The sequence below is a fragment of the Bombus affinis genome, unplaced genomic scaffold, assembly GCF_024516045.1.
Source record: "Bombus affinis isolate iyBomAffi1 unplaced genomic scaffold, iyBomAffi1.2 ctg00000386.1, whole genome shotgun sequence".
NCBI classification, from domain to species: Eukaryota; Metazoa; Arthropoda; class Insecta; order Hymenoptera; family Apidae; genus Bombus; species Bombus affinis.
In genome coordinates this window covers 21,025-93,113 of record NW_026109059.1, presented here as the reverse complement: position 1 = coordinate 93,113, position 72,089 = coordinate 21,025, and the positions used below count along the sequence as shown (strand labels likewise).

Genomic DNA, 72,089 nt, shown 5'->3' with positions numbered 1-72,089 from the left:
TATTACCTAATTTTGGTCAGCCATTTCTGACATCACATTGCACTTTACTATGTGGAAATAGTACTATTTATGTGAAACTATTCATAAACTGTAAACATTTGTCAGTAGGCAATTCGATAAAGACTTCCGGCTCCTCGGGCTGGTGCGAATATTTCAATGTCCGTATGTGCCAAACCGTTGGTTTGTGACACACCTTTACGCGTCTCTCGCTCGCTGCGCTCGCTCGAAAGCTATAGCCTAACCTAAAACCATACATCTTGCGTTCAGTTATCGATATGGTGGCGACATATTTCGAATTTGCGAACGTGTCGCATCGGTTGTGAGGTTGGACTAGATTTTTACGAGCGAGCGGAGCGAGCGAATAACGGTCATCATTTCAAGCTATACATATACCTTATATTGCATTGCATTTGTTTCGTGTTATTACCTAATTTTGTCAGCCATTTCTGACATCACATTGCACTTTACTATGTGGAACTAGTACTATTTATGTGAAACTATTCATAAACTGTAAACATTTGTCAGTAGGCAATTCGATAAAGACTTCCGGCTCCTCGGGCTGGTGCGAATATTTCAATGTCCGTATTTGCCAAACCGTTGGTTTGTGACACAACTTTACGCGTCTCTCGCTCGCTACGCTCGCTCGAAAGCTATAGCTTAACCTAAAACCAATCCATCTTGCGTTCAGTATTCGATATGGTGGTGACATATTTCGAATTTGCGAACGTGTCGCATCGGTTGTGAGTTGGACTAGATTTTTACGAGCGAGCGGAGCGAGCGAGCAACGATCACAATTTCCAAGCTATACATATACCTTATATTGCCTCGCATATATTTCGTGTTATTACCTAATTTTGTCAGCCATTTCTGACATCAAATTGCACTTTACTATGTGGAAATAGTACTATTTATGTGAAACTATTCATAAACTGTAAACATTTGTCAGTAGGCAATTCGATAAAGACTTCCGGCTCCTCGGGCTGGTGCGAATGTTTCAATATCCGTATGTGCCAAACCGTTGGTTTGTGACACGCCTTTACGCGTCTCTCGCTCGCTGCGCTCGCTCGAAAGCTATAGCCTAACCTAAAACCATACATCTTGCGTTCAGTAATCGATATGGTGGCGACATATTTCGAATTTGCGAACGTGTCGCATCGGTTGTGAGGTTGGACTAGATTTTTACGAGCGAGCGGAGCGAGCGAATAACAGATCACATTTCCAAGCTATACATATACCTTATATTGCCTTGCATTTGTTTCGTGTTATTACCTAATTTTGTCAGCCATTTCTGACATCACATTGCACTGTAGTATGTGGGAATAGTACTATTTATGTGAAACTATTCATAAACTGTAAACATTTGTCAGTAGGCAATAGGATAAAGACTTCCGGCTCCTCGGGCTGATGCGAATATTTCAATGTCCGTATGTGCCAAACCGTTGGTTTGTGACACACCTTTGCGCGTCCCTCGCTCGCTGCTCTCGCTCGAAAACTATTGCCCAACCTAAAACCAATCCATCTTGCGTTCATTATTCGATATGGTGGCGACTTATTTCAAATTTGCGAACGTGTCGCATCGGTTGTGAGGTTGGACTAGATTTTTACGAGCGAGCGGAGCGAGCGAGCAACGATCACAATTTCCAAGCTATACATATACCTTATATTGCCTTGCATATATTTCGTGTTATTACCTAATTTTGTCAGCCATTTCTGACATCACATTGCACTTTACTATGTGCAAATAGTACTATTTATGTGAAACTATAGGTAAACTGTAAACATTTGTCAATAGGCAATAGGATAAAGACTTCCGGTTCCTCGGGCTGGTGTGAAAGATCAATGTCCCCATGTGCCAAACCGTTGGATTGTGACACACCTCTCCGAGTCCCTCGTTCGCCGTGCTCGCACGAAAGCTATAACCTAACCTAAAACCAATCCCTCTTGCTTTAGTCATTCGACATAGAGGCGACTTATGTCAAATTTGGGAACGTGTCGGATCGGATGTGAGGATGGACTAAATATTTACGAGCGAGCGGAGCCAGCGAGCAACGATCACAATTTCCAAGCTATACATATACCTTATATTGCCTTGCATATATTTCGTTTTATTACCTAATTTTGTCAGCCATTTCTGACATCACATTGCACTTTACTATGTGGAAATAGTACTATTTATGTGAAACTATTCATAAACTGTAAACATTTGTCAGTAGGCAATTCGATAAAGACATCTGGCTCATCGAGCTGGTGCGAATATTTCAATGTCCGTATGTGCCAAACCGTTGGTTTGTGACACACCTTTACGCGTCTCCCGCTCGCTGCGCTCGCTCGAATGCTATAGCCTACCCTAAAACCAATCCATCTTCCGTTTATTATTCGATATGGTGGCGACATATTTCGAATTTGCGGACGTGTCGGATCGCTTGTGAGGTTGGACTAGATTTTTACGAGCAAGCTGAGCGAGCGAGCAACGGTGACAATTTCCAAGCTATACATATACCTTATATTGCCTTGCATATATTTCGTTTTATTACCTAATTTTTTCAGCCATTTCTGACATCACATTGCACTTTACTATGTGGAAATAGTACTATTATGTGAAACTATTCATAAACTGTAAACATTTGTCAGGAGGCAATTCGATAAAGACTTCTGGCTCCTCGGGCTGGTGCGAATATTTCAATGTCCGTATGTGCCAAACCGTTGGTTTGTGACACACCTTTACGCGTCCCTCGCTCGCTGCGCTCGCTCGAAAACTATAGCCTAACCTAAAACCAATCCATCTTGAGTTCATTATTCGATATGGTGGCGACTTATTCCAAATTTGAGAACGTGTCGGATCGGATGTGAGGTTGGACTAAATATTTACGAGCGAGCGGAGCGAGAGAGCAGCGATCACAATTTCAAAGCTATACATGCACCTTATATTGCCTTGCATATATTTCGTGTTATTACCTAATTTTGTCAGCCATTTCTGACATCACATTGCACTTTACTGTGTGCAAATAGTACTATTTATGTGAAACTATAGGTAAACTGTAAACATTTGTCAATAGGCAATAGGATAAAGACTTACGGTTCCTCGGGCTGGTGCGAAAGATCAATGTCCCCATGTGCCAAACCGTTGGATTGCCACACACCTCTCCGAGTCCCTCGTTCGCCGTGCTCGCACGAAAGCTATAACCTAACCTAAAACCAATCCCTCTTGCTTTAGTCATTCGACATAGAGGCGACTTATGTCAAATTTGGGAACGTGTCGGATCGGATGTGAGGATGGACTAAATATTTACGAGCGAGCGGAGCCTGCGAGCAACGATCACAATTTCCAAGCTATACATATACCTTATATTGCCTTGCATATATTTCGTTTTATTACCTAATTTTGTCAGCCATTTCTGACATCACATTGCACTTTACTATGTGGAAATAGTACTATTTATGTGAAACTATTGGTAAACTGTAAACATTTGTCAGTAGGCAATTCGATAAAGACATCTGGCTCCTCGGGCTGGTACGAATATTTCAATGTCCGTATGTGTCAGACCGTTCCTTTGTGACACACCTTTACGCGTCTCTCGCTCGCTGTGCTCGCTCGAAAGCTATAGCCTAACCTAAAACCAATCCATCTTGCGTTCATTATTCGATATGGTGGCGACATATTTCGAATTTGCGAACGTGTCGGATCGGTTGTGAGGTTGGACTAGATTTTTGCGAGCGAGTGGAGCGAGCGAGCAACGATCACAATTTCCAAGCTATACATATACCTTATATTGCCTTGCATTTGTTTCGTGTTATTACCTAATTTTGTCAGCCTTTTCGGACATCACATTGCACTGTGGTATGTGGGAATAGTACTATTTATGTGAAACTATTCACAAACTGTAAACATTTGTCAGTAGGCAATAGGATAAAGACTTCCGGCTCCTCGGGCTGATGCGAATATTTCAATGTCCGTATGTGCCAAACCGTTGGTTTGTGACACACCTTTGCGCGTCCCTCGCTCGCTGCTCTCGCTCGAAAACTATTGCCCAACCTAAAACCAATCCATCTTGCGTTCATTATTCGATATGGTGGCGACTTATTTCAAATTTGCGAATTGTGTCGCATCGGTTGTGAGGTTGGACTAGATTTTTACGAGCGAGCGGAGCGAGCGAGCAACGATCACAATTTCCAAGCTATACATATACCTTATATTGCCTTGCATATATTTCGTGTTATTACCTAATTTTGTCAGCCATTTCTGACATCACATTGCACTTTACTATGTGGAAATAGTACTATTTATGTGAAACTATTCATAAACTCTAAACATTTGTCAGGAGGCAATTCGATAAAGACTTCCGGCTCCTCGGGCTGGTGCGAATATTTCAATGTCCGTATGTGCCAAACCGTTGGTTTTGTGACACACCTTTACGCGTCCCTCGCTCGCTGCGCTCGCTCGATAAACTATAGCCTAACCTAAAACCAATCCATCTTGAGTTCATTATTCGATATGGTGGCGACTTATTCAAATTTGGGAACGTGTCGCATCGGTTTGTGAGGTTGGACTAGATTTTTACGAGCGAGCGGAGCGAGCGAGCCAACGATCACAATTTCCAAGCTATACATATACCTTATATTGCCTTGCATATATTTCGTGTTATTACCTAATTTTGTCAGCCATTTCTGACATCACATTGCACTTTACTATGTGGAAATAGTACTATTTATGTGAAACTATTCATAAACTGTAAACATTTGTCAGTAGGCAATTCGATAAAGACATCTGGCTCCTCGAGCTGGTGCGAATATTTCAATGTCCGTATGTGCCAAACCGTTGGTTTGTGACACACCTTTACGCGTCTCCCGCTCGCTGCGCTCGCTCGAATGCTATAGCCTACCCTAAAACCAATCCATCTTGCGTTTATTATTCGATATGGTGGCGACATATTTCGAATTTGGCGAACGTGTCGGGTCGGTTGTGAGGTTGGACTAGATTTTTACGAGCAAGCGGGAGCGAGCGAGCAACGGTGACAATTTCCAAGCTATACATATACCTTATATTGCCTTGCATATATTTCGTATTATTACCTAATTTTGTCAGCCATTTCTGACATCACATTGCACTGTAGTATGTGGAAATAGTACTATTTATGTGAAACTATTGGTAAACTGTAAACATTTGTCAGTAGGCAATAGGATAAAGAATTCCGGCTCCTCGGGCTGGTGCGAATATTTCAATGTCCCCATGTGCCAAACCGTTGGTTTGTGACACACCTTTACGCGTCCATCGCTCGCTGCGCTCGCTCGAAAACTATAGCCTAACCTAAAGCCAATCCATGTTATGTTCATTATTCGATATGGTGGCGACATATTTCGAATTTTCGAACGTGTCGGATCGCTTGTGAGGTTGACTAGATTTTTACGAGCAAGCGGAGCGAGCGAGCAACGGTGACAATTTCCAAGCTATACATATACCTTATATTGCCTTGCATATATTTCGTGTTATTACCTAATTTTTTCTGCCATTTCTGACATCACATTGCACTTTACTATGTGGAAATAGTACTATTTATGGTGAAACTATTCATAAACTGTAAACATTTGTCAGTAGGCAATTCGATAAAGACTTCCGGCTCCTCGGGCTGGTGCGAATATTTCAATGTCCGTATGTGCCAAACCGTTGGTTCGTGACACACCTTTACGCGTCCCTCGCTCGCTGCGCTCGCTCGAAAACTATTGCCCAACCTAAAACCAATCCATCTTGCGTTCATTATTCGATATGGTGGCGACTTATTTCAAATTTTGGGAACGTGTCGCATCGGTTGAGAGGTTGACTAGATTTTTTTAGCGAGCGTTGCGAGCGAGCAACGATCAAAATTTCCAAGCTATACATATACCTTATATTGCCTTGCATATATTTCGTGTTATTACCTAATTTCGTCAGCCATTTCTGACATCACATTGCACTTTACTATGTGGAAATAGTACTATTTATGTGAAACTATTCAAACTGTAAACATTTGTCAGGAGGCAATTCGGTAAAGACTTCCGGCTCCTCGGGCTGGTGCGAATATTTCAATGTCCGTATGTGCCTAACCGTTGGTTTGTGACACACCTTTACGCGTCTCTCGCTCGCTGTGCTCGCTCGAAAGCTATAGCCTAACCTAAAACCAATCCATCTTGCGTTCATTATTCGATATGGTGGCGACTTATTTCAAATTTGCGAACGTGTCGCATCGGTTGTGAGGTTGGACTAGATTTTTACGAGAGAGCGGAGCGAGCGAGCAACGATCACAATTTCCAAGCTATACATATACCTTATATTGCCTTGCATATATTTCGTGTTATTACCTAATTTTGTCAGCCATTTCTGACATCACATTGCACTTTACTATGTGGAAATAGTACTATTTATGTGAAACTATTGGTAAACTGTAAACATTTGCCAGTAGGCAATTCGATAAAGACATCTGGCTCCTCGGGGTGGTACGAATATTTCAATGTCCGTATGTGTCAAACCGTTGCTTTGTGACACACCTTTACGCGTCTCTCGCTCGCTGTGCTCGCTCGAAAGCTATAGCCTAACCTAAAACCAATCCATCTTGCGTTCATTATTCGATATGGTGGCGACATATTTCGAATTTGCGAACGTGTCGGATCGGTTGTGAGGTTGGACTAGATTTTTGCGAGCGAGTGGAGCGAGCGAGCAACGATCACAATTTCCAAGCTATACATATACCTTATATTGCCTTGCATTTGTTTCGTGATATTACCTAATTTTGTCAGCCTTTTCGGACATCACATTGCACTGTAGTATGTGGGAATAGTACTATTTATGTGAAACTATTCATAAACTGTAAACATTTGTCAGTAGGCAATAGGATAAAGACTTCCGGCTCCTCGGGCTGATGCGAATATTTCAATGTCCGTATGTGCCAAACCGTTGGTTTGTGACACACCTTTGCGCGTCCCTCGCTCGCTGCTCTCGCTCGAAAACTATTGCCCAACCTAAAACCAATCCATCTTGCGTTCATTATTCGATATGGTGGCGACTTATTTCAAATTTGCGAACGTGTCGCATCGGTTGTGAGGTTGGACTAGATTTTTACGAGAGAGCGGAGCGAGCGAGCAACGATCACAATTTCCAAGCTATACATATACCTTATATTGCCTTGCATATATTTCGTGTTATTACCTAATTTTGTCAGCCATTTCTGACATCACATTGCACTTTACTATGTGGAAATAGTACTATTTATGTGAAACTATTGGTAAACTGTAAACATTTGCCAGTAGGCAATTCGATAAAGACATCTGGCTCCTCGGGGTGGTACGAATATTTCAATGTCCGTATGTGTCAAACCGTTGCTTTGTGACACACCTTTACGCGTCTCTCGCTCGCTGTGCTCGCTCGAAAGCTATAGCCTAACCTAAAACCAATCCATCTTGCGTTCATTATTCGATATGGTGGCGACATATTTCGAATTTGCGAACGTGTCGGATCGGTTGTGAGGTTGGACTAGATTTTTGCGAGCGAGTGGAGCGAGCGAGCAACGATCACAATTTCCAAGCTATACACATACCTTATATTGCCTTGCATTTGTTTCGTGATATTACCTAATTTTGTCAGCCTTTTCGGACATCACATTGCACTGTAGTATGTGGGAATAGTACTATTTATGTGAAACTATTCATAAACTGTAAACATTTGTCAGTAGGCAATAGGATAAAGACTTCCGGCTCCTCGGGCTGATGCGAATATTTCAATGTCCGTATGTGCCAAACCGTTGGTTTGTGACACACCTTTACGCGTCCCTCGCTCGCTGCGCTCGCTCGAAAACTATAGCCTAACCTAAAACCAATCCATCTTGAGTTCATTATTCGATATGGTGGCGACTTATTTCAAATTTGGGAACGTGTCGCATCGGTTGTGAGGTTGGACTAGATTTTTAGGAGCGAGCGGAGCGAGCGAGCAACGATCACAATTTCCAAGCTATACATATACCTTATATTGCCTTGCATGTATTCCGTGTTATTACCTAATTTTGTCAGCCATTTCTGACATCACATTGCACTTTACTATGTGCAAATAGTACTATTTATGTGAAACTATAGGTAAACTGTAAACATTTGTCAATAGGCAATAGGATAAAGACTTCCGGTTCCTCGGGCTGGTGTGAAAGATCAATGTCCCCATGTGCCAAACCGTTGGATTGTGACACACCTCTCCGAGTCCCTCGTTCGCCGTGCTCGCACGAAAGCTATAACCTAACCTAAAACCAATCCCTCTTGCTTTAGTCATTCGACATAGAGGCGACTTATGTCAAATTTGGGAACGTGTCGGATCGGATGTGAGGATGGACTAAATATTTTCGAGCGAGCGGAGCCTGCGAGCAACGATCACAATTTCCAAGCTATACATATACCTTATATTGCCTTGTATATTTTTCGTTTTATTACCTAATTTTGTCAGCCATTTCTGACATCACATTGCACTTTACTATGTGGAAATAGTACTATTTATGTGAAACTATTCATAAACTGTAAACATTTGTCAGTAGGCAATTCGATAAAGACATCTGGCTCCTCGAGCTGGTGCGAATATTTCAATGTCCGTATGTGCCAAACCGTTGGTTTGTGACACACCTTTACGCGTCTCCCGCTCGCTGCGCTCGCTCGAATGCTATAGCCTAACCTAAAACCAATCCATCTTGAGTTCATTATTCGATATGGTGGCGACTTATTTCAAATTTGGGAACGTGTCGCATCGGTTGAGAGGTTGGACTAGATTTTTTTAGCGAGCGGAGCGAGCGAGCAACGATCAAAATTTCCAAGCTATACATATACCTTATATTGCCTTGCATATATTTCGTGTTATTACCTAATTTTGTCAGCCATTTCTGACATCACATTGCACTTTACTATGTGGAAATAGTACTATTTATGTGAAAATATTCATAAACTGTAGACATTTGTCAGGAGGTAATTCGATAAAGACTTCCGGCTCCTCGGGCTGGTGCGAATATTTCAATGTCCGTATGTGCCAAACCGTTGGTTTGTGACACACCTTTACGCGTCCCTCGCTCGCTGCGCTCGCTCGAAAACTATAGCCTAACCTAAAACCAATCCATCTTGAGTTCATTATTCGATATGGTGGCGACTTATTTCAAATTTGCGAACGTGTCGGATCGGATGTGAGGTTGGACTAAATATTTACGAGCGAGCGGAGCGAGAGAGCAGCGATCACAATTTCAAAGCTATACATGTACCTTATATTGCCTTGCATATATTTCGTGTTATTACCTAATTTTGTCAGCCATTTCTGACATTACATTGCACTTTACTATGTGGAAATAGTACTATTTATGTGAAAATATTCATAAACTGTAGACATTTGTCAGGAGGTAATTCGATAAAGACTTCCGGCTCCTCGGGCTGGTGCGAATATTTCAATGTCCCCATGTGCCAAACCGTTGGTTTGTGACACACCTTTACGCGTCCCTCGCTCGCTGCGCTCGCTCGAAAACTATAGCCTAACCTAAAGCCAATCCATGTTGCGTTCATTATTCGATATGGTGGAGACATATTTCGAATTTGCGGACGTGTCGGATCGCTTGTGAGGTTGGACTAGATTTTTACGAGCAAGCGGAGCGAGCGAGCAACAGTGACAATTTCCAAGCTATACATATACCTTATATTGCCTTGCATATATTTCGTGTTATTACCCATTTTTTTCAGCCATTTCTGACATCACATTGCACTTTACTATGTGGAAATAGTACTATTTATGTGAAACTATTCATAAACTGTAAACATTTGTCAGGAGGCAATTCGATAAAGACTTCCGGCTCCTCGGGCTGGTGCGAATATTTCAATGTCCGTATGTGCCAAACCGTTGGTTTGTGACACACCTTTACGCGTCCCTCGCTCGCTGCGCTCGCTCGAAAACTATAGCCTAACCTAAAACCAATCCATCTTGAGTTCATTATTCGATATGGTGGCGACTTATTTCAAATTTGAGAACGTGTCGGATCGGATGTGAGGTTGGACTAAATATTTACGAGCGAGCGGAGCGAGAGAGCAGCGATCACAATTTCAAAGCTATACATGTACTTTATATTGCCTTGCATATATTTCGTGTTATTACCTAATTTTGTCAGCCATTTCTGACATCACATTGCACTTTACTATGTGCAAATAGTACTATTTATGTGAAACTATAGGTAAACTGTAAACATTTGTCAATAGGCAATAGGATAAAGACTTACGGTTCCTCGGGCTGGTGCGAAAGATCAATGTCCCCATGTGCCAAACCGTTGGATTGCGACACACCTCTCCGAGTCCCTCGTTCGCCGTGCTCGCACGAAAGCTATAACCTAACCTAAAACCAATCCCTCTTGCTTTAGTCATTCGACATAGAGGCGACTTATTTCAAATTTGCGAACGTGTCGCATCGGTTGTGAGGTTGGACTAGATTTTTACGAGCGAGCGGAGCGAGCGAGCAACGATCACAATTTCCAAGCTATACATACACCTTATATTGCCTTGCATATATTTCGTGTTATTACCTAATTTTGTCAGCCATTTCTGACATCACATTGCACTTTACTATGTGGAAATAGTACTATTTATGTGAAACTATTCATAAACTGTAAACATTTGTCAGGAGGCAATTCGATAAAGTCTTCCGGCTCCTCGGGCTGGTGCGAATATTTCAATGTCCGTATGTGCCAAACCGTTGGTTTATGACACACCTTTACGCGTCACTCGCTCGCTGCGCTCGCTCGAAGACTATAGCCTAACCTAAAACCAATCCATCTTGAGTTCATTATTCGATATGGTGGCGACTTATTTCAAATTTGGGAACGTGTCGCATCGGTTGTGAGGTTGGACTAGATTTTTACGAGCGAGCGGAGCGAGCGAGCAACGATCACAATTTCCAAGCTATACATATACCTTATATTGCCTTGCATATATTTCGTGTTATTACCTAATTTTGTCAGCCATTTCTGACATCACATTGCACTTTACTATGTGGAAATAGTACTATTTATGTGAAACTATTCATAAACTGTAAACATTTGTCAGGAGGCAATTCGATAAAGACTTCCGGCTCCTCGGGCTGGTGCGAATATTTCAATGTCCGTATGTGCCAAACCGTTGGTTTGTGACACACCTTTACGCGTCCCTCGCTCGCTGCGCTCGCTCGAAAACTATAGCCTAACCTAAAACCAATCCATCTTGAGTTCATTATTCGATATGGTGGCGACTTATTTCAAATTTGAGAACGTGTCGGATCGGATGTGAGGTTGGACTAAATATTTACGAGCGAGCGGAGCGAGAGAGCAGCGATCACAATTTCAAAGCTATACATGTACCTTATATTGCCTTGCATATATTTCGTGTTATTACCTAATTTTGTCAGCCATTTCTGACATCACATTGCACTTTACTATGTGCAAATAGTACTATTTATGTGAAACTATAGGTAAACTGTAAACATGTGTCAATAGGCAATAGGATAAAGACTTCCGGTTCCTCGGGCTGGTGCGAAAGATCAATGTCCCCATGTGCCAAACCGTTGGATTGTGACACACCTCTCCGAGTCCCTCGTTCGCCGTGCTCGCACGAAAGCTATAACCTGACCTAAAACCAATCCCTCTTGCTTTAGTCATTCGACATAGAGGCGACTTATTTCAAATTTGCGAACGTGTCGCATCGGTTGTGAGGTTGGACTAGATTTTTACGAGCGAGCGGAGCGAGCGAGCAACGATCACAATTTCCAAGCTATACATATACCTTATATTGCCTTGCATATATTTCGTGTTATTACCTAGTTTTGTCAGCCATTTCTGACATCACATTGCACTTTACTATGTGGAAATAGTACTATTTATGTGAAACTATTCATAAACTGTAAACATTTGTCAGTAGGCAATTCGATAAAGACATCTGGCTCCTCGAGCTGGTGCGAATATTTCAATGTCCGTATGTGCCAAACCGTTGGTTTGTGACACACCTTTACGCGTCTCCCGCTCGCTGCGTTCGCTCGAATGCTATAGCCTACCCTAAAACCAATCCATCTTGCGTTTATTATTCGATATGGTGGCGACATATTTCGAGTTTGCGAACGTGTCGGGTCGGTTGTGAGGTTGGACTAGATTTTTGCGAGAGAGTGGAGCGAGCGAGCAACGATCACCATTTCCAAGCTATACATATACCTTATATTGCCTTGCATATATTCTGTGTTATTACCTAATTTTGTCAGCCACTTCTGACATCACATTGCACTTTACTATGTGGAAGTAGTACTATTTATGAGAAACTATTGGTAAACTGTAAACATTTGTCAGTAGGCAATAGGATAAAGAATTCCGGCTCCTCGGGCTGGTGCGAATATTTCAATGTCCCCATGTGCCAAACCGTTGGATTGTGACACACCTCTCCGAGTCCCTCGTTCGCCGTGCTCGCACGAAAGCTATAACCTAACCTAAAACCAATCCCTCTTGCTTTAGTCATTCGACATAGAGGCGACTTATTTCAAATTTGGGAACGTGTCGGATCGGATGTGAGGATGGACTAAATATTTACGAGCGAGCGGAGCCTGCGAGCAACGATCACAATTTCCAAGCTATACATATACCTTATATTGCCTTGCATATGTTTCGTTTTATTACCTAATTTTGTCAGCCATTTCTGACATCACATTGCACTTTACTATGTGGAAATAGTACTATTTATGTGAAACTATTCATAAACTGTAAACATTTGTCAGTAGGCAATTCGATAAAGACATCTGGCTCCTCAAGCTGGTGCGAATATTTCAATGTCGGTATGTGCCAAACCGTTGGTTTGTGACACACCTTTACGCGTCTCCCGCTCGCTGCGCTCGCTCGAATGCTATAGCCTACCCTAAAACCAATCCATCTTGCGTTTATTATTCGATATGGTGGCGACATATTTCGAATTTGCGAACGTGCCTGATCGGTTGTGAGGTTGGACTAGATTTTAACGAGCGAGCAGAGCGAGCGAGCAACGATCACAATTTCCAAGCTATACATATACCTTATATTGCCTTGCATATATTTCGTGTTATTACCTAATTTTGTCAGCCATTTCGGACATCACATTGCACTGTAGTATGTGGAAATAGTACTATTTATGTGAAACTATTCATAAACTGTAAACATTTGTCAGGAGGCAATTCGATAAAGACTTCCGGCTCCTCGGGCTGGTGCGAATATTTCAATGTCCGTATGTGCCAAACCGTTGGTTTGTGACACACCTTTACGCGTCCCTCGCTCGCTGCGCTCGCTCGAAAACTATAGCCTAACCTAAAACCAATCCATCTTGAGTTCGTTATTCGATATGGTGGCGACTTATTTCAAATTTGAGAACGTGTCGGATCGGATGTGAGGTTGGACTAAATATTTACGAGCGAGCGGTGCGAGAGAGCAGCGATCACAATTTCAAAGCTATACATGTACTTTATATTGCCTTGCATATATTTTGTGTTATTACCTAATTTTGTCAGCCATTTCTGACATCACATTGCACTTTACTATGTGGAAATAGTACTATTTATGTGAAACTATTCATAAACTGTAAACATTTGTCAGGAGGCAATTCGATAAAGACTTCCGGCTCCTCGGGCTGGTGCGAATATTTCAATGTCCGTATGTGCCAAACCGTTGGATTGGAACACACCTCTCCGAGTCCCTCCTCCGCCGTGCTCGCACGAAAGCTATAACCTAACCTAAAACCAATCCCTCTTGCTTTAGTCATTCGACATAGAGACGACTTATGTCAAATTTGGGAACGTGTCGGATCGGATGTGAGGATGGACTAAATATTTACGAGCGAGCGGAGCCTGCGAGCAACGATCACAATTTCCAAGCTATACATATACCTTATATTGCCTTGCATATATTTCGTTTTATTACCTAATTTTGTCAGCCATTTCTGACATCACATTGCACTTTACTATGTGGAAATAGTACTATTTATATGAAACTATTCATAAACTGTAAACATTTGTCAGTAGGCAATTCGATAAAGACATCTGGCTCCTCGAGCTGGTGCGAATATTTCAATGTCCGTATGTGCCAAACCGTTGGTTTGTGACACACCTTTACGCGTCTCCCGCTCGCTGCGTTCGCTCGAATGCTATAGCCTACCCTAAAACCAATCCATCTTGCGTTTATTATTCGATATGGTGGCGACATATTTCGAGTTTGCGAACGTGTCGTGTCGGTTGTGAGGTTGGACTAGATTTTTGCGAGCGAGTGGAGCGAGCGAGCAACGATCACCATTTCCAAGCTATACATATACCTTATATTGCCTTGCATATATTCTGTGTTATTACCTAATTTTGTCAGCCACTTCTGACATCACATTGCACTTTACTATGTGGAAGTAGTACTATTTATGAGAAACTATTGGTAAACTGTAAACATTTGTCAGTAGGCAATAGGATAAAGAATTCCGGCTCCTCGGGCTGGTGCGAATATTTCAATGTCCCCATGTGCCAAACCGTTGGTTTGTGACACACCTTTACGCGTCCCTCGCTCGCTGCGCTCGCTCGAATGCTATAGCCTACCCTAAAACCAATCCATCTTGCGTTTATTATTCGATATGGCGACATATTTCGAATTTGCGAACGTGTCGGGTCGGTTGTGAGGTTGGACTAGATTTTTGCGAGCGAGTGGAGCGAGCGAGCAACGGTCACCATTTCCAAGCTATACATATACCTTATATTGCCTTGCATATATTTCGAGTTATTACCTAATTTTGTCAGCCATTTCTGACATCACATTGTACTTTACTATGTGCAAATAGTACTATTTATGTGAAACAATTGGTAAACTTTAAACATTTGTCAGTAGGCAATTCGATAAAGACATCTTGCTCCTCGGGCTGGTACGAATATGTCAATGTCGGTATGTGCCAAACCGTTGCTTTGTGACACACCTTTACGCGTCTCTCGCGCGCTGTGCTCGCTCGAAAGCTATAGCCTAACCTAAAACCAATCCATCTTGCGTTCATTATTCGATATGGCGGCGACATATTTCGAATTTGCGAACGTGTCGGATCGGTTGTGAGGTCGGACTAGATTTTTGCGAGCGAGCAGAGCGAGCGAGCAACGATCACAATTTCCAAGCTATACATATACCTTATATTGCCTTACATTTGTTTCGTGTTATTACCTAATTTTGTCAGCCTTTTCGGACATCACATTGCACTGTAGTATGTGGAAATAGTACTATTTATGTGAAACTATTCATAAACTGTAAACAATTGTCAGTAGGCAGTAGGATAAAGACTTCCGGCTCATCGGGCTGATGCGAATATTTCAATGTCCGTATATGCCAAACGGTTGGTTTGTGACACACCTTTACGCGTCTCTCGCTCGCTGCGCTCGCTCGAAAGCTATAGCCGAACCTAAAACCAATCCATCTTGCGTTCATTATTCGATATGGTGGAGACATATTTCGAATTTGCGAACGTGTCTGATCGGTTGTGAGGTTGGACTAGATTTTAACGAGCGAGCAGAGCGAGCGAGCAACGATCACAATTTCCAAGCTATACATATACCTTATATTGCCTTGCATATATTTCGTGTTATTACCTAATTTTGTCAGCCATTTCGGACATCACATTGCACTGTAGTATGTGGAAATAGTACTATTTATGTGAAACTATTCATAAACTGTAAACATTTGTCAGTAGGCAATAGGATAAAGACTTCCGGCTCTTCGGGCTGGTGCGAATATTTCAATGTCCGTATATGCCAAACCGTTGGTTTGTGACACACCCTTACGCGTCTCCCGCTCGCTGCGCTCGCTCGAAAACTATAGCCTAACCTAAAACCAATCCATCTTGAGTTCATTATTCGATATGGTGGCGACTTATTTCAAATTTGAGAACGTGTCGGATCGGATGTGAGGTTGGACTAAATATTTACGAGCGAGCCGAGCGAGAGAGCAGCGATCACAATTTCAAAGCTATACATGTACCTTATATTGCCTTGCATATATTTCGTGTTATTACCTAATTTTGTCAGCCATTTCTGACATCACATTGCACTTTACTATGTGCAAATAGTACTATTTATGTGAAACTATAGGCAAACTGTAAACATTTGTCAATAGGCAATAGGATAAAGACTTCCGGTTCCTCGGGCTGGTGCGAAAGATCAATGTCCCCATGTGCCAAACCGTTGGATTGTGACACACCTCTCCGAGTCCCTCGTTCGCCGTGCTCGCACGAAAGCTATAACCTAACCTAAAACCAATCCCTCTTGCTTTAGTCATTCGACATAGAGGCGACTTATGTCAAATTTGGGAACGTGTCGGATCGGATGTGAGGATGGACTAAATATTTACGAGCGAGCGGAGCCTGCGAGCAACGATCACAATTTCCAAGCTATACATATACCTTATATTGCCTTGCATATGTTTCGTTTTATTACCTAATTTTGTCAGCCATTTCTGACATCACATTGCACTTTACTATGTGGAAATAGTACTATTTATGTGAAACTATTCATAAACTGTAAACATTTGTCAGTAGGCAATTCGATAAAGACATCTGGCTCCTCAAGCTGGTGCGCATATTTCAATGTCGGTATGTGCCAAACCGTTGGTTTGTGACACACCTTTACGCGTCTCCCGCTCGCTGCGCTCGCTCGAATGCTATAGCCTACCCTAAAACCAATCCATCTTGCGTTTATTATTCGATATGGTGGCGACATATTTCGAATTTGCGAACGTGTCGGGTCGGTTGTGAGGTTGGACTAGATTTTTGCGAGCGAGTGGAGCGAGCGAGCAACGATCACAATTTCGAAGCTATAGATATACCTTATATTGCCTTGCATATATTTCGTTTTATTACCTAATTTTGTCAGCCATTTCGGACATCACATTGCACTGTAGTATGTGGAAGTAGTACTATTTATGTGAAACTATTGGTAAACTCTAAACATTTGTCAGTAGGCAATAGGATAAAGAATTCCGGCTCCTCGGGCTGGTGCGAATATTTCAATGTCCCCATGTGCCAAACCGTTGGTTTGTGACACACCTTTACGCGTCCCTCGCTCGCTGCGCTCGCTCGAAAACTATAGCCTAACCTAAAACCAATTCATCTTGCGTTCATTATTCGATATGGTGGAGACATATTTCGAATTTGCGAACGTGTCGGATCGGTTGTGAGGTTGGACTAGATTTTTACGAGCGAGCGGAGCGAGAGAGCAACGATCACAATTTCCAAGCTATAGATATACATTATATTGCCTTGCATATATTTCGTGTTATTACCTAATTTTGTCAGCCATTTCTGACATCACATTGTACTTTACTATGTGCAAATAGTACTATTTATGTGAAACTATTGGTAAACTTTAAACATTTGTCTGTAGGCAATTCGATAAAGACATCTGGCTCCTCGGGTTGGTACGAATATGTCAATGTCCGTATGTGCCAAACCGTTGGTTTGTGACACACCTTTACGCGTCCCTCGCTCGCTGCGCTCGCTCGAAAACTATAGCCTAACCTAAAACCAATCCATCTTGCGTTCATTATTCGATATGGTGGCGACATATTTCGAGTTTGCGAACGTGTCGTGTCGGTTGTGAGGTTGGACTAGATTTTTGCGAGCGAGTGGAGCGAGCGAGCAACGATCACCATTTCCAAGCTATACATATACCTTATATTGCCTTGCATATATTCTGTGTTATTACCTAATTTTGTCAGCCACTTCTGACATCACATTGCACTTTACTATGTGGAAGTAGTACTATTTATGAGAAACTATTGGTAAACTGTAAACATTTGTCAGTAGGCAATAGGATAAAGAATTCCGGCTCCTCGGGCTGGTGCGAATATTTCAATGTCCCCATGTGCCAAACCGTTGGTTTGTGACACACCTTTACGCGTCCCTCGCTCGCTGCGCTCGCTCGAATGCTATAGCCTACCCTAAAACCAATCCATCTTGCGTTTATTATTCGATATGGCGACATATTTCGAATTTGCGAACGTGTCGGTCGGTTGTGAGGTTGGACTAGATTTTTGCGAGCGAGTGGAGCGAGCGAGCAAACGGTCACCATTTCCAAGCTATACATATACCTTATATTGCCTTGCATATATTTCGAGTTATTACCTAATTTTGTCAGCCATTTCTGACATCACATTGTACTTTACTATGTGCAAATAGTACTATTTATGTGAAACAATTGGTAAACTTTAAACATTTGTCAGTAGGCAATTCGATAAAGACATCTTGCTCCTCGGGCTGGTACGAATATGTCAATGTCGGTATGTGCCAAACCGTTGCTTTGTGACACACCTTTACGCGTCTCTCGCGCGCTGTGCTCGCTCGAAAGCTATAGCCTAACCTAAAACCAATCCATCTTGCGTTCATTATTCGATATGGCGGCGACATATTTCGAATTTGCGAACGTGTCGGATCGGTTGTGAGGTCGGACTAGATTTTTGCGAGCGAGCAGAGCGAGCGAGCAACGATCACAATTTCCAAGCTATACATATACCTTATATTGCCTTACATTTGTTTCGTGTTATTACCTAATTTTGTCAGCCTTTTCGGACATCACATTGCACTGTAGTATGTGGAAATAGTACTATTTATGTGAAACTATTCATAAACTGTAAACAATTGTCAGTAGGCAGTAGGATAAAGACTTCCGGCTCATCGGGCTGATGCGATATTTCAATGTCCGTATATGCCAAACCGTTGGTTTGTGACACACCTTTACGCGTCTCTCGCTCGCTGCGCTCGCTCGAAAGCTATAGCCGAACCTAAAACCAATCCATCTTGCGTTCATTATTCGATATGGTGGAGACATATTTCGAATTTGCGAACGTGTCTGATCGGTTGTGAGGTTGGACTAGATTTTAACGAGCGAGCAGAGCGAGCGAGCAACGATCACAATTTCCAAGCTATACATATACCTTATATTGCCTTGCATATATTTCGTGTTATTACCTAATTTTGTCAGCCATTTCGGACATCACATTGCACTGTAGTATGTGGAAATAGTACAATTTATGTGAAACTATTCATAAACTGTAAACATTTGTCAGTAGGCAATAGGATAAAGACTTCCGGCTCTTCGGGCTGGTGCGAATATTTCAATGTCCGTATATGCCAAACCGTTGGTTTGTGACACACCCTTAGCCGTCTCCCGCTCGCTGCGCTCGCTCGAAAACTATAGCCTAACCTAAAACCAATCCATCTTGAGTTCATTATTCGATATGGTGGCGACTTATTTCAAATTTGAGAACGTGTCGGATCGGATGTGAGGTTGGACTAAATATTTACGAGCGAGCCGAGCGAGAGAGCAGCGATCACAATTTCAAAGCTATACATGTACCTTATATTGCCTTGCATATATTTCGTGTTATTACCTAATTTTGTCAGCCATTTCTGACATCACATTGCACTTTACTATGTGCAAATAGTACTATTTATGTGAAACTATAGGCAAACTGTAAACATTTGTCAATAGGCAATAGGATAAAGACTTCCGGTTCCTCGGGCTGGTGCGAAAGATCAATGTCCCCATGTGCCAAACCGTTGGATTGTGACACACCTCTCCGAGTCCCTCGTTCGCCGTGCTCGCACGAAAGCTATAACCTAACCTAAAACCAATCCCTCTTGCTTTAGTCATTCGACATAGAGGTGACTTATGTCAAATTTGGGAACGTGTCGGATCGGATGTGAGGATGGACTAAATATTTACGAGCGAGCGGAGCCTGCGAGCAACGATCACAATTTCCAAGCTATACATATACCTTATATTGCCTTGCATATGTTTCGTTTTATTACCTAATTTTGTCAGCCATTTCTGACATCACATTGCACTTTACTATGTGGAAATAGTACTATTTATGTGAAACTATTCATAAACTGTAAACATTTGTCAGTAGGCAATTCGATAAAGACATCTGGCTCCTCAAGCTGGTGCGCATATTTCAATGTCGGTATGTGCCAAACCGTTGGTTTGTGACACACCTTTACGCGTCTCCCGCTCGCTGCGCTCGCTCGAATGCTATAGCCTACCCTAAAACCAATCCATCTTGCGTTCATTATTCGATATGGTGGAGACATATTTCGAATTTGCGAACGTGTCGGATCGGTTGTGAGGTTGGACTAGATTTTTACGAGCGAGCGGAGCGAGAGAGCAACGATCACAATTTCCAAGCTATAGATATACATTATATTGCCTTGCATATATTTCGTGTTATTACCTAATTTTGTCAGCCATTTCTGACATCAAATTGTACTTTACTATGTGCAAATAGTACTATTTATGTGAAACTATTGGTAAACTTTAAACATTTGTCTGTAGGCAATTCGATAAAGACATCTGGCTCCTCGGGTTGGTACGAATATGTCAATGTCCGTATGTGCCAAACCGTTGGTTTGTGACACACCTTTACGCGTCCCTCGCTCGCTGCGCTCGCTCGAAAACTATAGCCTAACCTAAAACCAATCCATCTTGCGTTCATTATTCGATATGGTGGCGACATATTTCGAATTTGCGAACGTGTCGGATCGGTTGTGAGGTTGGACTAGATTTTTGCGAGCGAGCAGAGCGAGCGAGCAACGATCACAATTTTCAAGCTATACATATACCTTATATTGCCTTACATTTGTTTCGTGTTATTACCTAATTCTGTCAGCCTTTTCGGACATCACATTGCACTGTAGTATGTGGAATAGTACTATTTATGTGAAACTATTCATAAACTGTAAACAATTGTCAGTAGGCAGTAGGACAAAGACTTCCGGCTCATCGGGCCGATGCGAATATTTCAATGTCCGTATATGCCAAACCGTTGGTTTGTGACACACCTTTACGCGTCTCTCGCTCGCTGTGCTCGCTCGAAAGCTATAGCCAAACCTAAAACCAATCCATCTTGCGTTCATTATTCGATATGGTGGAGACATAATTCGAATTTGCGAACGTGCTGGATCGGTTGTGAGGTTGGACTAGATTTTTACGAGCGAGCAGAGCGAGCGAGCAACGATCACAATTTCCAAGCTATACATATACCTTATATTGCCTTGCATATATTTCGTGTTATTACCTAATTTTTTCAGCCATTTCTGACATCACATTGCACTTTACTACGTGGAAATAGTACTATTTATGTGAAACTATCCATAAACTGTAAAAATTTGTTAGTAGGCAATTCGATAAAGACTTCCGGCTCCTCGGGCTGGTGCGAATATTTCAATGTCCGTATGTGCCAAACCGTTGGTTTGTAACACGCCTTTACACGTCTCTCGCTCGCTGTGCTCGCTCGAAAGCTATAGCCTAACCTAAAACCATACATCTTGCGTTCATTATTCGATATGGTGGCGACATATTTCGAATTTGGGAACGTGTCGGATCGGATGTGAGGTTGGACTAAATATTTACGAGCGAGCGGAGCGAGAGAGCATCGATCACAATTTCCAAGCTATAGATATACCTTATATTGCCTTGCATATATTTCGTGTTATTACCTAATTTTGTCAGCCATTTCGGACATCACATTGCACTGTAGTATGTGGAAATAGTACTATTTATCTGAAACTATTCATAAACTGTAAACATTTGTCAGTAGGCAATAGGATAAAGACTTCCGGCTCCTCGGGCTGGTGCGAATATTTCAATGTCCGTATGTGCCAAACCGTTGGTTTGTGACACACCTTTACGCGTCCCTCGCTCGCTGCGCTCGCTCGAAAACTATAGCCTAACCTAAAGCCAATCCATCTTGAGTTCATTATTCGATATGGTGGCGACTTATTTCAAATTTGGGAACGTGTCGGATCGGATGTGAGGTTGGACTAAATATTTACGAGCGAGCGGAGCGAGAGAGCAACGATCACAATTTCCAAGCTATACATATACCTTATATTGCCTTGCATATATTTCGTGTTATTACCTAATTTTGTCAGCCATTTCTGACATCACATTGCACTTTACTATGTGGAAATAGTACTATTTATGTGAAACTATTCATAAAGTGTAAACATTTGTCAGTAGGCAATTCGAAAAAGACTTCCGGCTCCTCGGGTTGGTGCGAATATTTCAATGTCCGTATGTGCCAAACCGTTGGTTTGAGACACACCTTTATGCGTCTCACGCTCGCTGCGGTCGCTCGAAAGCTATAGCCTACCCTAAAACCAATCCATCTTGCGTTCATTATTCGATATGGTGGCGACATATTTCGAATTTGCGAACGTGTCGGATCGGTTGTGAGGTTGGACTAGATTTTTGCGAGCGAGTGGAGCGAGCGAGCAACGATCACAATTTCCAAGCTATACATATACCTTTTATTGCCTTGCATACATTCTGTGTTATTACCTAATTTTGTCAGCCACTTCTGACATCACATTGCACTGTAGTATGTGGAAATAGTACTATTTATGTGAAACTATTGGTAAACTGTAAACATTTGTCAGTAGGCAATAGGATAAAGAATTCCGGCTCCTCGGGCTGGTGCGAATATTTCAATGTCCCCATGTGCCAAACCGTTGGTTTGTGACACAACTTTACGCGTCCCTCGCTCGCTGCGCTCGCTCGAAAACTATAGCCTAACCTAAAGCCAATCCATGTTGCGTTCATTATTCGATATGGTGGCGACATATTTCGAATTTGCGAACGTGTCGGATCGGTTGTGAGGTTGGACTAGATTTTTACGAGCGAGCGGAGCGAGCGAGCAACGATCACAATTTCCAAGCTATAGATATACCATATATTGCCTTGCATATATTTCGTGTTATTACCTAATTTTGTCAGAAATTTCTGACATCACATTGCACTTTACTATGTGGAAATAGTACTATTTATGTGAAACTATTCATAAACTGTAAACATTTCTCAGTAGGCAATTCGATAAAGTCTTCCGGCTCCTCGGGCTGGTGCGAATATTTCAATGTCCGTATGTGCCAAACCGCTGCTTTGTGACACACCTTTACGCGTCTCTCGCTTGCTGTGCTCGCTCGAAAGCTATAGCCTAACCTAAAACCAATCCATCTTGCGTTCATTATTCGATATGGTGGCGACATATTTCGAATTTGCGAACGTGTCAGATCGGTTGTGAGGTTGGACTAGATTTTTACGAGCGAGCGGAGCGAGCGAGCAACGATCACCATTTCAAGCTATACATATACCTTATATTGCCTTGCATATATTCTGTGTTATTACCTAATTTTCTCAGCCATTTCTGACATCACATTGCACTTTACTATGTGCAAATAGTACTATTTATGTGAAACTATTGGTAAACTGTAAACATTTGTCAGTAGGCAATTCGATAAAGACATCTGGCTCCTCGTGCTGGTGCGAATATTTCAATGTCCGTATGTACCAAACCGCAGCTTTGTGACACACCTTTACGCGTCTCTCGCTCGCTGTGCTCGCTCGAAAGCTATAGCCTAACCTAAAACCAATCCATCTTGCGTTCATTATTCGATATGGTGGCGACATATTTCGAACTTGCGAACGTGTCGGATCGGTTGTGAGGTTGGACTAGATTTTTACGAGAGAGCGGAGCGAGCGAGCAACGATCACAATTTCCAAGCTATACATATACCATATATTGCCTTGCATTTGTTTCGTGCTATTATCTAATTTTGTCAGCCATTTCGGACATCACATTGCACTGTAGTATGTGGAAATAGTACTATTTATGTGAAACTATTCATAAACTGTAAACATTTGTCAGTAGGCAATAGGATAAAGACTTCCGGCTCCTCGGGCTGGTGCGAATATTTCAATGTCCGTATATGCCAAACCGTTGGTTTGTGAATCACCTTTACGCGTCTCTCGCTCGCTGCGCTCGCTCGAAAGCTATAGCCTAACCTAAAACCAATCCATCTTTAGTTCATTATTCGATATGGTGGCGACATATTTCGAATTGGCGAACGTGTCGGATCGGTTGTGAGGTTGGACCTGATTTTTACGAGCGAGCGGAGCGAGCGAGCAACGATCACAATTTCCAAGCTATAGATATACCTTATATTGCCTTGCTTATATTTCGTGTTATTACCTAAGTTTGTCAGCCATTTCTGACATCACATTGCACTTTACTATGTGCAAATAGTACTATTTATGTGAAACTATTGGTAAACTGTAAACATTTGTCAGTAGGCAATTCGATAAAGATCATCTGGCTCCCCGGGCTGGTGCGAATATTTCAATGTCCGTATGTGCCAAACCGTTGGTTTGTGACACACCTTTACGCGTCTCTCGCTCGCTGTGCTCTCTCGAAAGCTATAGCCTAACCTAAAACCATACATCTTGCGTTCATTATTCGATATGGTGGCGACATATTTCGAATTTGCGAACGTGTCGGATCGCTTGTGAGGTTGGATTAGATTTTTACGAGCGAGCGGAGCGAGCGAGCAACGGTGACAATTCAAAGCTATACATATACCTTATATTGCCTTGCATATATTTCGTGTTATTACCTAATTTTGTCAGCCATTTCTGACATCACATTGCACTTTACTATGTGGAAATAGTACTATTTATGTGAAACTATTCATAATCTGTAAACATTTGTCAGTAGGCAATTCGATAAAGACTTCCGGCTCCTCGGGCTGGTGCGAATATTTCAATGTCCGTATGTGCCAAACCGTTGGTTTGTGACACACCTTTACGCGTCCCTCGCTCGCTGCGCTCGCTCGAAAACTATTGCCCACCTAAAACCAATCCATCATGCGTTCATTATTCGATATGGTGGCGACTTATTTCAAATTTGCGAACGTGTCGCATCGGTTGTGAGGTTGGACTAGATTTTTACGAGAGAGCGGAGCGAGCGAGCAACGATCACAATTTCCAAGCTATACATATACCTTATATTGCCTTGCATATATTTCGTGTTATTACCTAATTTTGTCAGCCATTTCTGACATCACATTGCACTTTACTATGTGGAAATAGTACTATTTATGTGAAACTATTCATAAACTGTAAACATTTGTCAGTAGGCAATTCGATAAAGACATCTGGCTCCTCGAGCTGGTGCGAATATTTCAATGTCCGTATGTGCCAAACCGTTGGTTTGTGACACACCTTTACGCGTCTCTCGCTCGCTGCGCTCGCTCGAATGCTATAGCCTACCCCAAAACCAATCCATCTTGCGTTCATTATTCGATATGGTGGCGACTTATTTCAAATTTGCGAACGTGTCGGATCGGTTGTGAGGTTGGACTAGATTTTTACGAACGAGCGGAGCGAGAGAGCAGCGATCACAATTTCAAAGCTATACATGTACCTTATATTGCCTTGCATATATTTCGTGTTATTACCTAATTTTGTCAGCCATTTCTGACATCACATTGCACTTTACTATGTGCAAATAGTACTATTTATGTGAAACTATAGGTAAACTGTAAACATTTGTCAATAGGCAATAGGATAAAGACTTCCGGTTCCTCGGGCTGGTGCGAAAGTTCAATGTCCCCATGTGCCAAACCGTTCGATTGTGACACACTTCTCCGAGTCCCTCGTTCGCCGTGCTCGCACGAAAGCTATAACCTAACCTAAAACCAATCCCTCTTGCTTTAGTCATTCGACATAGAGGCGACTTATGTCAAATTTGGGAACGTGTCGGATCGGATGTGAGGATGGACTAAATATTTACGAGCGAGCGGAGCCTGCGAGCAACGATCACATTTCCAAGCTATACATATACCTTATATTGCCTTGCATATATTTCGTTTTATTACCTAATTTTGTCAGCCATTTCTGACATCACATTGCACTTTACTATGTGGAAATAGTACTATTTAGTGAAACTATTCATAAACTGTAAACATTTGTCAGTAGGCAATTCGATAAAGACATCTGGCTCCTCGAGCTGGTGCGAATGTTTCAATGTCCGTATGTGCCAAACCGTTGGTATGTGACACACCTTTACGCGTCCCTCGTTCGCCGTGCTCGCACGAAAGCTATAACCTAACCTAAAACCAATCCCTCTTGCTTTAGTCATTCGACATAGAGGCGACTTATGTCAAATTTGGGAACGTGTCGGATCGGTTGTGAGGTTGGACTAGATTTTTGCGAGCGAGTGGAGCGAGCGAGCAACGCTGACAATTTCCAAGCTATACATATACCTTACATTGCCTTGCATTTGTTTCGTGTTATTACCTAATTTGTCAGCCATTTCGGACATCACATTGCACTATAGTATGTGGAAATAGTACTATTTATGTGAAACTATTCATAAACTGTAAACATTTGTCAGTAGGCAATAGGATAAAGACTTCCGGCTCCTCGGGCTGATGCGAATATTTCAATGTCCGTATATGCCAAACCGTTGGTTTGTGACACACCTTTACGCGTCTCTCGCTCGCTGCGCTCGCTCGAAAGCTATAGCCTAACCTAAAACCAATCCATCTTTCGTTCATGATTCGATATGGTGGCGACATATTTCGAATTTGCGAACGTGCCGGATCGGTTGTGAGGTTGGACTAGATTTTTACGAGCGAGCGGAGCGAGCGAGCAACGATCACAATTTCCAAGCTATAGATATACCATATATTGCCTTGCATATTTTCGTGTTATTACCTAATTTTGTCAGAAATTTCTGACATCACATTGCACTTTACTATGTGGAAATAGTACTATTTATGTGAAACTATTCATAAACTGTAAACATTTGTCAGTAGGCAATTCGATAAAGACTTCCAGCTCCTCGGGCTGGTGCGAATATTTCAATGTCCGTATGTGCCAAACCGTTGGTTTGTGACAAACCTTTACGCGTCCCTCGCTCGCTGCGATCGCTCGAAAACTATTGCCCAACATAAAACCAATCCATCCTTGCGTTCATTATTCGATATGGTGGCGACATATTTCGAATTTGCGAACGTGTCGGATCGGTTGTGAGGTTGGACTAGATTTTTACGAGCGAGCAGAGCGAGCGAGCAACGATCACAATTTCCAAGCTATACATTTACCTTATATTGCCTTGCATATATTTCGTGTTATTACCTAATTTTTTCAGCCATTTCTGACATCACATTGCACTTTACTATGTGGAAATAGTACTATTTAAGTGAAATTATTCATAAAATGTAAACATTTCTCAGTAGGCAATTCGATACAGATTTCCGGCTCCTCGGGCTGTTGCGAATATTTCAATGTCCGTTTGTGCCAAACCATTGGTTTGTGACACACCTTTACGCGTCTCCCGCTCGCTGCGCTCGCTCGAATGCTATAGCCTACCCTAAAACCAATCCACCTTGCGTTCATTATTCGATATGGTGGCGACATATTTCGATTTGCGAACGTGTAGGATCGGTTGTGAGGTTGGACTAGATTTTTGCGAGCGAGTGGAGCGAGCGAGCAACGATCACAATTTCCAAGCTATACATATACCTTATATTGCCTTGCATATATTTCGTGTTATTACCTAATTTTGTCAGAAATTTCTGACATCACATTGCACTTTACTATGTGGAAAATAGTACTATTTATGTGAAACTATTCATAAACTGTAAACATTTGTCAGTAGGCAATTCGATACAGATTTCCGGCTCCTCGGCTGGTGCGAATATTTCAATGTCCGTATGTGCCAAACCGTTGGTTTGTGACACACCTTTACGCGACCCTCGCTCGCTGCGCTCGCTCGAAAACTATAGCCTAACCTAAAACCAATCATCTTGCGTTCATTATTCGATATGGTGGCGACATATTTCGAATTTGCGAACGTGTCGGATCGGTTGTGAGGTTGGACTAGATTTTTGCGAGCGAGTGGAGCGAGCGAGCAACGATCACCATTTCCAAGCTATACATATACCTTATATTGCCTTGCACATATTCTGTGTTATTACCTAATTTTGTCAGCCATTTCTGACATCACATTGCACTTTACTATGTGGAAATAGTACTATTTAAGTGAAATTATTCATAAAATGTAAACATTTCTCAGTAGGCAATTCGATACAGATTTCCGGCTCCTCGGCTGTTGCGAATATTTCAATGTCCGTATGTGCCAAACCATTGGTTTGTGACACACCTTTACGCGTCTCCCGCTCGCTGCGCTCGCTCGAATGCTATAGCCTACCCTAAAAACCAATCCACCTTGCGGTTCATTATTCGATATGGTGGCGACATATTTCGAATTGCGAACGTGTCGGATCGGTTGTGAGGTTGACTAGATTTTTGCGAGCGAGTGGAGCGAGCGAGCAACGATCACAATTTCCAAGCTATACATATACCTTATATTGCCTTGCATACATTCTGTGATATTACCTAATTTTGTCAGCCACTTCTGACATCACATTGCACTGTAGTATGTGGAAATAGTACTATTTATGTGAAACTATTGGTAAACTGTAAACATTTGTCAGTAGGCAATAGGATAAAGAATTCCGGCTCCTCGGGCTGGTGCGAATATTTCAATGTCCCCATGTGCCAAACCGTTGGTTAGTGACACAACTTTACGCGTCCCTCGCTCGCTGCGCTCGCTCGAAAACTATAGCCTAACCTAAAGCCAATCCATGTTGCGTTCATTATTCGATATGGTGGCGACATATTTCGAATTTGCGAACGTGTCGGATCGGTTGTGAGGTTGGACTAGATTTTTACGAGCGAGCGGAGCGAGCGAGCAACGATCACAATTTCCAAGCTATAGATATACCATATATTGCCTTGCATATATTTCGTGTTATTACCTAATTTTGTCAGAAATTTCTGACATCACATTGCACTTTACTATGTGCAAATATTACTATTTATGTGAAACTATTCATAAAGTGTAAACATTTGTCAGTAGGCAATAGGATAAAGACATCCGGCTCCTCGGGCTGATGCGAATATTTCAATGTCCGTATGTGCCAAACCGTTGGTTTGTGACACACCTTTACGCGTCTCTCGCTCGCTGCGCTCGCTCGAAAGCTATAGCCTAACCTAAAACCAATCCATCTTTCGTTCATGATTCGATATGGTGGCGACATATTTCGAATTTGCGAACGTGCCGGATCGGTTGTGAGGTTGGACTAGATTTTTACGAGCGAGCGGAGCGAGCGAGCAACGATCACAATTTCCAAGCTATAGATATACCATATATTGCCTTGCATATATTTCGTGTTATTACCTAATTTTGTCAGAAATTTCTGACATCACATTGCAGTTTACTATGTGGAAATAGTACTATTTATGTGAAACTATTCATAAACTGTAAACATTTGTCAGTAGGCAATTCGATAAAGACTTCCGGCTCCTCGGGCTGGTGCGAATATTTCAATGTCCGTATGTGCCAAACAGTTGGTTTGTGACAAACCTTTACGCGTCCCTCGCTCGCTGCGATCGCTCGAAAACTATTGCCCAACCTAAAACCAATCCATCTTGCGTTCATTATTCGATATGGTGGCGACATATTTCGAATTTGCGAACGTGTCGGATCGGTTGTGAGGTTGGACTAGATTTTTGCGAGCGAGTGGAGCGAGCGAGCAACGATCACCATTTCCAAGCTATACATATACCTTATATTGCCTTGCACATATTCTGTGTTATTACCTAATTTTGTCAGCCATTTCTGACATCACATTGCACTTTACTATGTGGAAATAGTACTATTTATGTGAAATTATTCATAAAATGTAAACATTTCTCAGTAGGCAAATCGATAAAGTCTTCCGGCTCCTCGGGATGTTGCGAATATTTCAATGTCCGTATGTGCCAAACCGTTGGTTTGTGACACACCTTTACGCGTCTCTCGCTCGCTGTGAACGCTCGAAAGCTATAGCCTAACCTAAAACCATACATCTTGCGTTCATTATTCGATATGGTGGCGACATATTTCGAATTTGCGAACGTGTCGGATCGGTTGTGAGGTTGGGCTAGATTTTTACGAGCGAGCGGAGCGAGCGAGCAACGATCACAATTTCCAAGCTATACATATACCTTATATTGCCTTGCATATATTTCGTGTTATTACCTAATTTTGTCAGCCATTTCTGACATCACATTGCACTTTACTATGTGGAAATAGTACTATTTATGTGAAACTATTCATAAACTGTAAACATTTGTCAGTAGGCAATAGGATAAAGACTTCCGGCTCCTCGGGCTGGTGCGAATATTTCAATGTCCGTATATGCCAAACCGTTGGTTTGTGACTCACCTTTACGCGTCCCTCGCTCGCTGCGCTCGCTCGAAAGCTATAGCCTAACCTAAAACCAATCCATCTTTCGTTCATTATTCGATATGGTGGCGACATATTTCGAATTGGCGAACGTGTCGGATCGGTTGTGAGGTTGTTCTAGATTTTTACGAGAGAGCGGAGCGGGCGAGCAACGATCACAATTTCCAAGCTATACATATACCTTATATTGCCTTGCATATATTTCGTGTTATTACCTAATTTTGTCAGCCATTTCTGACATCACATTGCACTTTACTATGTGGAAATAGTACTATTCATGTGAAACTATTCATAAACTGTAAACATTTGTCAGTAGGCAATTCGATAAAGACATCTGGCTCCTCGGGCTGGTGCGAATATTTCAATGTCCGTATGTGCTAAACCGTTCCTTTGTGACACACCTTTACGCGTCTCTCGCTCGCTGCGCTCGCTCGAATGCAATAGCCTAACCTAAATCCAATCCATCTTGCGTTCATTATTCGATATGGTGGCGACATATTTCGAATTTGCGAACGTGTCGGATCGGTTGTGAGGTTGGACTAGATTTTTGCGAGCGAGTGGAGCGAGCGAGCAACGATCACAATTTCCAAGCTATACATATACCTTATATTGCCTTGCATATATTTCGTGTTATTACCTAATTTTGTCAGAAATTTCTGACATCACATTGCACTTTACTATGTGCAAATATTACTATTTATGTGAAACTATTCATAAAGTGTAAACATTTGTCAGTAGGCAATAGGATAAAGACCTTCCGGCTCCTCGGGCTGATGCGAATATTTCAATGTCCGTATGTGCCAAACCGTTGGTTTGTGACACACCTTTACGCGTCTCTCGCTCGCTGCGCTCGCTCGAAAGCTATAGCCTAACCTAAAACCAATCCATCTTTCGTTCATGATTCGATATAGTGGCGACATATTTCGAATTTGCGAACGTGCCGGATCGGTTGTGAGGTTGGACTAGATTTTTACGAGCGAGCGGAGCCGAGCGAGCAACGATCACAATTTCCAAGCTATACATATACCTTATATTGCCTTGCATATATTTCGTGTTTATTACCTAATTTTGTCAGCCATTTTCTGACATCACATTGCACTTTACTATGTGGAAATAGTACTATTCATGTGAAACTATTCATAAACTGTAAACATTTGTCAGTAGGCAATTCGATAAAGACATCTGGCTCCTCGGGCTGGTGCGAATATTTCAATGTCCGTATGTGCTAACCGTTGCTTTGTGACACACCTTTACGCGTCTCTCGCTCGCTGTGCTCGCTCGAAAGCTATAGCCTAACCTAAAACCAATCATCTTGCGTTCATTATTCGATATGGTGGCGACATATTTCGAATTTGCGAACGTGTCGGATCGGTTGTGAGGTTGGACTAGATTTTTGCGAGCGAGTGGAGCGAGCGAGCAACGATCACAATTTCCAAGCTATACATATACCATATATTGCCCTGCATTTGTTTCGTGTTATTACCTAATTTTGTCAGCCTTTTCGGACATCACATTGCCCTGTAGTATGTGGAAATAGTACTATTTATGTGAAACTATTCCTAAACTGTAAACATTTGTCAGTAGGCAATAGGATAAAGACATCTGGCTCCTCGGGCTGGTGCGAATATTTCAATGTCCGTATGTGCCAAACCGCTGCTTTGTGACACACCTTTACGCGTCTCTCGCTCGCTGTGCTCGCTCGAAAGCTATAGCCTAACCTAAAACCAATCCATCTTGCGTTCATTATTCGATATGGTGGCGACATATTTGAAATTTGCGAACGTGTCGCATCGGTTTGTGAGGTTCGACTATATTTTTACGAGCGAGCGGAGCGAGCGAGCAACGATCACAATTTCCAAGCTATACAATATACCTTATATTGCCTTGCATGTATTTCGTGTTATTACCTAGTTATGTCAGCCATTTCTGACATCACATTGCACTTTACTATGTGGAAATAGTACTATTTATGTGAAACTATTCGTAAACTGTAAACATTTGTCAGTAGGCAATAGGATAAAGACTTCCGGCTGCTCGGGCTGATGCGAGTATTTCAATGTCCGTATATGCCAAACCGTTGGTTTGTGACACACCTTTACGCGTCTCTCGCTCGCTGCGCTCGCTCGAAAGCTATAGCCTAACCTAAAACCAATCCATCTTGCGTTCATTATTCGATATGGTGGCGACTTATTTGAAATTTGCGAACGTGTCGCATCGGTTATGAGGTTCGACTATATTTTTACGAGCGAGCGGAGCGAGCGAGCAACGATCACAATTTCGAGCTATACATATACCTTATATTGCCTTGCATATATTTCGTGTTATTACCTAATTTTGTCAGCCATTTCTGACATCACATTGCACTTTACTATGTGGAAATAGTACTATTTATGTGAAACTATTCGTAAACTGTAAACATTTGTCAGTAGGCAATAGGATAAAGACTTCCGGCTGCTCGGGCTGATGCGAGTATTTCAATGTCCGTATATGCCAAACCGTTGGTTTGTGACACACCATTACGCGTCCCTCGCTCGCTGCGCTCGCTCGAAAGCTATAGCCTATCCTAAAACCAATCCATCTTGCGTTCATTATTCGATATGGTGGAGACATATTTCGAATTTGCGAACGTGTCGAATCGGTTGTGAGGTTGGACTAGATTTTTACGAGCGAGCGGAGCGACCGAGCAACGATCACAATTTCCAAGCTATACATATACCTTATAATGCCCTGCATTTGTTTGGTGTTATTACCTAATTTTGTCAGCCTTTTCGGACATCACATTGCACTGTAGTATGTGGAAATAGTACTATTTATGTGAAACCATTCATAAACTGTAAACATTTGTCAGTAGGCAATAGGATAAAGACATCTGGCTCCTCGGGCTGGTGCGAATATTTCAATGTCCGTATGTGCCAAACCGCTGCTTTGTGACACACCTTTACGCGTCTCTCGCTCGCTGTGCTCGCTCGAAAGCTATAGCCTAACCTAAAACCAATCCATCTTGCGTTCATTATTCGACATGGTGGCGACATATTTCGTATTTGCGAACGTGTCGCATCGGTTTTGAGGTTGGACTAGATTTTTGCGAGCGAGTGGAGCGAGCGAGCAACGATCACAATTTCCAAGCTATACATATACCTTATATTGCCTTGCATATATTTCGTGTTATTACCTAATTTTGTCAGCCATTTCTGACATCACATTGCACTGTAGTATGTGGAAATAGTACTATTTATGTGAAACCATTCATAAAATGTAAACATTTGTCAGTAGGCAATAGGATAAAGACTTCCGGCTCCTCGGGCTGATGCGAATATTTCAATGTCCGTATGTGCCAAACCGTTGCTTTGTGACACAACTTTACGCGTCTCTCGCTCGCTGCCCACGCTCGAAAGCTATAGCCTAACCTAAAACCAATCCATCTTGCGTTCATTATTCGATATGGTGGCGACATATTTCGAATTTGCGAACGTGTCGGATCGGTTGTGAGGTTGGACTAGATTTTTGCGAGCGAGTGGAGCGAGCGAGCAACGATCACAATTTCCAAGCTATACATATACCTTATATTGCCTTGCATATATTTCGTGTTATTACCTAATTTTGTCAGCCATTTCTGACATCACATTGCACTGTAGTATGTGGAAATAGTACTATTTATGTGAAACCATTCATAAACTGTAAACATTTGTCAGTAGGCAATAGGATAAAGACTTCCGGCTCCTCGGGCTGATGCGAATATTTCAATGTCCGTATGTGCCAAACCGTTGCTTTGAGACACAAATTTACGCGTCTCTCGCTCGCTGCCCTCGCTCGAAAGCTATAGCCTAACCTAAAACCAATCCATCTTTCGTTCATGATTCGATATGGTGGCGACATATTTCGAATTTGCGAACGTGCCGGATCGGTTGTGAGGTTGGACTAGATTTTTACGAGCGAGCGGAGCGAGCGAGCAACGATCACAATTTCCAAGCTATAGATATACCATATATTGCCTTGCATATATTTCGTGTTATTACCTAATTTTGTCAGAAATTTCTGACATCACATTGCACTTTACTATGTGGAAATAGTACTATTTATGTGAAACTATTCATAAACTGTAAACATTTGTCAGTAGGCAATTCGATAAAGACTTCCGGCTCCTCGGGCTGGTGCGAATATTTCAATGTCCGTATGTGCCAAACCATTGGTTTGTGACAAACCTTTACGCGTCCCTCGCTCGCTGCGATCGCTCGAAAACTATTGCCAACCTAAAACCAATCCATCTTGCGTTCATTATTCGATATGGTGGGCGACATATTTCGAATTTGCGAACGTGTCGGATCGGTTGTGAGGTTGGACTAGATTTTTACGAGCCAGCGGAGCGACCGAGCAACGGTGACAATTTCCAAGCTATACATATACCTTATATTGCCTTGCATATATTTCGTGTTATTACCTAATTTTGTCAGCCATTTCTGACATCACATTGCACTTTACTATGTGCAAATATTACTATTTATGTGAAACTATTCATAAAGTGTAAACATTTGTCAGTAGGCAATTCGATAAAGACTTCCGGAACCTCGGGCTGGTGCGAATATTTCAATGTCCGTATGTGCCAAACCGTTGGTTTGTGACACACCTTTACGCGTCCCTCGCTCGCTGCGCTCGCTCGAAAACTATAGCCTAACCTAAAACCAATCCATCTTGCGTTCAGTATTCGATATGGTGGCGACATATTTCGAATTTGCGAACGTGTCGGATCGGTTGTAAGGATGGACTAGATTTTTACGAGAGAGCGGAGCGAGCGAGCAACGCTGACAATTTCCAAGCTATACATATACCTTATATTGCCTTGCATTTGTTTCGTGTTATTACCTAATTTTGTCAGCCATTTCGGACATCACATTGCACTATAGTATGTGGAAATAGTACTATTTATGTAAAACTATTCATAAACTGTAAACATTTGTCAGTAGGCAATAGGATAAAGACTTCCGGCTCCTCGGGCTGATGCGAATATTTCAATGTCCGTATATGCCAAACCGTTGGTTTGTGACACACCTTTACGCGTCTCTCGCTCGCTGCGCTCGCTCGAAAGCTATAGCCTAACCTAAAACCAATCCATCTTTCGTTCATGATTCGATATGGTGGCGACATATTTCGAATTTGCGAACGTGCCGGATCGGTTGTGAGGTTGGACTAGATTTTTACGAGCGAGCGGAGCGAGCGAGCAACGATCACAATTTCCAAGCTATAGATATACCATATATTGCCTTGCATATATTTCGTGTTATTACCTAATTTTGTCAGAAATTTCTGACATCACATTGCACTTTACTATGTGGAAATAGTACTATTTATGTGAAACTATTCATAAACTGTAAACATTTGTCAGCAGGCAATTCGATAAAGACTTCCGGCTCCTCGGGCTGGTGCGAATATTTCAATGTCCGTATGTGCCAAACCGTTGGTTTGTGACAAACCTTTACGCGTCCCTCGCTCGCTGCGATCGCTCGAAAACTATTGCCAACCTAAAACCAATCCATCTTGCGTTCATTATTCGATATGGTGGCGACATATTTCGAATTTGCGAACGTGTCGGATCGGTTGTGAGGTTGGACTAGATTTTTACGAGCAAGCGGAGCGACCGAGCAACGGTGACAATTTCCAAGCTATACATATACCTTATATTGCCTTGCATATATTTCGTGTTATTACCTAATTTTGTCAGCCATTTCTGACATCACATTGCACTTTACTACGTGGAAATAGTACTATTTATGTGAAACTATTCATAAACTGTCAAAATTTGTCAGTAGGCAATTCGATAAAGACTTCCGGCTCCTCGGGCTGGTGCGAATATTTCAATGTCCGTATGTGCCAAACCGTTGGTTTGTGACACACCTTTACGCTTCTCTCGCCCGCTGCGCTCGCTCGAAAGCTATAGCCTAACCTAAAACCATACATCTTGCGTTCATTATTCGATATGGTGGCGACATATTTCGAATTTGCGAACGTGTCGGATCGGTTGTGAGGATGGACTAGATTTTTACGAGCGAGTGGAGCGAGAGAGCAACGATCACAATTTCCAAGCTATACATATACCTTATATTGCCTTGCATTTGTTTCGTGCTATTATCTAATTTTGTCAGCCATTTCGGACATCACATTGCACTGTAGTATGTGGCAATAGTACTATTTATGTGAAACTATTCATAAACTGTAAACATTTGTCAGTAGGCAATAGGATAAAGACTTCCGGCTCCTCGGGCTGGTGCGAATATTTCAATGTCCGTATATGCCAAACCGTTGGTTTGTGACTCACCTTTACGCGTCCCTCGCTCGCTGCGCTCGCTCGAAAGCTATAGCCTAACCTAAAACCAATCCATCTTTCGTTCATTATTCGATATGGTGGCGACTTATTTGAAATTTGCGAACGTGTCGCATCGGTTGTGAGGTTCGACTATATTTTTACGAGCGAGCGGAGCGAGCGAGCAACGATCACAATTTCCAAGCTATACATATACCTTATATTGCCTTGCATATATTTCGTGTTATTACCTAATTTTGTCAGCCATTTCTGACATCACATTGCACTTTACTATGTGGAAATAGTACTATTTATGTGAAACTATTCCTAAACTGTAAACATTTGTCAGTAGGCAATAGGATAAAGACATCTGGCTCCTCGGGCTGGTGCGAATATTTCAATGTCCGTATGTGCCAAACCGCTGCTTTGTGACACACCTTTACGCGTCTCTCGCTCGCTGTGCTCGCTCGAAAGCTATAGCCTAACCTAAAACCAATCCATCTTGCGTTCATTATTCGATATGGTGGAGACGTATTTCGAATTTGCGAACGTGTCGGATCGGTTGTGAGGTTGGACTAGATTTTTACGAGAGAGCGGAGCGGGCGAGCAACGATCACAATTTCCAAGCTATACATATACCTTATATTGCCTTGCATATATTTCGTGTTATTACCTAATTTTGTCAGCCATTTCTGACATCACATTGCACTTTACTATATGGAAATAGTACTATTTATGTGAAACTATTCCTAAACTGTAAACATTTGTCAGTAGGCAATTCGATAAAGACTTCCGGCTCCTCGGGCTGGTGCAAATATTTCAATGTCCGTATGTTCCAAACCGCTGGTTTGTGACACACGTTTACACGTCTCTCGCTCGCTGCGCTCGCTCGAAAGCTATAGCCTAACCTGAAACCAATCCATCTTGCGTTCATTATTCGATATGGTGGAGACATATATCAAATTTGCGATAGTGTCGGATCGGTTGTGAGGTTGGACTAGATTTTTACGAGCGAGCGGAGCGACCGAGCAACGATCACATTTTCCAAGCTATACATATACCTTATAATGCCTTGCATTTGTTTCGTGTTATTACCTAATTTTGTCAGCCTTTTCGGACATCACATTGCACTGTAGTATGTGGAAATAGTACTATTTATGTGAAACCATTCATAAACTGTAAACATTTGTCAGTAGGCAATAGGATAAAGACATGTGGCTCCTCGGGCTGATGCGAGTATTTCAATGTACGTATATGGCAAACCGTTGGTTTGTGACACACCTTCACGCGTCTCTCGCTCGCTGCGCTCGCTCGAAAGCTATAGCCTAACCTAAAACCAATCCATCTTGCGTTCATTATTCGATATGGTGGAGACATATATCAAATTTGCGAACGTGTCGGATCGGTTGTGAGGTTGGACTAGATTTTTACGAGCGAGCGGAGCGACCGAGCAACGATCACATTTTCCAAGCTATACATATACCTTATAATGCCTTGCATTTGTTTCGTGTTATTACCTAATTTTGTCAGCCTTTTCGGACATCACATTGCCCTGTAGTATGTGGAAATAGTACTATTTATGTGAAACCATTCATAAACTGTAAACATTTGTCAGTAGGCAATAGGATAAAGACATCTGGCTCCTCGGGCTGGTGCGAATATTTCAATGTCCGTATGTGCCAAACCGCTGCTTTGTGACACACCTTTACGCGTCTCTCGCTCGCTGTGCTCGCTCGAAAGCTATAGCCTAACCTAAAACAAATCCATCTTGCGTTCATTATTCGATATGGTGGCGACATATTTCGAATTTGCGAACGTGTCGCATCGGTTTTGAGGTTGGACTAGATTTTTGCGAGCGAGTGGAGCGAGCGAGCAACGATCACAATTTCCAAGCTATACATATACCTTATATTGCCTTGCATATATTTCGTGTTATTACCTAATTTTGTCAGCCATTTCTGACATCACATTGCACTGTAGTATGTGGAAATAGTACTATTTATGTGAAACCATTGATAAACTGTAAACATTTGTCAGTAGGCAATAGGATAAAGACTTCCGGCTCCTCGGGCTGATGCGAATATTTCAATGTCCGTATGTGCCAAACCGTTGCTTTGTGACACAACTTTACGCGTCTCTCGCTCGCTGCCCTCGCTCGAAAGCTATAGCCTAACCTAAAACCAATCCATCTTGCGTTCATTATTCGATATGGTGGCGACATATTTCGAATTTGCGAACGTGTCGGATCGGTTGTGAGGTTGGACTAGATTTTTGCGAGCGAGTGGAGCGAGCGAGCAACGATCACAATTTCCAAGCTATACATATACCTTATATTGCCTTGCATATATTTCGTGTTATTACCTAATTTGTCAGCCATTTCTGACATCACATTGCACTTTACTATGTGGAAATAGTACTATTTATGTGAAACTATTCGTAAACTGTAAACATTTGTCAGTAGGCAATAGGATAAAGACTTCCGGCTGCTCGGGCTGATGCGAGTATTTCAATGTCCGTATATGCCAAACCGTTGGTTTGTGACACACCTTTACGCGTCTCTCGCTCGCTGCGCTCGCTCGAAAGCTATAGCCAAACCTAAAACCAATCCATCTTGCGTTCATTATTCGATATGGTGGAGACGTATTTCGAATTTGCGAACGTGTCGGATCGGTTGTGAGGTTGGACTAGATTTTTACGAGCGAGCGGAGCGACCGAGTAACGATCACAATTTCCAAGCTATACATATACCTTATATTGCCTTGCATTTGTTTCGTGTTATTACCTAATTTGTCAGCCATTTCTGACATCACATTGCACTGTAGTATGTGGAAATAGTACTAATTATGTGAAACTATTCATAAACTGTAAACATATGTCAGTAGGCAATAGGATAAAGACTTCCGGCTACTCGGGCTGATGCGAATATTTCAATGTCCGTATATGCCAAACCGTTGGTTTGTGACACCCTTTTACGCGTCTCTCGCTCGCTGCGCTCGCTCGAAAGCTATAGCCTAACCTAAAACCAATCCATCTTGCGTTCATTATTCGATATGGTGGCGACTTATTTGAAATTTGCGAACGTGTCGCATCGGTTGTGAGGTTCGACTATATTTTTACGAGCGAGCGGAGCGAGCGAGCAACGATCACAATTTCCAAGCTATACATATACCTTATATTGCCTTGCATATATTTCGTGTTATTACCTAATTTTGTCAGCCATTTCTGACATCACATTGCACTTTACTATGTGGAAATAGTACTATTTATGTGAAACTATTCATAAACTGTAAACATTTGTCAGTAGGCAATAGGATAAAGACATCTGGCTCCTCGGGCTGGTGCGAATATTTCAATGTCCGTATGTGCCAAACCGCTGCTTTGTGACACACCTTTACGCGTCTCTCGCTCGCTGTGCTCGCTCGAAAGCTATAGCCTAACCTAAAACCAATCCATCTTGCGTTCATTATTCGATATGGTGGCGACATATTTCGAATTTGCGAACGTGTCGCATCGGTTTTGAGGTTGGACTAGATTTTTGCGAGCGAGTGGAGCGAGCGAGCAACGATCACAATTTCCAAGCTATACATATACCTTATATGGCCTTGCATATATTTCGTGTTATTACCTAATTTTGTCAGCCATTTCTGACATCACATTGCACTTTACTATGTGGAAATAGTACTATTTATGTGAAACTATTCATAAACTGTAAACATTTGTCAGTAGGCAATTCGATAAAGACTTCCGGCTCCTCGGGCTGGTGCAAATATTTCAATGTCCGTATGTTCCAAACCGTTGGTTTGTGACACACGTTTACACGTCTCTCGCTCGCTGCGCTCGCTCGAAAGCTATAGCCTAACCTGAAACCACTCCATCTTGCGTTCATTATTCGATATGGTGGCGACATATTTCGAATTTGCGAACGTGTCGGAGCGGCTGTGAGGTTGGACTAGATTTTTGCGGGCGAGTGGAGCGAGCGAGCAACGATCACAATTTCCAAGCTATACATATACCTTATATTGCCTTGCATTTGTTTCGTGTTATTACCTAATTTTGTCAGCCTTTTCGGACATCACATTGCACTGTAGCATGTGGAAATAGTACTATTTATGTGAAACCATTCATAAACTGTAAACATTTGTCAGTAGGCAATAGGATAAAGACATCTGGCTCCTCGGGCTGGTGCGAATATTTCAATGTCCGTATGTGCCAAACCGCTGCTTTGTGACACACTTTTACGCGTCTCTCGCTCGCTGTGCTCGCTCGAAAGCTATAGCCTAACCTAAAACCAATCCATCTTGCGTTCATTATTCGATATGGTGGCGACATATTTCGAATTTGCGAACGTGTCGCATCGGTTTTGAGGTTGGACTAGATTTTTGCGAGCGAGTGGAGCGAGCGAGCAACGATCACAATTTCCAAGCTATACATATACCTTATATTGCCTTGCATATATTTCGTGTTATTACCTAATTTTGTCAGCCATTTCTGACATCACATTGCACTGTAGTATGTGGAAATAGTACTATTTATGTGAAACCATTCATAAACTGTAAACATTTGTCAGTAGGCAATAGGATAAAGACTTCCGGCTCCTCGGGCTGATGCGAATATTTCAATGTCCGTATGTGCCAAACCGTTGCTTTGTGACACAACTTTACGCGTCTCTCGCTCGCTGCCCTCGCTCGAAAGCTATAGCCTAACCTAAAACCAATCCATCTTTGCGTTCATTATTCGATATGGTGGAGACGTATTTCGAATTTGCGAACGTGTCGGATCGGTTGTGAGGTTGGACTAGATTTTTACGAGAGAGCGGAGCGGGCGAGCAACGATCACAATTTCCAAGCTATACATATACCTTACATTGCCTTGCATTTGTTTCGTGTTATTACCTAATTTTGTCAGCCTTTTCGGACATCACATTGCACTGTAGTATGTGGAAATAGTACTATTTATGTGAAACTATTCATAAACTGTAAACATATGTCAGTAGGCAATAGGATAAAGTCTTCCGGCTGCTCGGGCTGATGCGAATATTTCAATGTCCGTATATGCCAAACCGTTGGTTTGTGACACACTTTTATGCGTCTCTAGCTCGCTGCGCTCGCTCGAAAGCTATAGCCTAACCTAAAACCAATCCATCTTGCGTTCATTATTCGATATGGTGGAGACGTATTTCGAATTTGCGAACGTGTCGGATCGGTTGTGAGGTTGGACTAGATTTTTGCGAGCGAGTGGAGCGAGCGAGCAACGATCACAATTTCCAAGCTATACATATACCTTATATTGCCTTGCATTTGTTTCGTGTTATTACCTAATTTTGTCAGCCTTTTCGGACATCACATTGCACTGTAGTATGTGGAAATAGTACTATTTATGTGAAACTATTCATAAACTGTAAACATATGTCAGTAGGCAATAGGATAAAGACTTCCGGCTACTCGGGCTGATGCGAATATTTCAATGTCCGTATGTTCCAAACCGTTGCTTTGTGACACAAATTTACACGTCTCTCGCTCGCTGCCCTCGCTCGAAAGCTATAGCCTAACCTAAAACCAATCCATCTTGCGTTCATTATTCGATATGGTGGCGACATATTTCGAATTTGCGATCGTGTCGGATCGGTTGTGAGGTTGGACTAGATTTTTGCGAGCGAGTGGAGCGAGTGAGCAACGATCACAATTTCCAAGCTATACATATACCTTCTATTGCCTTGCATTTGTTTCGTGTTATTACCTAATTTTGTCAGCCATTTCTGACATCACATTGCACTCTACTATGTGGAAATAGTACTATTTATGTGAAACTATTCATAAACTGTAAAAATTTGTCAGTAGGCAATTCGATAAAGACATCTGGCTCCTCGAGCTGGTGCGATAATTTCAATGTCCGTATGTGCCAAACCGTTGGTTTGTGACACACCTTTACGCGTCTCTCGCTCGCTGCGCTCGCTCGAAAGCTATAGCCTAACCTAAAACCAATCCATCTTGCGTTCATTATTCGATATGGTGGCGACATATTTCGAATTTGCGAACGTGTCGGATCGGTTGTGAGGTTGGACTAGATTTTTGCGAGCGAGTGGAGCGAGCGAGCAACGATCACAATTTCCAAGCTATACATATACCTTATATTGCCTTGCATATATTTCGTGTTATTACCTAATTTTGTCAGCCATTTCTGACATCACATTGCACTTTACTATGTGGAAATAGTACTATTTATGTGAAACTATTCGTAAACTGTAAACATTTGTCAGTAGGCAATAGGATAAAGACTTCCGGCTGCTCGGGCTGATGCGAGTATTTCAATGTCCTTATATGACAAACCGTTGGTTTGTGACACACCTTTACGCGTCTCTCGCTCGCTGCGCTCGCTCGAAAGCTATAACCTAACCTAAAACCAATCCATCTTGCGTTCATTATTCGATATGGTGGAGACATATTTCGAATTTGCGAACGTGTCGGATCGGTTGTGAGGTTGGACTAGATTTTTACGAGCGAGCGGAGCGACCGAGCAACGATCACAATTTCCAAGCTATACATATACCTTATAATGCCTTGCATTTGTTTCGTGTTATTACCTAATTTTGTCAGCCTTTTCGGACATCACATTGCACTGTAGTATGTGGAAATAGTACTATTTATGTCAAACCATTCATAAACTGTAAACATTTGTCAGTAGGCAATAGGATAAAGACATGTGGCTCCTCGGGCTGATGCGAGTATTTCAATGTCCGTATATGGCAAACCGTTGGTTTGTGACACACCTTCACGCGTCTCTCGCTCGCTGCGCTCGCTCGAAAGCTATAGCCTAACCTAAAACCAATCCATCTTGCGTTCATTATTCGATATGGTGGCGACATATTTCGAATTTGCGAACGTGTCGGATCGGTTGTGAGGTTGGACTAGATTTTTGCGAGCGAGTGGAGCGAGCGAGCAACGATCACAATTTCCAAGCTATACATATACCTTATATTGCCTTGCATATATTTCGTGTTATTACCTAATTTTGTCAGCCATTTCTGACATCACATTGCACTTTACTATGTGGAAATAGTACTATTTATGTGAAACTATTCATAAACTGTAAACATTTGTCAGTAGGCAATTCGATAAAGACTTCCGGCTCCTCGGGCTGGTGCGAATATTTCAATGTCCGTATGTTCCAAACCGTTGGTTTGTGACACACGTTTACACGTCCCTCGCTCGCTGCGCTCGCTCGAAAGCTATTGCCCAACCTAAAACGAATCCATCTTGCGTTCATTATTCGATATGGTGGCGACATATTTCGAATTCGCGAACGTGTCGGATCGGTTGTGAGGTTGGACTAGATTTTTGCGAGCGAGTGGAGCGAGCGAGCAACGATCACAATTTCCAAGCTATACATATACCTTATATTGCCTTGCATATATTTCGTGTTATAACCTAGTTTTGTCAGCCATTTCTGACATCACATTGCACTTTACTATGTGGAAATAGTACTATTTATGTGAAACTATTCGTAAACTGTAAACATTTGTCAGTAGGCAATAGGATAAAGACTTCCGGCTGCTCGGGCTGATGCGAGTATTTCAATGTCCGTATATGCCAAACCGTTGGTTTGTGACACACCTTTACGCGTCTCTCGCTCGCTGCGCTCGCTCGAAAGCTATAGCCTAACCTAAAACCAATCCATCTTGCGTTCATTATTCGATATGGTGGAGACATATTTCGAATTTGCGAACGTGTCGGATCGGTTGTGAGGTTGGACTAGATTTTTACGAGCGAGCGGAGCGACCGAGCAACGATCACAATTTCCAAGCTATACATATACCTTATAATGCCTTGCATTTGTTTCGTGTTATTACCTAATTTTGTCAGCCTTTTCGGACATCACATTGCACTGTAGTATGTGGAAATAGTACTATTTATGTCAAACCATTCATAAACTGTAAACATTTGTCAGTAGGCAATAGGATAAAGACATGTGGCTCCTCGGGCTGATGCGAGTATTTCAATGTCCGTATATGGCAAACCGTTGGTTTGTGACACACCTTCACGCGTCTCTCGCTCGCTGCGCTCGCTCGAAAGCTATAGCCTAACCTAAAACCAATCCATCTTGCGTTCATTATTCGATATGGTGGCGACATATTTCGAATTTGCGAACGTGTCGGATCGGTTGTGAGGTTGGACTAGATTTTTGCGAGCGAGTGGAGCGAGCGAGCAACGATCACAATTTCCAAGCTATACATATACCTTATATTGCCTTGCATATATTTCGTGTTATTACCTAATTTTGTCAGCCATTTCTGACATCACATTGCACTTTACTATGTGGAAATAGTACTATTTATGTGAAACTATTCATAAACTGTAAACATTTGTCAGTAGGCAATTCGATAAAGACTTCCGGCTCCTCGGGCTGGTGCGAATATTTCAATGTCCGTATGTTCCAAACCGTTGGTTTGTGACACACGTTTACACGTCCCTCGCTCGCTGCGCTCGCTCGAAAGCTATTGCCCAACCTAAAACGAATCCATCTTGCGTTCATTATTCGATATGGTGGCGACATATTTCGAATTCGCGAACGTGTCGGATCGGTTGTGAGGTTGGACTAGATTTTTGCGAGCGAGTGGAGCGAGCGAGCAACGATCACAATTTCCAAGCTATACATATACCTTATATTGCCTTGCATATATTTCGTGTTATAACCTAGTTTTGTCAGCCATTTCTGACATCACATTGCACTTTACTATGTGGAAATAGTACTATTTATGTGAAACTATTCGTAAACTGTAAACATTTGTCAGTAGGCAATAGGATAAAGACTTCCGGCTGCTCGGGCTGATGCGAGTATTTCAATGTCCGTATATGCCAAACCGTTGGTTTGTGACACACCTTTACGCGTCTCTCGCTCGCTGCGCTCGCTCGAAAGCTATAGCCTAACCTAAAACCAATCCATCTTGCGTTCATTATTCGATATGGTGGAGACATATTTCGAATTTGCGAACGTGTCGGATCGGTTGTGAGGTTGGACTAGATTTTTACGAGCGAGCGGAGCGACCGAGTAACGATCACAATTTCCAAGCTATACATATAACTTATATTGCCTTGCATTTGTTTCGTGTTATTACCTAATTTGTCAGCCATTTCTGACATCACATTGCACTTTACTATGTGGAAATAGTACTATTTATGTGAAACTGTTCATAAACTGTAAACATTTGTCAGTAGACAATTCGATAAAGACTTCCGGCTCCGCGAGCTGGTGCGAATATTTCAATTTCCGTATGTTCCAAACCGTTGGTTTGTGACACACGTTTACGCGTCCCTCGCTCGCTGCGCTCGCTCGAAAACTATTGCCCAACCTAAAACGAATCCATCTTGCATTCATTATTCGATATGGTGGCGACTTATTTCAAATTTGCGAACGTGTCGCATCGGTTGTGAGGTTGGACTATATTTTTACGAGCGAGCGGAGCGAGCGAGCAACGATCACAATTTCCAAGCTATACATATACCTTATATTGCCTTGCATTTGTTTCGTGTTATTACCTAATTTTGTCAGCCATTTCTGACATCACATTGCACTTTACTATGTGGAAATAGTACTATTTATGTGAAACTATTCATAAACTGTAAACATTTGTCAATAGGCAATAGGATAAAGACTTCCGGCTCCTCGGGCTGGTGCGAAAGTTCAATGTCCCCATGTGCCAAACCGTTGGATTGCGACACACCTCTCCGCGTCCCTCGTTCGCCGTGCTCGCTCGAAAGCTATAACCTAACCTAAAACCAATCCCTCTTGCTTTAGTCATTCGACATAGAGGCGACTTATGTCAAATTTGGGAACGTGTTGTATCGGATGTGAGGATGGACTAAATATTTACGATCGAGAGGAGCGAGCGAGCAACGATCACAATTTACAAGCTATACATATACCTTATATTGCCTTGCATGTATTTCGTGTTATTACCTAATATTGTCAGCCATTTCTGACATCACATTGCACTTTACTATGTGCAAATAGTACTATTTATGTGAAACTATTGGTAAACTGTAAACATTTGTCAGTAAGCAATTCGATAAAGACATCTGGCTCCTCGGGCTGGTGCGAATATTTCAATGTCCGTATGTGCCAAACCGTTGGTTTGTGATACACCTTTACGCGTCCCTCGCTCGCTGCGATCGCTCGAAAGCTATAACCTAACCTAAAACCAATCCCTCTTCCTTTAGTCATTCGACATAGAGGCGACTTATGTCAAATTTGCGAACGTGTCGGATCGGATGTGAGGTTGGACTAAATTTTTACGGGCGAGCGGAGCGTGCGAGCAACGATCACAATATCCAAGCTATACATATACCTTATATTGCCTTGCATATATTTCGTGTTATTATCTAATTTTGTCAGCCATTTCGGACATCACATTGCACTGTAATATGAGGAAATAGTACTATTTAGGTGAATCTATTGGTAAACTGTAAACATTTGTCAGTAGGCAATAGGATAAAGAATTCCGGCTCCTCGGGCTGGTGCGAATATTTCAATGTCCCCATGTGCCAAACCGTTGTATTGTGACACAACTTTCCGCGTCCCTCGCTCGCAGTGCTCGCTCGAAAACTATATCCTAACCTAAAACCAATCCCTCTTGCTTTAGTCATTCGACATAGAGGCGACTTATGTCAAATTTGGGAACGTGTCGGATCGGATGGTAGGATGGAATAAATTTTTACGGGCGAGCGGATCGAGCGACCAACGATCACAATATCCAAGCTATACATGTTCCTTATATTGTCTTGCATATATTTCGTGTTATTACCTAATTTTGTCAGCCATTTCGGACATCACATTGCACTGTAGTATGCGGAAATAGTACTATTTATGTGAAACTATAGGTAAACTGTAAACATTTGTCACAAGGCAATAGGATAAATACTTCCGGCTCCTCGGGCTGGTGCGAATGTTTCAATGTCCGAATGTGCCAAATCGTTGGATTGTGACACACCTTTAGGCGTCTCTCGCTCGCTGCGCTCGCTTGAAAGCTATAGCCTAACCTAAAACCAATCCATCTTGTGTTCATTATTCGATATGGTGGCGACATATTTCGAATTTGCGAACGTGTCGGATCGGTTGTGAGGTTGGACCAGATTCTTACGAGCGAGTGGAGCGAGCGAGCAACGATCACAATATCCAAGCTATACATATTCATTATATTGCCTTGCATATATTTCGTGTTATTACCTAATTTTGTCAGCCATTCCGGACATCACATTGCACTGTAGTATGCGGAAATAGTTCTATTTATGTGAAACTATTCATAAACTGTAAACATTTGTCAGTAGGCAATTCGATAAATACTTCCGGCTCCTCGGGCTGGTGCGAATATTTCAATGTCCGTATGTGCCAAACCGTTGGTTTGCGATACACCTTTACGCGTCCCTCGCTCGCTGCGCTCGCTCGAAAACTAGCCTAACCTAAAACCAATCCATCTTGCGTTCATTATTCGATATGGTGGCGACATATTTCGAATTTGCGAACGTGTCGGATCGGTTGTGAGGTTGGACTAGATTTTTACGAGCGAGAGGAGCGAGCGAGCAACGGTCACAATTTCCAAGCTGTACATATACCTTATATTGCCTTGCATGTATTTCGTGTTAGTACCTAATTTTGTCAGCCATTTCGGACATCACATTGCACTGTAGTATGTGGAAATAGTACTATTTATGTGAAACTATAGGTAAACTGTATACATTTGTCAGTGGGCAATAGGAGAGAGACTTCCGGCTCCTCGGGCTGGTGCGAATATTTCAATGTCCCCATGTGCCATACCGTTGGTTTGTGACACAACTTTCCCCGTCCCTCGCTCGCCGTGCTCGCTCGAAAACTAGAGCCTAACCTAAAACCAAACCATCTTGCGTTCATTATTCGATACGGCGGCGACATATTTCGAATTTGCGAACGTGTCGGATCGGTTGTGAGGTTGGACTAGATTTTTACGAGCGAGCGGAGCGAGCGAGCAACGGTCACAATTTCCAAGCTGTACATATACCTTATATTGCCTTGCATGTATTTCGTGTTAGTACCTAATTTTGTCAGCCATTTCGGACACCACATTGCACTGTACTATGAGGAAATAGTACTATTTATGTGATACTATTGGTAAACTGTAAACATTTGTTAGTAGGCAATAAGATAAAGACTTCCGGCTCCTCGGGCTGGTGCGAATATTTCAATGTCCGTGTGTGCCAAACCGTTGGTTTGTGACACACCTTTATGCGGCTCACGCTCGCTGCGGTCGCTCGAAAACTATAGCCTAACCTAGAACGAATCCCTCTTGCGTTAGTCATTCGATATGGAGGATACCAAATTCAAATTTGGGAACGTGTCGGATCGGATGTGAGGTTGGACTAAATTTTTACGTGCGAGCGGAGCGAGCGAGCAACGGTCACAATTTCCAAGCTGTACATATACCTTATATTGCCTTGCATGTATTTCGTGTTAGTACCTAATTTTGTCAGCCATTTCGGACATCATATTGCACTCTACTATGAGGAAATAGTACTATTTATGTGATACTATTGGTAAACTGTAAACATTTGTCAGTAGGCAATAAGATAAAGACTTCCGGCTCCTCGGGCTGGTGCGAATATTTCAATGTCCCCATGTGCCAAACCGTTGGATTGTGACACAACTTTCCCCGTCCCTCGCTCGCCGTGCTCGCTCGAAAACTATAGCCTAACCTAAAACCAATCCATCTTGCGTTCATCATTCGATACGGCGGCGACATATTTCGAATTTGCGAACGTGTCGGATCGGTTGTGATGTTGGACTAGATTTCTACGAGCGAGCGGAGCGAGCGAGCAACGGTCACAATTTCCAAGCTATACATATACCTTATATTGCCTCGCACATATTTCGAGTTAGTACTTAATTTTGTCAGCCATTTCGAACATCACATTGCACTGTACTATGAGGAAATAGTACTATTTATGTGAAACTATAGGTAAACTGTAAACATTTGTCAGTAGGCAATTCGATAAAGACATCTGGCTCCTCGGGCTGGTGCGAATATTTCAATGTCCGTATGTGCTAAACCGTTGCTTTGTGACACACCTTTACGCGTCTCTCGCTCGCTGCGCTCGCTCGAATGCTATAGCCTAACCTAAATCCAATCCATCTTGCGTTCATTATTCGATATGGTGGCGACATATTTCGAATTTGCGAACGTGTCGGATCGGTTGTGAGGTTGGACTAGATTTTTACGAGCGAGCGGAGCGAGCGTGCAGCGATCACAATTTCCAAGCTATACATATACCTTATATGGCCTTGCATGTATTTCGTGTTATTACCTAATTTTGTCAGCCATTTCGGACATGACGTTGCACTGTAGTATGTGGAAATAGTACTATTTATGTGAAACTATAGGTAAACTGTAAACATTTGTCAATAGGCAATAGGATAAAGACTTCCGGCTCCTCGGGCTGGTGCGCATATTTCAATGTCCGTATGTGCCAAACCGTTGGTTTGTGACACACATTTACGCGTCTCTCGCTCGCTGCGCTCGCTCGAAAGCTATAGCATAACCTAAAACCAATCTATCTTGCGTTCATTATTCGATATGGTGGCGACATATTTCGAATTTGCGAACGTGTCGGATCGGTTGTGAGGATGGACTAGATTTTTACGAGCGAGAGGAGCGAGCGAGCAACGGTGGACAATTTCCAAGCTGTACATATACCTTATATTGCCTTGCATGTATTTCGTGTTAGTACCTAATTTTGTCAGCCATTTCGGACATCATATTGCACTCTACTATGAGGAAATAGTACTATTTATGTGATACTATTGGTAAACTGTAAACATTTGTCAGTAGGCAATAGGATAAAGACTTCCGGCTCCTCGGGCTGGTGCACAGATTTAAATATCCGTATGTGCCAAACCGTTGGTTTATGACACACATTTACGCGTCTCTCCCTCGCTGCGCTCGCTCGAAAACTATAGCATAACCTAAAACCAATCCATCTTGCGTTCATTATTCGATATGGTGGCGACATATTTCGAATTTGCGAACGTGTCGGATCGGTTGTGAGGTTGGACTAGATTTTTACGAGCGAGCGGAGCGAGCGAGCAGCGATCACAATTTCCAAGCTATACATATACCTTATATTGCTTTGCATATATTTCGTGTTATTACCAAATTTTGTCAGCCATTTCGGACATCACATTGCTCTGTAGTATGTGGAAATAGTACTATTTATGTGAAACTATTGGTAAACTGTATACATTTGTCAGGGGGCAATAGGATAAAGACTTCCGGCTCCTCGGGCTGGTGCGAATATTTCAATGTCCCCATGTGCCAAACCGTTGGATTGTGACACAACTTTCCCCGTCCCTCGCTCGCCGTGCTAGCTCGAAAACTATAGTCTAACCTAAGACCAATCCATCTTGCGTTCATTATTCGACATGGCGGCGACATATTTCGAATTTGCGAACGTGTCGGATCGGTTGTGAGGTTCGACTAGATTTTTACGAGCGAGCGGAGCGAGCGAGCAACGGTCACAATTTCCAAGCAGTGCATATACCTTATATTGCCTTGCATGTATTTCGTGTTAGTACCCAATTTTGTCAGCCATTTCGGACATCACATTGCACTGTACTATGAGGAAATAGTAGTATTTATCTGAAACTATTGGTAAACTGTATACATTTGTCAGTGGGCAATAGGATAAAGACTTCCGGCTCCTCGGGCTGGTGCGCATATTTCAATGTCCGTATGTGCCAAACCGTTGGTTTGTGACACACCATTACGCGTCTCTCGCTCGCTGCGCTCGCTCGAAAGCTATAGCCTAACCTACAACCAATCCATTTTGCGTTATTATTCGATATGGTGGCGACATATTTCGAATTTGCGAACGTGTCGGATCGGTTGTGAGGTTGGACTAGATTTTTACGAGCGAGAGGAGCGAGCGAGCAACGCTCACAATTTCCAAGCTATACATATACCTTATATTGCCTTGCACATATTTCGTGTTAGTACCTAATTTTGTCAGCCATTTCGGACAACACATTGCCCTGTACTATGAGGAAATAGTACTATTTAAGTGTAACTATAGGTAAACTGTATACATTTGTCAGTAGGCAATAGGATAAAGGCTTCCGTCTCCTCGGGCTGGTGCGAATGTTTCAATGTCCTTATGTGCCAAACCGTTGGTTTGTGACACACCTTTATGCGTCTCACGCTCGCTGCGGTCGCTCGAAAACTATAGCCTAACCTAGAACGAATCCCTCTTGCGTTAGTCATTCGATATGGAGGAAACCAAATTCAAATTTGGGAACGTGTCGGATCGGATGTGAGGTTGGACTAAATTTTTACGTGCGAGCGGAGCGAGCGAGCAACGGTCACAATTTCCAAGCTGTACATATACCTTATATTGCCTTGCATGTATTTCGTGTTAGTACGTAATTTTGTCAGCCATTTCGGACAACACATTGCCCTGTACTATGAGGAAATAGTACTATTTAAGTGTAACTATAGGTAAACTGTATACATTTGTCAGTAGGCAATAGGATAAAGGCTTCCGGCTCCTCGGGCTGGTGCGAATGTTTCAATGTCCTTATGTGCCAAACCGTTGGTTTGTGACACACCTTTATGCGTCTCACGCTCGCTGCGGTCGCTCGAAAACTATAGCCTAACCTAGAACGAATCCCTCTTGCGTTAGTCATTCGATATGGAGGAAACCAAATTCAAATTTGGGAACGTGTCGGATCGGATGTGAGGTTGGACTAAATTTTTACGTGCGAGCGGAGCGAGCGAGCAACGGTCACAATTTCCAAGCTGTACATATACCTTATATTGCCTTGCATGTATTTCGTGTTAGTAGCTAATTTTGTCAGCCATTTCGGACATCATATTGCACTCTACTATGAGGAAATAGTACTATTTATGTGATACTATTGGTAAACTGTAAACATTTGTCAGTAGGCAATAGGATAAAGACTTCCGGCTCCTCGGGCTGGTGCACAGATTTCAATATCCGTATGTGCCAAACCGTTGGTTTATGACACACATTTACGCGTCTCTCCCTCGCCGCGCTCGCTCGAAAACTATAGCATAACCTAAAACCAATCCATCTTGCGTTCATTATTCGATATGGTGGCGACATATTTCGAATTTGCGAACGTGTCGGATCGGTTGTGAGGTTGGACTAGATTTTCACGAGCGAGGGGAGCGAGCGAGCAGCGATCACAATTTCCAAACCATACGTATACCTTATATTGCCTTGCATGTATTTCGTGTTATTACATAATTTTGTCAGCCATTTCGGACATCACATTGCACTGTAGTATGTGGAAATAGTACTATTTATGTGAAACTATTGGTAAACTGTATACATTTGTCAGTGGGCAATAGGATAAAGACTTCCGGCTCCTCGGGCTGGTGCGAATATTTCAATGTCCCCATGTGCCAAACCGTTGGATTGTGACACAACATTCCCCGTCCCTCGCTCGCCGTGCTCGCTCGAAAACTATAGCCTAACCTAAAACCAATCCATCTTGCGTTCATCATTCGATACGGCGGCGACATATTTCGAATTTGCGAACGTGTCGGATCGGTTGTGAGGTTGGACTAGATTTTTACGAGCGAGAGGAGCGAGCGAGCAACGGTCACAATTTCCAAGCTATACATATACCTTATATTGCCTCGCACATATTTCGTGTTAGTACCTCATTTTGTCAGCCATTTCGGACATCACATTGCACTGTACAATGAGGAAATAATAATATTTATGTGAAACTATAGGTAATTTGTAAACATTTGTCAATAGGCAATAGGATAAAGACTTCCGGCTCCTCGGGCTGGTGCGCATATTTCAATGTCCGTATGTGCCAAACCGTTGGTTTCTGACACACCATTACGCGTCTCTCGCTCGCTGCGCTCGCTCGAAAGCTATAGCCTAACCTACAACCAATCCATTTTGCGTTATTATTCGATATGGTGGCGACATATTTCGAATTTGCGAACGTGTCGGATCGGTTGTGAGGTTGGACTAGATTTTTACGAGCGAGAGGAGCGAGCGAGCAACGCTCACAATTTGCAAGCTATACATATACCTTATATTGCCTTGCATATATTTCGTGTTATTACCTAATTTTGTCAGCCATTTCTGACATCACATTGCACTTTACTATGTGGAAATAGTACTATTTATGTGAAACTATTCATAAACTGTAAACATTTGTCAGTAGGCAATTCGATAAAGACTTCCGGCTCCTCGGGCTGGTGCGAATATTTCAATGTCCGTATGTTCCAAACCGTTGGTTTGTGACACACGTTTACACGTCCCTCGCTCGCTGCGCTCGCTCGAAAGCTATTGCCCAACCTAAAACGAATCCATCTTGCGTTCATTATTCGATATGGTGGCGACATATTTCGAATTCGCGAACGTGTCGGATCGGTTGTGAGGTTGGACTAGATTTTTGCGAGCGAGTGGAGCGAGCGAGCAACGATCACAATTTCCAAGCTATACATATACCTTATATTGCCTTGCATATATTTCGTGTTATAACCTAGTTTTGTCAGCCATTTCTGACATCACATTGCACTTTACTATGTGGAAATAGTACTATTTATGTGAAACTATTCGTAAACTGTAAACATTTGTCAGTAGGCAATAGGATAAAGACTTCCGGCTCCTCGGGCTGGTGCACAGATTTAAATATCCGTATGTGCCAAACCGTTGGTTTATGACACACATTTACGCGTCTCTCCCTCGCTGCGCTCGCTCGAAAACTATAGCATAACCTAAAACCAATCCATCTTGCGTTCATTATTCGATATGGTGGCGACATATTTCGAATTTGCGAACGTGTCGGATCGGTTGTGAGGTTGGACTAGATTTTTACGAGCGAGCGGAGCGAGCGAGCAGCGATCACAATTTCCAAGCTATACATATACCTTATATTGCTTTGCATATATTTCGTGTTATTACCTAATTTTGTCAGCCATTTCGGACATCACATTGCTCTGTAGTATGTGGAAATAGTACTATTTATGTGAAACTATTGGTAAACTGTATACATTTGTCAGTGGGCAATAGGATAAAGACTTCCGGCTCCTCGGGCTGGTGCGAATATTTCAATGTCCCCATGTGCCAAACCGTTGGATTGTGAAACAACTTTCCCCGTCCCTCGCTCGCCGTGCTAGCTCGAAAACTATAGTCTAACCTAAGACCAATCCATCTTGCGTTCATTATTCGACATGGCGGCGACATATTTCGAATTTGCGAACGTGTCGGATCGGTTGTGAGGTTCGACTAGATTTTTACGAGCGAGCGGAGCGAGCGAGCAACGGTCACAATTTCCAAGCAGTGCATATACCTTATATTGCCTTGCATGTATTTCGTGTTAGTACCCAATTTTGTCAGCCATTTCGGACATCACATTGCACTGTACTATGAGGAAATAGTAGTATTTATCTGAAACTATTGGTAAACTGTATACATTTGTCAGTGGGCAATAGGATAAAGACTTCCGGCTCCTCGGGCTGGTGCGCATATTTCAATGTCCGTATGTGCCAAACCGTTGGTTTGTGACACACCATTACGCGTCTCTCGCTCGCTGCGCTCGCTCGAAAGCTATAGCCTAACCTACAACCAATCCATTTTGCGTTATTATTCGATATGGTGGCGACATATTTCGAATTTGCGAACGTGTCGGATCGGTTGTGAGGTTGGACTAGATTTTTACGAGCGAGAGGAGCGAGCGAGCAACGCTCACAATTTCCAAGCTATACATATACCTTATATTGCCTTGCACATATTTCGTGTTAGTACCTAATTTTGTCAGCCATTTCGGACATCACATTGCACTGTACAATGAGGAAATAGTAATATTTATGTGAAACTATAGGTAATCTGTAAACATTTGTCAATAGGCAATAGGATAAAGACTTCCGGCTCCTCGGGCTGGTGCGAATGTTTCAATGTCCGTATGTGCCAAACCGTTGGTTTGTGACACACCATTACGCGTCTCTCGCTCGCTGCGCTCGCTCGACAGCTATAGCCTAACCTATAACCAATCCATCTTGCGTTCATTATTCGATATGGCGGTGACATATTTCGAATTTGCGAACGTGTCGGATCGGTTGTGAGGTTGGACTAGATTTTTACGAGCGAGAGGAGCGAGCGAGCAACGATCACAATTTCCAAGCTATACATATAACTTATATTGCCTTGCACATATTTCGTGTTAGTACCTAATTTTGTCAGCCATTTCGGACAACACATTGCCCTGTACTATGAGGAAATAGTACTATTTAAGTGTAACTATAGGTAAACTGTATACATTTGTCAGTAGGCAATAGGATAAAGGCTTCCGTCTCCTCGGGCTGGTGCGAATGTTTCAATGTCCTTATGTGCCAAACCGTTGGTTTGTGACACACCTTTATGCGTCTCACGCTCGCTGCGGTCGCTCGAAAACTATAGCCTAACCTAGAACGAATCCCTCTTGCGTTAGTCATTCGATATGGAGGAAACCAAATTCAAATTTGGGAACGTGTCGGATCGGATGTGAGGTTGGACTAAATTTTTACGTGCGAGCGGAGCGAGCGAGCAACGGTCACAATTTCCAAGCTGTACATATACCTTATATTGCCTTGCATGTATTTCGTGTTAGTACGTAATTTTGTCAGCCATTTCGGACAACACATTGCCCTGTACTATGAGGAAATAGTACTATTTAAGTGTAACTATAGGTAAACTGTATACATTTGTCAGTAGGCAATAGGATAAAGGCTTCCGGCTCCTCGGGCTGGTGCGAATGTTTCAATGTCCTTATGTGCCAAACCGTTGGTTTGTGACACACCTTTATGCGTCTCACGCTCGCTGCGGTCGCTCGAAAACTATAGCCTAACCTAGAACGAATCCCTCTTGCGTTAGTCATTCGATATGGAGGAAACCAAATTCAAATTTGGGAACGTGTCGGATCGGATGTGAGGTTGGACTAAATTTTTACGTGCGAGCGGAGCGAGCGAGCAACGGTCACAATTTCCAAGCTGTACATATACCTTATATTGCCTTGCATGTATTTCGTGTTAGTAGCTAATTTTGTCAGCCATTTCGGACATCATATTGCACTCTACTATGAGGAAATAGTACTATTTATGTGATACTATTGGTAAACTGTAAACATTTGTCAGTAGGCAATAGGATAAAGACTTCCGGCTCCTCGGGCTGGTGCACAGATTTCAATATCCGTATGTGCCAAACCGTTGGTTTATGACACACATTTACGCGTCTCTCCCTCGCCGCGCTCGCTCGAAAACTATAGCATAACCTAAAACCAATCCATCTTGCGTTCATTATTCGATATGGTGGCGACATATTTCGAATTTGCGAACGTGTCGGATCGGTTGTGAGGTTGGACTAGATTTTCACGAGCGAGAGGAGCGAGCGAGCAACGGTCACAATTTCCAAGCTATACATATACCTTATATTGCCTTGCACATATTTCGTGTTAGTACCTCATTTTGTCAGCCATTTCGGACATCACATTGCACTGTACAATGAGGAAATAATAATATTTATGTGAAACTATAGGTAATTTGTAAACATTTGTCAATAGGCAATAGGATAAAGACTTCCGGCTCCTCGGGCTGGTGCGCATATTTCAATGTCCGTATGTGCCAAACCGTTGGTTTCTGACACACCATTACGCGTCTCTCGCTCGCTGCGCTCGCTCGAAAGCTATAGCCTAACCTACAACCAATCCATTTTGCGTTATTATTCGATATGGTGGCGACATATTTCGAATTTGCGAACGTGTCGGATCGGTTGTGAGGTTGGACTAGATTTTTACGAGCGAGAGGAGCGAGCGAGCAACGCTCACAATTTCCAAGCTATACATATACCTTATATTGCCTTGCACATATTTCGTGTTAGAACCTAATTTTGTCAGCCATTTCGGACATCACATTGCACTGTACAATGAGGAAATAGTAATATTTATGTGAAACTATAGGTAATCTGTAAACATTTGTCAATAGGCAATAGGATAAGGACTTCCGGCTCCTCGGGCTGGTTCGCAATATTTCAATGTCCGTATGTGCCGAACCGTTGGTTTGTGACACACATTTAAGCGTCTCTCGCTCGCTGCGCTCGCTCGAAATCTATAGCCTAACCTAATATCAATCCATCTTGCGTTCATTATTCGATATGGTGGCGACATATTTCGAATTTGCGAACGTGTCGGATCGGTTGTGAGGTTGGACTAGATTTTTACGAGCGAGCGGAGCGAGCGTACAGCGATCACAATTTCCAAGCTATACATATACCTTATATTGCCTTGCACATATTTCGTGTTAGTACCTAATTTTGTCAGCCATTTCGAACATCACATTGCACTCTACTATGAGGAAATAGTACCATTTATATGAAACTATAGGTAAACTGTAAACATTTGTCAGTAGGCAATAGGATAAAGACTTCCGGCTCGTCCGGCTGGTGCGCATATTTCAATGTCCGTATGTGCCAAACCGTTGGTTTGTGACACACATTTACGCGTCTCTCGCTCGCTACGCTCGCTCGAAAGCTATAGCATAACCTAAAACCAATCTATCTTGCGTTCATTATTCGATATTGTGGCGACATATTTCGAATTTGCGAACGCGTCGGATCGGTTGTGAGGTTGGACTAGATTTTTACGAGCGAGAGGAGCGAGCGAGCAACGGTCACAATTTCCAAGCTGTACATATACCTTATATTGCCTTGCACGTATTTCGTGTTAGTACCTAATTTTGTCAGCCATTTCGGGCATCACATTGCACTGTAGTATGTGGAAATAGTACTATTTATGTGAAACTATTGGTAAACTGTATACATTTGTCAGTGGTCAATAGGATAAAGACTTCCGGCTCCTCAGGCTGGTGCGAATATTTCAATGTCCCCATGTGCCAAACCGTTGGATTGTGACACACCATTACGCGTCTCTCGCTCGCTGCGCTCGCTCGACAGCTATAGCCAAACCTATAACCAATCCATCTTGCGTTCATTATTCGATATGGCGGTGACATATTTCGAATTTGCGAACGTGTCGGATCGGTTGTGAGGTTGGACTAGATTTTTACGAGCGAGCGGAGCGAGCGAGCAACGGACACAATTTCCAAGCTACACATATACCTTATATTGCCTTGCATGTATTTCGTGTTATTACCTAATTTTGTCAGCCATTTCGGACATCACATTGCACTGTAGTATGTGGAAATAGTACTATTTATGTGAAACTATTGGTAAACTGTATACATTTGTCAGTGGGCAATAGGATAAAGACTTCCGGCTCCTCGGGCTGGTGCGAATATTTCAATGTCCCCATGTGCCAAACCGTTGGATTGTGACACAACTTTCCCCGTCCCTCGCTCGCCGAGCTCGCTCGAAAACTATAGTCTAACCTATAACCAATCCATCTTGCGTTCATTATTCGATATGGCGGTGACATATTTCGAATTTGCGAACTCGTCGGATCGGTTGTGAGATTGGACTAGATTTTTACGAGCGAGCGGAGCGAGCGAGCAACGGACACAGTTTCCAAGCTACACATATACCTTATATTGCCTTGCATATATTTCATGTTATTCCCCAATTTTGTCAGCCATTTCGGACATCACATTGCACTGTAGTATGTGGAAATAATACTATTTATGTGAAATTATTGGTAAACTGTATACATTTGTCAGTGGGCAATAGGATACACACTTCCGGCTCCTCGGACTGGTGCGAATATTTCAATGTCCCCATGTGCCAAACCGTTGGATTGTGACACAACTTTCCCCGTCTCTCGCTCGCCGTGCTCGCTCGAAAACTATAGTCTAACCTAAGATCAATCCATCTTGCGTTCATTATTCGATATGGCGGTGACATATTTCGAATTTGCGAACTCGTCGGATCGGTTGTGAGATTGGACTAGATTTTCACGAGCGAGGGGATCGAGCGAGCAGCGATCACAATTTCCAAGCCATACGTATACATTATTTCCCCTTGCACATATTTCGTGTTAGTACCTAATTTTGTCAGCCATTTCGGACAACACATTGCCCTGTACTATGAGGAAATAGTACTATTTAAGTGTAACTATAGGTAAACTGTATACATTTGTCAGTAGGCAATAGGATAAAGGCTTCCGGCTCCTCGGGCTGGTGCGAATGTTTCAATGTCCGTATGTGCCAAACCGTTGGTTTGTGACACAACATTCCCCGTCCCTCGCTCGCCGTGCTCGCTCGAAAACTATAGCCTAACCTAAAACCAATCCATCTTGCGTTCATCATTCGATACGGCGGCGACATATTTTGAATTTGCGAACGTGTCGGATCGGTTGTGAGGTTGGACTAGATTTTTACGAGCGAGCGGAGCGAGCGAGCAACGGTCACAGTTTCCAAGCTATACATACATCTTATATTGCCTTGCATGTATTTCGTGTTAGTACCTAATTTTGTCAACCATTTCGGACATCACATTGCACTGTACTATGAGGAAATAGCACTATTTATGTGAAACTATAGGTAAACTGTAAACACTTGTCAATAGGCAATAGGATAAAGAATTCCGGCTCCTCGGGCTGGTGCACATATTTCAATATCCGTATGTGCCAAACCGTTGGTTTGTGACACACATTTACGCGTCTCTTGCTGGCTGTGCTCGCTCGAACACTATAGCCTAACTTAATACCAATCCATTTTGCGTTATTATTCGATTTGGTGGCGACATATTTCGAATTTGCGAACGTGTCGGATCGGTTGTGAGTTTGGACTAGATTTTTACCAGCGAGCGGAGCGAGCGAGCAGCGATCACAATTTCCAAGCTATACATATACCTTATATTGCCTTGCATACGTTTCGTGTTATTACCTAATTTTGTCAGCCATTTCGGACATCACATTGCTCTGTAGTATGTGGAAATAGTACTATTTATGCGAAACTATTGGTAAACTGTATACATTTGTCAGTGGGCAATAGGATAAAGACTTCCGGCTCCTCGGGCTGGTGCGAATATTTCAATGTCCCCATGTGACAAACCGTTGGATTGTGACACAACTTTCCCCGTCCCTCGCTCGCCGTGCTCGCTCGAAATCTATAGCCTAACCTAAACCAATCCATCTTGCGTTCATTATTCGATACTGCGTCGACATATTTCGAATTTGCGAACGTGTCGGATCGGTTGGGAGGTTGGACTAGATTTTCACGAGCGAGCGGAGCGAGCGAGCAGCGATCACAATTTCCAAGCTATACATATACCTTATATTGCCTTGCATGTATTTCGTGTTAGTACCTAATTTTGTCAACCATTTCGGACATCACATTGCACTGTACAATGAGGAAATAGTAATATTTATGTGAAACTATAGGTAATTTGTAAACATTTGTCAATAGGCAATAGGATAAAGACTTCCGGCTCCTCGGGCTGGTGCACATATTTCAATGTCCGTATGTGCCAAACCGTTGGTTTGTGACACACCATTACGCGTCTCTCGCTCGCTGCGCTCGCTCGAAAGCTATAGCCTAACCTAAAACCAATCCATTTTGCGTTCATTATTCGATATGGTGGCGACATATTTCGAATTTGCGAACGTGTCGGATCGGTTGTGAGGTTGGACTAGATTTTTACGAGCGAGAGGAGCGAGCGAGCAACGGTCACAATTTCCACGCTGTACATATACCTTATATTGCCTTGCATGTATTTCGTGTTAGTACCTAATTTTGTCAGCCATTTCGGACATCACATTGCACTGTAGTATGTGGAAATAATACTATTTATGTGAAATTATTGGTAAACTGTATACATTTGTCAGTGGGCAATAGGATACACACTTCCGGCTCCTCGGACTGGTGCGAATATTTTAATGTCCCCATGTGCCAAACCGTTGGATTGTGACACAACTTTCCGCGTCCCTCGCTCGCCGTGCTCGCTCGAAAACTATAGCCTAACCTAAAACCAATCCATCTTACGTCCATTAATCGATATGGTGGCGACATATCTCGAATTTGCGAACGTGTCGGATCGGTTGTGAGGTTGGACTAGATTTTTACGAGCGAGAGGAGCGAGCGAGCAACGGTCACAATTTCCACGCTGTACATATACCTTATATTGCCTTGCATGTATTTCGTGTTAGTACCTAATTTTGTCAGCCATTTCGGACATCAGATTGCCCTGTACTATGAGGAAATAGTACTATTTAAGTGTAGCTATAGGTAAACTGTATACATTTGTCAGTAGGCAATAGGATAAAGGCTTCCGGCTCCTCGGGCTGGTGCGAATGTTTCAATGTCCGTATGTGCCAAACCGTTGGTTTGTGACACACCTTTATGCGTCTCACGCTCGCTGCGGTCGCCCGAAAACTATAGCCTAACCTAGAACGAATCCCTCTTGCGTTAGTCATTCGATATGGAGGAAACCAAATTTAAATTTGGGAACGTGTCGGATCGGATGTGAGGTTGGACTAAATTTTTACGTGCGAGCGGAGCGAGCGAGCAACGGTCACAATTTCCAAGCTGTACATATACCTTATATTGCCTTGCATGTATTTCGTGTTAGTACCTAATTTTGTCAGCCATTTCGGACATCATATTGCACTCTACTATGAGGAAATAGTACTATTTATGTGATACTATTGGTAAACTGTAAACATTTGTCAGTAGGCAATAGGATAAAGACTTCCGGCTCCTCGGGCTGGTGCACAGATTTCAATATCCGTATGTGCCAAACCGTTGGTTTATGACACACATTTACGCGTCTCTCCCTCGCTGCGCTCGCGCGAAAACTATAGCATAACCTAAAACCAATCCATCTTGCGTTCATTATTCGATATGGTGGCGACATATTTCGAATTTGCGAACGTGTCGGATCGGTTGTGAGGTTGGACTAGATTTTCACGAGCGAGGGGAGCGAGCGAGCAGCAATCACAATTTCCAAGCCATACGTATACCTTATATTGCCTTGCATGTATTTCGTGTTAGTACCTAATTTTGTCAGCCATTTCGGACATCATATTGCACTCTACTATGAGGAAATAGTACTATTTATGTGATACTATTGGTAAACTGTATACATTTGTCAGTGGGCAATAGGATAAAGACTTCCGGCTCCTCTGGCTGGTGCGAATATTTCAATGTCTCCATGTGCCAAACTGTTGGTTTGCGATACACCTTTACGAGTCCGTCGCTCGCTGCGCTCGCTCGAAATCTATAGCCTAACCTAATACCAATCCATCTTGCGTTCATTATTCGATATGGTGGCGACACATTTCGAATTTGCGAACGCGTCGGATCGGTTGTGAGGTTGGACTAGATTTTCACGAGCGAGGGGAGCGAGCGAGCAGCAATCACAATTTCCAAGCCATACGTATACCTTATATTGCCTTGCATGTATTTCGTGTTATTACCTAATTTTGTCAGCCATTTCGGACATCACATTGCACTGTAGTATGTGGAAATAGTACTATTTATGTGAAACTATTGGTAAACTGTATACATTTGTCAGTGGGCAATAGGATAAAGACTTCCGGCTCCTCGGGCTGGTGCACAGATTTCAATATCCGTATGTGCCATACCGTTGGTTTATGACACACATTTACGCGTCTCTCCCTCGCTGCGCTCGCGCGAAAACTATAGCATAACCTAAAACCAATCCATCTTGCGTTCATTATTCGATATGGTGGCGACATATTTCGAATTTGCGAACGTGTCGGATCGGTTGTGAGGTTGGACTAGATTTTCACGAGCGAGGGGAGCGAGCGAGCAGCAATCATTTCCAAGCCATACGTATACCTTATATTCCCTTGCATGTATTTCGTGTTATTACCTAATTTTGTCAGCCATTTCGGACATCACATTGCACTGTAGTATGTGGAAATAGTACTATTTATGTGAAACTATTGGTAAACTGTATACATTTGTCAGTGGGCAATAGGATAAAGACTTCCGGCTCCTCGGGCTGGTGCGCATATTTCAATGTCCGTATGTGCCAAACCGTTGGTTTGTGACACACATTTACGCGTCTCTCGCTCGCTGCGCTCGCTCGAAAGCTATAGCATAACCTAAAACCAATCTATCTTGCGTTCATTATTCGATATGGTGGCGACATATTTCGAATTTGCGAACGCGTCGGATCGGTTGTGAGGTTGGACTAGATTTTTACGTGCGAGCGGAGCGAGCGAGCAACGGTCACAATTTCCAAGCTGTACATATACCTTATATTGCCTTGCATGTATTTCGTGTTAGTACCTAATTTTGTCAGCCATTTCGGACATCATATTGCACTCTACTATGAGGAAATAGTACTATTTATGTGATACTATTGGTAAACTGTATACATTTGTCAGTGGGCAATAGGATAAAGACTTCCGGCTCCTCTGGCTGGTGCGAATATTTCAATGTCTCCATGTGCCAAACTGTTGGTTTGCGATACACCTTTACGAGTCCGTCGCTCGCTGCGCTCACTCGAAATCTATAGCCTAACCTAATACCAATCCATCTTGCGTTCATTATTCGATATGGTGGCGACACATTTCGAATTTGCGAACGCGTCGGATCGGTTGTGAGGTTGGACTAGATTTTTACGAGCGAGCGGAGCGAGCGAGCAACGGTCACAATATCCAAGCTGTACATATACCTTATATTGCCTTGCATGTATTTCGTGTTATTACCTAATTTTGTCAGCCATTTCGGACATGATGTTGCACTGTAGTATGTGGAAATAGTACTATTTATGTGAAACTATAGGTAAACTGTAAACATTTGTCAATAGGCAATAGGATAAAGACTTCCGGCTCCTCGGGCTGGTGCGCATATTTCAATGTCCGTATGTGCCAAACCGTTGGTTTGTGACACACATTTACGCGTCTCTCGCTCGCTGCGCTCGCTCGAAAGCTATAGCATAACCTAAAACCAATCTATCTTGCGTTCATTATTCGATATGGTGGCGACATATTTCGAATTTGCGAACGTGTCGGATCGGTTGTGAGGTTGGACTAGATTTTTACGAGCGAGAGGAGAGAGCGTGCAACGATCACAATTTCCAAGCTATACGTATACCTTATATTGCCTTGCATATATTTCGTGTTAGTACCTAATTTTGTCAGCCATTTCGGACATCAGATTGCACTGTAGTATGCGTAAATAGTACTATTTATGTGAAACTATTCATGAACTGTAAACATTTGTCAGTGGGCAATAGGATAAAGACTTCCGGCTCCTCGGGCTGGTGCGAATATTTCAATGTCCCCATGTGCCAAACCGTTGGATTGTGACACAACTTTCCCCGTCCCTCGCTCGCCGTGCTCGCTCGAAAACTATAGTCTAACCTATAACCAATCCATCTTGCGTTCATTATTCGATATGGCGGTGACATATTTCGAATTTGCGAACGCGTCGGATCGGTTGTGAGATTGGACTAGATTTTTACGAGCGAGCGGAGCGAGCGAGCAACGGGCACAATTTCCAAGCTACACATATACCTTATATTGCCATGCATATATTTCATGTTATTCCCCAATTTTGTCAGCCATTTCGGACATCACATTGCACTGTAGTATGTGGAAATAATACTATTTATGTGAAATTATTGGTAAACTGTATACATTTGTCAGTGGGCAATAGGATACACACTTCCCGCTCCTCGGACTGGTGCGAATATTTCAATGTCCCCATGTGCCAAACCGTTGGATTGTGACACAACTTTCCGCGTCCCTCGCTCGCCGTGCTCGCTCGAAAACTATAGCCTAACCTAAAACCAATCCATCTTACGTCCATTAATCGATATGGTGGCGACATATTTCGAATTTGCGAACGTGTCGGATCGGTTGTCAGGTTGGACTAGATTTTTACGAGCGAGAGGAGCGAGCGAGCAACGATCACAATGTCCAAGCTATACATATACCTTATATTGCCTTGCACATATTTCGTGTTAGTACCTAATTTTGTCAGCCATTTCGGACAACACATTGCCCTGTACTATGTGGAAATAGTACTATTTAAGTGTAGCTGTAGGTAAACTGTGTACATTTGTCAGTAGGCAATAGGATAAAGGCTTCCGGCTCCTCGGGCTGGTGCGAATGTTTCAATGTCCGTATGTGCCAAACCGTTGGTTTGTGACACACCTTTATGCGTCTCACGCTCGCTGCGGTCGCCCGAAAACTATAGCCTAACCTAGAACGAATCCCTCTTGCGTTAGTCATTCGATATGGAGGAAACCAAATTCAAATTTGGGAACGTGTCGGATCGGATGTGAGGTTGGACTAAATTTTTACGTGCGAGCGGAGCGAGCGAGCAACGGTCACAATTTCCAAGCTGTACATATACCTTATATTGCCTTGCATGTATTTCGTGTTAGTACCTAATTTTGTCAGCCATTTCGGACATCATATTGCACTCTACTATGAGGAAATAGTACTATTTATGTGATACTATTGGTAAACTGTAAACATTTGTCAGTAGGCAATAGGATAAAGACTTCCGGCTCCTCGGGCTGGTGCACAGATTTCAATATCCGTATGTGCCAAACCGTTGGTTTATGACACACATTTACGCGTCTCTCCCTCGCTGCGCTCGCGCGAAAACTATAGCATAACCTAAAACCAATCCATCTTGCGTTCATTATTCGATATGGTGGCGACATATTTCGAATTTGCGAACATGTCGGATCGGTTGTGAGGTTGGACTAGATTTTCACGAGCGAGGGGAGCGAGCGAGCAGCAATCACAATTTCCAAGCCATACGTATACCTTATATTGCCTTGCATGTATTTCGTGTTATTACCTAATTTTGTCAGCCATTTCGGACATCACATTGCACTGTAGTATGTGGAAATAGTACTATTTAGGTGAAACTATTGGTAAACTGTATACATTTGTCAGTGGGCAATAGGATAAAGACTTCCGGCTCCTCGGGCTGGTGCGAATATTTCAATGTCCCCATGTGCCAAACCGTTGGATTGTGACACAACTTTCCCCGTCCCTCGCTCGCCGTGCTCGCTCGAAAACTATAGCCTAACCTAAAACCAATCCATCTTGCGTTCATCATTCGATACGGCGGCGACATATTTCGAATTTGCTAACGTGTCGGATCGGTTGTGAGGTTGGACTAGATTTTTACGAGCGAGCGGAGCGAGCGAGCAACGGTCACAATATCCAAGCTGTACATATACCTTATATTGCCTTGCATGTATTTCGTGTTATTACCTAATTTTGTCAGCCATTTCGGACATGATGTTGCACTGTAGTATGTGGTAATAGTACTATTTATGTGAAACTATAGGTAAACTGTATACATTTGTCAGTGGGCAATAGGATAAAGACTTCCGGCTCCTCTGGCTGGTGCGAATATTTCAATGTCCCCATGTGCCAAACTGTTGGTTTGCGATACACCTTTACGAGTCCGTCGCTCGCTGCGCTCGCTCGAAATCTATAGCCTAACCTAATACCAATCCATCTTGCGTTCATTATTCGATATGGAGGCGACATATTTCGAATTTGCGAACGCGTCGGATCGGTTGTGAGGTTGGACTAGATTTTTACGAGCGAGCGGAGCGAGCGAGCAACGGTCACAATATCCAAGCTGTACATATACCTTATATTGCCTTGCATGTATTTCGTGTTATTACCTAATTTTGTCAGCCATATCGGACATGATGTTGCACTGTAGTATGTGGAAATAGTACTATTTATGTGAAACTATAGGTAAACTGTAAACATTTGTCAATAGGCAATAGGATAAAGACTTCCGGCTCCTCGGGCTGGTGCGCATATTTCAATGTCCGTATGTGCCAAACCGTTGGTTTGTGAGACACATTTACGCGTCTCTCGCTCGCTGTGCTCGCTCGAAAGCTATAGCATAACCTAAAACCAATCTATCTTGCGTTCATTATTCGATATGGTGGCGACATATTTCGAATTTGCGAACGTGTCGGATCGGTTGTGAGGTTGGACTAGATTTTTACGAGCGAGAGGAGAGAGCGTGCAACGATCACAATTTCCAAGCTATACGTATACCTTATATTGCCTTGCATATATTTCGTGTTAGTACCTAATTTTGTCAGCCATTTCGGACATCAGATTGCACTGTAGTATGCGTAAATAGTACTATTTATGTGAAACTATTCATGAACTGTAAACATTTGTCAGTGGGCAATAGGATAAAGACTTCCGGCTCCTCGGGCTAGTGCGAATATTTCAATGTCCCCATGTGCCAAACCGTTGGATTGTGACACAACTTTCCCCGTCCCTCGCTCGCCGTGCTCGCTCGAAAACTATAGTCTAACCTATAACCAATCCATCTTGCGTTCATTATTCGATATGGCGGTGACATATTTCGAATTTGCGAACGCGTCGGATCGGTTGTGAGATTGGACTAGATTTTTACGAGCGAGCGGAGCGAGCGAGCAACGGGCACAATTTCCAAGCTACACATATACCTTATATTGCCATGCATATATTTCATGTTATTCCCCAATTTTGTCAGCCATTTCGGACATCACATTGCACTGTAGTATGTGGAAATAATACTATTTATGTGAAATTATTGGTAAACTGTATACATTTGTCAGTGGGCAATAGGATACACACTTCCGGCTCCTCGGACTGGTGCGAATATTTCAATGTCCCCATGTGCCAAACCGTTGGATTGTGACACAACTTTCCGCGTCCCTCGCTCGCCGTGCTCGCTCGAAAACTATAGCCTAACCTAAAACCAATCCATCTTACGTCCATTAATCGATATGGTGGCGACATATTTCGAATTTGCGAACGTGTCGGATCGGTTGTGAGGTTGGACTAGATTTTTACGAGCGAGAGGAGCGAGCGAGCAACGATCACAATGTCCAAGCTATACATATACCTTATATTGCCTTGCACATATTTCGTGTTAGTACCTAATTTTGTCAGCCATTTCGGACAACACATTGCCCTGTACTATGTGGAAATAGTACTATTTAAGTGTAGCTATAGGTAAACTGTGTACATTTGTCAGTCGGCAATAGGATAAAGGCTTCCGGCTCCTCGGGCTGGTGCGAATGTTTCAATGTCCGTATGTGCCAAACCGTTGGTTTGTGACACACCTTTATGCGTCTCACGCTCGCTGCGGTCGCCCGAAAACTATAGCCTAACCTAGAACGAATCCCTCTTGCGTTAGTCATTCGATATGGAGGAAACCAAATTCAAATTTGGGAACGTGTCGGATCGGATGTGAGGTTGGACTAAATTTTTACGTGCGAGCGGAGCGAGCGAGCAACGGTCACAATTTCCAAGCTGTACATATACCTTATATTGCCTTGCATGTATTTCGTGTTAGTACCTAATTTTGTCAGCCATTTCGGACATCATATTGCACTCTACTATGAGGAAATAGTACTATTTATGTGATACTATTGGTAAACTGTAAACATTTGTCAGTAGGCAATAGGATAAAGACTTCCGGCTCCTCGGGCTGGTGCACAGATTTCAATATCCGTATGTGCCAAACCGTTGGTTTATGACACACATTTACGCGTCTCTCCCTCGCTGCGCTCGCGCGAAAACTATAGCATAACCTAAAACCAATCCATCTTGCGTTCATTATTCGATATGGTGGCGACATATTTCGAATTTGCGAACGTGTCGGATCGGTTGTGAGGTTGGACTAGATTTTCACGAGCGAGGGGAGCGAGCGAGCAGCAATCACAATTTCCAAGCCATACGTATACCTTATATTGCCTTGCATGTATTTCGTGTTATTACCTAATTTTGTCAGCCATTTCGGACATCACATTGCACTGTAGTATGTGGAAATAGTACTATTTAGGTGAAACTATTGGTAAACTGTATACATTTGTCAGTGGGCAATAGGATCAAGACTTCCGGCTCCTCGGGCTGGTGCGAATATTTCAATGTCCCCATGTGCCAAACCGTTGGATTGTGACACAACTTTCCCCGTCCCTCGCTCGCCGTGCTCGCTCGAAAACTATAGCCTAACCTAAAACCAATCCATCTTGCGTTCATCATTCGATACGGCGGCGACATATTTCGAATTTGCGAACGTGTCGGATCGGTTGTGAGGTTGGACTAGATTTTTACCAGCGAGCGGAGCGAGCGAGCAACGGTCACAATTTCCAAGCTATACATATACCTTATATTGCCTTGCACATATTTCGTGTTAGTACCTAATTTTGTCAGCCATTTCGAACATCACATTGCACTGTACTATGAGGAAATAGTACTATTTATGTGAAACTATAGGTAAACTGTAAACATTTGTCAGTAGGCAATAGGATAAAGACTTCCGGCTCGTCGGGCTGGTGCGAATATTTCAATGTCCGTATGTGCCAAACCGTTGGTTTGTGACACACCATTACGCGTCTCTCGCTCGCTGCGCTCGCTCGAAAGCTATAGCCTAACCTACAACCAATCCATTTTGCGTTATTATTCGATATGGTGGCGACATATTTCGAATTTGCGAACGTTTCGGATCGGTTGTGAGGTTGGACTAGATTTTTACGAGCGAGAGGAGCGAGCGAGCAACGGTCACAATTTCCAAGCTATACATATACCTTATATTGCCTTGCACATATTTCGTGTTAGTACCTAATTTTGTCAGCCATTTCGGACATCACATTGCACTGTACAATGAGGAAATAGTAATATTTATGTGAAACTATAGGTAATTTGTAAACATTTGTCAGTAGGCAATAGGATAAAGACTTCCGGCTCCTCGGTCTGGTGCGCATATTTCAATGTCCGTATGTGCCAAACCGTTGGTTTGTGACACACATTTACGCGTCTCTCGCTCGCTGCGCTCGCTCGAAAACTATAGCATAACCTAAAACCAATCCATCTTGCGTTCATTATTCGATATAGTGGCGACATATTTCGAATTCGCGAACGCGTCGGATCGGTTGTGAGGTTGGACTAGATTTTTACGAGCGAGAGGAGCGAGCGAGCAACGGTCACAATTTCCAAGCTGTACATATACCTTATATTGCCTTGCACGTATTTCGTGTTAGTACCTAATTTTGTCAGCCATTTCGGGCATCACATTGCAGTGTAGTATGTGGAAATAGTACTATTTATGTGAAACTATTGGAAAACTGTATACATTTGTCAGTGGGCAATAGGATAAAGACTTCCGGCTCCTCAGGCTGGTGCGAATATTTCAATGTCCCCATGTGCCAAACCGTTGGATTGTGACAAAACTTTCCCCGTCCCTCGCTCGCCGTGCTCGCTCGAAAACTATAGTCTAACCTAAGACCAATCCATCTTGCGTTCATTATTCGATATGGCGGCGACATATTTCGAATTTGCGAACGTGTCGGATCGGTTGTGAGGTTGGACTAGATTTTTACGAGCGAGCGGAGCGAGCGAGCAACGGTCACAATTTCCAAGCTATACATATACCTTATATTGCCTTGCACATATTTCGTGTTAGTACCTAATTTTGTCAGCCATTTCGGACATCACATTGCACTGTACTATGAGGAAATAGTACTATTTATGTGAAACTATAGGTAAACTGTAAACATTTGTCAGTAGGCAATAGGATAAAGACTTCCGGCTCGTCCGGCTGGTGCGAATATTTCAATGTCCGTATGTGCCAAACCGTTGGTTTGTGACACACCATTACGCGTCTTTCGCTCGCTGCGCTCGCTCAAAATCTATAGCCTAACCTAAACCAATCCATCTTGCGTTCATTATTCGATATGGCGTCGACATATTTCGAATTTGCGAACGTGTCTGATCGGTTGTGAGGTTGGACTAGATTTTTACGAGCGAGCGGAGCGAGCGAGCAGCGATCACAATTTCCAAGCTATACATATGCCTTATATTGCCTTGCATGTATTTCGTGTTAGTACCTAATTTTGTCAGCCTTTTCGGACATCACATTGCACTGTACTATGAGGAAATAGTACTATTTATGTGAAACTATTGGTAAACTGTATACATTTGTCAGTGGGCAATAGGATAAAGACTTCCGGCTCCTCGGGCTGGTGCGAATATTTCAATGTCCTCATGCGCCAAACCGTTTGTTTGCGATACACCTTTACGAGTCCCTCGCTCGCTGCGCTCGCTCAAAATCTATAGCCTAACCTAAACCAATCCATCTTGCGTTCATTATTCGATATGGCGTCGACATATTTCGAATTTGCGAACGTGTCGGATCGGTTGTGAGGTTGGACTAGATTTTTACGAGCGAGCGGAGCGAGCGAGCAACGGACACAATTTCCAAGCTACACATATACCTTATATTGCGTTGATATATTTCGTGTTATTACCTAATTTTGTCAGCCATTTCGGACATCACATTGCACTGTAGTATGTGGAAATAATACTATTTATGTGAAATTATTGGTAAACTATATACATTTGTCAGTGGGCAATAGGATACACACTTCCGGCTCCTTGGACTGGTGCGAATATTTCAATGTCCCCATGTGCCAAACCGTTGGATTGTGACACAACTTTCCGCGTCCCTCGCTCGCCGTGCTCGCTCGAAAACTATAGCCTAACCTAAAACCAATCCATCTTGCGTTCATCATTCGATACGGCGGCGACATATTTCGAATTTGCGAACGTGTCGGATCGGTTGTGAGGTTGGACTAGATTTTTACGAGCGAGCGGAGCGAGCGAGCAACGGTCACAATTTCCAAGCAGTGCATATA

At 42.7% G+C, this 72,089-nt stretch overlaps 1 long non-coding RNA gene across 3 annotated transcripts; it reads right to left on the bottom strand.

The window, feature by feature from the left end:
• Positions 1 to 32,810: 32,810 nt before the first annotated feature.
• On the bottom strand, positions 32,811 to 52,739 carry LOC126927975 (uncharacterized). Of its 3 annotated transcripts, none has more exons than XR_007716113.1 (3): positions 52,724 to 52,739; positions 46,784 to 46,817; positions 32,811 to 32,862 (listed from the first exon to the last, which is right to left on the bottom strand). It is a non-coding gene; the product is annotated as an uncharacterized LOC126927975 (long non-coding RNA). The 3 variants fall into 3 exon arrangements; XR_007716112.1 differs by lacking the exon at positions 32,811 to 32,862 and adding an exon at positions 42,872 to 42,987; XR_007716111.1 differs by lacking the exon at positions 32,811 to 32,862 and adding an exon at positions 44,138 to 44,253.
• Positions 52,740 to 72,089: the final 19,350 nt, after the last annotated feature.